Source organism: Zootoca vivipara, chromosome Z2 (assembly GCF_965207765.1).
Source record: "Zootoca vivipara chromosome Z2, rZooViv2.hap1.1, whole genome shotgun sequence".
In the NCBI taxonomy this organism is placed as follows: Eukaryota; Metazoa; Chordata; class Lepidosauria; order Squamata; family Lacertidae; genus Zootoca; species Zootoca vivipara.
Window position 1 is genome coordinate 49,613,145 of NC_142585.1, and position 71,497 is coordinate 49,684,641.

At 45.9% G+C, this 71,497-nt stretch overlaps 1 protein-coding gene across 2 annotated transcripts; it reads left to right on the forward strand.

Moving 5' to 3' along the window:
- Positions 1-20,451: 20,451 nt before the first annotated feature.
- SAPCD2 (suppressor APC domain containing 2) lies at positions 20,452-44,731 on the forward strand. Of its 2 annotated transcripts, XM_088665397.1 has the most exons (6): positions 20,452-21,086; positions 22,056-22,207; positions 25,133-25,279; positions 33,251-33,346; positions 37,842-37,964; positions 38,592-44,731. In XM_088665397.1, the coding sequence occupies exons 1-6, from the start codon at positions 20,642-20,644 to the stop codon at positions 38,718-38,720; spliced, it is 1,092 nt and encodes a 363-aa protein (XP_088521523.1). In that variant the 5' UTR covers positions 20,452-20,641; the 3' UTR covers positions 38,721-44,731. The 2 variants fall into 2 exon arrangements, with proteins under 2 accessions (XP_088521523.1, XP_088521522.1); XM_088665396.1 differs by lacking the exons at positions 20,452-21,086; positions 37,842-37,964 and having other exon boundaries at positions 21,512-22,207.
- Positions 44,732-71,497: the final 26,766 nt, after the last annotated feature.

Genomic DNA, 71,497 nt, shown 5'->3' on the forward strand with positions numbered 1-71,497 from the left:
TGATTAGGAAGAACTTCCTGACAGTAAGAGCTGTGCGGCAGTGGGATTTGCTGCCAAGGAGTGGGGTGGAGTCTCCTTTTTTGGAGGTCTTTAAGCAGAGGCTTGACAGCCATATTTCAAGAGTGCTTTGATGGTGTTTCCTGCTTGGCAGGGGGTTGGACTGGATGACCCTCGGGGTCTCTTCCAACTCTAGGATTCTATCATTCTGTGACTCTCTTTTGCAACCTCGGAGTTGCGGTCCAGGACGCCTGGAGGCTACCAGGTTAAGAAAGACTAATTTAGGGTGTATCTTCAGGTCTCCTCCCCGCAAAATCTTTGTTCTTTGTGGTTTACATCTCCTTGCTTCCCAGCCGAGCTCCACTCGAAAGAAAAAATCCGGAACAACCCGCAGGGGAGGTTGCAGAGGCATGTGCAGAGTGCCAACTCGAACGATCTGCCCCAGGTTTCCCGTCGGGGCCAAATGCTGGGCCCCAGAGATTTGAGTCGGGGGGCTTTTCTTGGGGGTGGGGGGGAGGGAGAGAAATTTAAAGCCTACTTGAGAGCTTTTATTTCCAAGTGTCATCCTGTAAATTGTTGTCAAAGACTTCGAGAGAGAGAGGGAAAGTTTGAATTGATTGTGTAAAGCACGGGTGTCAAACACAAGGCCCGGGGGCCAAATCCGGCCCGCCAGACCTCGTCATGTGGCCCGCCGAGCGCCCCAGCCAGCGGGACCCAGCAGTGGGACCTTGCTGCTGAAGCGCCACGCCAACAAAGCGCCGACAAAAAGCTGGGGCCGGGGAAATGCTTTTTGCCCCTGGGTCCCTTCGCGCTCTTTTCTGGTGCTGAATCAAGGCGGCGACCCCCCCCCTTCCCTTTCTTTCTTCCTCTCTCTCGTTCTTATTCTTTCTTTCCCTCTCCTTCCTTCCTTCTTTATCTCTGTCTTCTCTCCCTCTTTCTTTCCTTCTTTCCTACTCTTCTTTCTCTCACCTCTTTCCTTCCTCTCTCCCTCCTGCTCCCTCTTTCCTTCCTCTCTCCCTCCTGCTCCCTCTTTCCTTCCTCTCTCCCTCCTGCTCCTTCCTTCCTTCCTTCTTTCCTTCCTTCCTTCCTTCCTTCCTTCCTTCCTTCCTTTCGTCCTTCCCAACTTTCTTCCTCTCCCTCATTCTTATTCTTTCTTTCCCTCTACTTCCTTCCTTCTTTCTCCCTTTCCGTCTTCTCTCCCTCTTTCTTTTTCTTTCCTTCTTTATTCCCTTCCTTATTTCCTACTCTTCTTTCTCTCCCCTCTTTCCTTCCTTCCTTCTTCTCTCCCTCCCACTCCCTCCTTCCTTCCTTCCTTCCTTCCTTCCTTCCTTCCTTCCTTCCTTCCTTCCTTCCTTCCTTCCTTCCTCCCTCTCCCTCTCCCTCTCCTCAGAAACATAGGATGCTGCTTTATACTTCTGGCCCTTAAACCCTGGAACCAGGAGAGCAGCTTCAGTGAGTCAACCTCAGCCAGTCCCTTTGGTGAAGGGTGGTGGCTCACTGGCGGAACATCTGTCCTGCATGCAGAAGGACCCCAGCATCTCCAGGTACTAGTAGCTCTGCAAAGGTCCTGCATGAAACCCTAGCGAGCCTCCACCACCCAGTGCAGTTACCAAAAATCATTTTTCAATAAATTGTACAATAATTGTACATTTGAATATCTACTTGCCATTATTCTGACTATGTTTCTGCTTTCAGAGCTAGTTATTACTTACATTATTACAAAAAACAGTAATAATTGAATGCAGTGACAATAATTTATGAGAATAAAGAGTGGACACATAGTCCTACAGATACAACCGGCCCTTTGAGGGTGACCAAACTGCTGATGCGGCCCCCGATGAATTTGAGTTTGACACCCCTGGTGTAAAGCGTTCAATGTTGTTGGGACCGCGAGTATAATTACAGATTTCTTTCTCCTTACAATTTTGTCAGAGTGGTCTTTTTGGTACTCACACTTCCCTGGCAAGGGCGAGGAGGGAGGTGGTTTTGGCCTGTTTTCCACCTGTATATCTAACAGAGATGGATTCTTCAGCTTAACAAGTCCCACTGACATTTTAAGTTTCCTCTCCTGGGGGTGGAGGGGGGGGTCACTTTCGTTCCTGGTGAATTAATTTCTCAAAAAAAAACAAAAACAAAGCAAAACCCATGTTCTGTCATTCGTCATCCAATGCATCCCCCCCGGCATAAAATCGAGTTGGAGTGTTTCTTCATCTTCCCAATTTTATTTTATTACATCATAATCATCATAATTTATTCTTGATACCCCGCCCATCTGGCCGGGTTCCCCCAGCCACTCTGGGCGGCTTCCAACAAAATACAGAAATCAAACATTAAAAGCTTCCCTAAACAGGGCTGCCTTGAGATGCCGTCTAAAGCATAGCTGACAAGTAGCCCGTTTTCCCCGGGGAAACCCTTCGTTTTTACTTACCTTTTCCCGGTGTCCCCCCCCCCGTATCACTTCGTCTCCCGTTCTTCTCCGTTATTTTCTCCTGCCGGCGGCCATTTTTTCCCTTTTCCGATTTGCCCTTCTATGGGCACGAAAACGGCCGCCGCCAGCTTCAAAAGTCGCACCTACGCAGGTCCGGAAGTGCATAGACGTGACTTCCGGCGGCGGCCATTTTTGGTGCCCATAGATGGGCGGAGCGACACCGGAAGTTGCGCCGGCGCACTTCCTGACGTGCGTACAAGCGACTTTGGAAGCCGCCGGCGGCCATTTTGGGTGCCCATCGAAGGGCAAAGCGACACCGGAAGTTACGTCGACGCGACTTCTGGCGTCACACGGCTGCCGGTCCTGGATTCTGCAGTCCGGAACTTGGAAGGTAAGGTCTAAAAGTCTGGTAATTGTTGTTCTCTTTGACCTCTGGTGGGAGGGCGTTCCACAGGGCGGGCGCCACCACCGAGAAGGCCCTCCGCCTGGTTCTCTGTAACTTGGCTTCTCGCAACGAGGGAACCGCCAGAAGGCCCTCGGCGCTGGACCTCAGTGTCCGGGCAGAACGATGGGGGTGGAGACGCTCCTTCAGTACTTCCTGACAGTAAGAGCTGTTCGGCAGTGGGATTTGCTGCCAAGGAGTGTGGTGGAGTCTCCTTCTTTGGAGGTCTTTAACGATGGGGGTGGAGACGCTCCTTCAGGTATACCGGACCGAGGCCGTTTAGGGCTTTAAAGGTCAGCGCCAACACTTTGAATTGTGCTCAGAGAGCCAATGTAGGTCTTTCAAGACCGGTGTGATGTGGCCGCTCCCAGTCACCAGTCTAGCTGCCGCATTCTGGATTAGTTGCAGTTTCCGGGTCACCTTCAAAGGTAGCCCCACGTAGAGCGCATTGCAGTAGTCCAAGCGGGAGATAACTAGAGCATGCACCACTCTGGCTAGACAGTCTGCAGGCAGGTAGGGTCTCATCCTGCGTCCCAGATAGAGCTGCCCTGGACACAGAATTGACCTGCGCCTCCATGGACAGCTGTGAGTCCAGAATGACTCCCAGGCTGCGCACCTGGTCCTTCAGGGGCACAGTTACCCCGTTCAGGACCAGGGAACCCTCCCCACCTGCCCGCCTCCTGCCCCCCACGAACAGTACTTCTGTCTTGTCAGGATTCAACCTCAATCTGTTAGCCGCCATCCATCCTCCAACATATATGCCCTACCTTTCCCCTCCGGGGAGCTCAAGGGGGCTCACATGGTTCTCTCCCCCCCCCTCAATTAATCCACACGACTACGCTGTGATGAAAGGCAGCGACCGGCCCTGAAGGTCAACCAAGTGGGCTACATGACCGAGTCGAGATTCGAACCCTGGTCTCCTATTCCAACATGCCCTAACCACTACACCAGAACAGCGCTCATGCTGCCTTGGAGCCTACATGATTGTACAGACTGAGTCTGGTGTCCAAAGAACACTTTAAAAACATCAGCTCAAAACACTTTAAAAACATCAGCTCAAAACACTTTAAAAACATCAGCTCAAAACACTTTAAAAACATCAGCTCAAAACACTTTAAAAAACAAACGATTTCATGCAGAATATTCTACGAGGGATACTGAAAATACATTAAGCCAGCCTAATGCTTCAGGTTCAGCAATGCTTGGGGGGGGGGGCTTTAAAAAGTCTTCTTTTAGAAAATGGTGCAAGCCAAAGATAAGCACACTTCAAAAAAGCAAGAATGCTGTATGACCTCCTCCTAGATTGGAATACCAAGGATGAAGCAACTAAAGAGTGCATGATCAAATGGGCAGTAGATCTAGGCCAGTGGTTCCCAACAGGTGCTCCGGGGACCCCCCAGGGGTCCGCGAGCAATGCCAGAGGGGTCCGCAAGATGCTATTAGAATAAAAAATATATTAAATCTATTTCGTATGATAACAGATTTTTTTTTGTTTTGGCCGCTTCTTGCATGAGCAGAGTCTAGCGCAAAACTAGAATTAGATAGAGGCCGTAGTTCCGCTGTATGCCGCTAGGTGGCGCTTTACAAACACTCCTGTTTTGCAAAGAGGCAGCGCGCGCATTCGACTAGCGCTCACCTCCCCAAGATGCTTTGCGCGCGTCGGCTTCATTGGTGCGCTACTGCGCAGGTACCCTGTCTTCTCCATTCCCCTCCCTCCTCCCTGGCGTGCGCTGCCTCTTTGCAAAACAGTAGTGTTTGTCAACAAGAAACTTGGAGATAAGGCAATGAAAAAGATCCTTCCATTTGCAACCACATATCGGTGTGAGCCTGTTGTCTTTGTCCATGGAGTTTGCCGGAAGAAATATCAACAACCTCAGATATGCAGATGACACAACCTTGATGGCAGAAAGCGAGGAGGAATTAAAGAACCTTTTAATGAGGGTGAAAGAGGAGAGCGCAAAATATGGTCTGAAGCTCAACATCAAAAAAACCAAGATCATGGCCACTGGTCCCATCACCTCCTGGCAAATAGAAGGGGAAGAAATGGAGGCAGTGAGAGATTTCACCTTCTTGGGCTCCTTGATCACTGCAGATGGTGACAGCAGTCACGAAATTAAAAGACACCTGCTTCTTGGGAGAAAAGCAATGACAAACCTAGACAGCATCTTAAAAAGCAGAGACATCACTTTGCCGACAAAGGTCCGTATAGTTAACGCTATGGTTTTCCCAGTAGTGATGTATGGAAGTGAGAGCTGGACCATAAAGAAGGCTGATCGTCGAAGAATTGATGCTTTTGAATTATGGTGCTGGAGGAGACTCTTGAGAGTCCCATGGACTGCAAGAAGATCAAACCTCTCCATTCTTAAGGAAATCAGCCCTGAGTGCTCCCTGGAAGGACAGATCATGAAGCTCAGGCTCCAATACTTTGGCCACCTCATGAGAAGAGAAGAATCCTTGGAAAAGACCCTGATGTTGGGAAAGATTGAGGGCACTAGGAGAAGGGGACTCCCTGGAAAAGACCCTGATGTTGGGAAAGATGGAGGGCACAAGGAGAAGGGGACTCCCTGGAAAAGACCCTGATGTTGGGAAAGATTGAGAGCACTAGGAGAAGGGGACGACAGAGGACAAGATGGTTGGACAGTGTTCTCGAAGCTACGAACATGAGTTTGACCAAACTGCGGGAGGCAGTGCAAGACAGGAGTGCCTGGCGTGCTATGGTCCATGGGGTCACGAAGAGTCGGACACGACTAAACGACTAAACAACAACAACATCGGTGTGAGCAAGCATTTTCTTCCATGTGTTTCATGAAAAACAAATATAGGAATCGGCTCGACATGCGGTCGGATTTCAGAGTGAAAGTTTCAGGTTTGGAACCTAATATTTCAGAAATAATGGACTCAAGGGACCGATTTAACTCATCTCATTAAGAACTGAAAATTAAAACTCACTGTATACTGATGGTTACAGGTAGGTAGCTGTGTTGGTCTGGATCGAAGTAAAATAAAAAAAATTCCTTCAGTAGCACCTTAAAGACCAACTCAGTTTTTATTTTGGTATGAGCTTTCGTGTGCATGCGCACTTCTTCAGATATACTGATGGAGTACTCTGTTGCAACTGTAAAAAACGTATCAATATAAAATATAAAAAGACTCTTAATTTGGCTCTCACTTTTTAATTTTAGGATTAGGAATTAATGGGGGTCCTTGTCACAATAGCGGCTCGATGAGGGGTCCTCGAGAAAATTCTGTTGGGAACCCCTGATCTAGGCTATAATATTAGTATTGATCAATGGCAAAACGTATGGAAAAATCAAATCAGATTTACAGCCTGCACTCTTTTAAAAGAAAACATCATGAAGAGGATGTTTAGATGGCATCTTACGCCGGTTAAGTTAGCAAAAATCAACAAGTCGAACAATAAAAAATGCTGGAAGTGTAACATCAAAGAAGGGGACTTCTACCACATGTGGTGGCTCTGTGCTAAGGTCAAGATCTATTGGGAGCAAATATATAATGAACTAGTGTATTTCAGCCCGTTCAATAACGGGCTCTAGAACATCCTGGGGTTCGGAGAAGCGCTTGCGCAGCGCTTCTCCGAACCCTGGGACCTGTCATTGCTGTCGGCGGCAAGGGGACAGGAACGGAGGAGGAGAAAGCGCTGCTTTCTCCTCCTCCGTTCCTCTCCCGCAGCCGCCGACAGGAAGCAGAACTCCCAGGGTTCGGAGAAGCGCTTGCGCAGCGCTTCTTCGAACCCTGGGACCTGTCCTTGCTGTCAGCGGCAGGGGGACAGGAACGAAGGAGGAGAAAGCGCTGCTTTCTCCTTCTCCGTTCCTCTCCCGCAGCCGCCGACAGGAAGCAGACATCCCAGGGTTCGGAGAAGCGCTTGCGCAGCGCTTCTCCGAACCCTGGGACCCGTCCTTGCTGTCGGCGGCAGGGGGACAGGAACGGAGGAGGAGAAAGCGGCGCTTTCTCCTCCTTCCTTCCTCTCCCCCAGCCGCCGACAGGAAGGACGCGCGCACTCTCCCCCCCCCCCCCCGCCTCCTCCAACCGCCGCTCCTCACGGCCAGGGAGGGTTGTGAGGAGGCCTTCGCCGGCCTCCACCCCGGCGGGAGCGGCGGTTGGAGGAGGCAGAGTGGGGGGAGAGTGCGCGCGCGCAGTCTCTGCTGTCCAATCCCTGTATCCCTGGGGCACATGCGCAGTGACCCAGGGACACACGGGACATCTGGACGCAGGGACAACATGGACATTATTATATAGGATTAAAAAGGATTGTTACGATACACGTTCCCCAAAAGACCTGAAGAAATGTTATTAGGAATCCTAAGCAGAAGTATAAAGAAAGAAGACCACAAACTTTTCATGTATGCCACCACGGCCGCAAGAGTTGTTGTTGTTGTTGTTTAGTCGTTTAGTCGTGTCCGACTCTTCGTGACCCCATGGACCATAGCACGCCAGGCACTCCTGTCTTGCACTGCCTCCCGCAGTTTGGTCAAACTCGAATTCGTAGCTTCGAGAACACTGTCCAACCATCTTGTCCTCTGTCGTCCCCTTCTCCTAGTGCCCTCCATCTTTCCCAACATCAGGGTCTTTTCCAAGGATTCTTCTCTTCTCATGAGGTGGCCAAAGTATTGGAGCCTCAGCTTCACGATCTGTCCTTCCAGGGAGCACTCAGGGCTGATTTCCTTAAGAATGGAGAGGTTTGATCTTCTTGCAGTCCATGGGACTCTCAAGAGTCTCCTCCAGCACCATAATTCAAAAGCATCAATTCTTCGGCGATCAGCCTTCTTTATGGTCCAGCTCTCACTTCCATACATCACTACTGGGAAAACCATAGCTTGAACTAGACGGACCTTTGTCGGCAAGGTGATGTCTCTGCTTTTGAAGATGCTGTCTAGGTTTGTCATTGCTTTTCTCCCAAGAAGCAGGCGTCTTTTAATTTCGTGACTGCTGTCACCATCTGCAGTGATCAAAGAGCCCAAGAAAGTAAAATCTCTCACTGCCTCCATTTCTTCCCCTTCTATTTGCCAGGAGGTGATGGGACCAGTGGCCATGATCTTGGTTTTTTTGATGTTGAGCTTCAGACCATATTTTGCGCTCTCCTCTTTCACCCTCATTAAAAGGTTCTTTAATTCCTCCTCACTTTCTGCCATCAAGGTTGTGTCATCTGCATATCTGAGGTTGTTGATATTTCTTCCGGCAATCTTAATTCCGGCTTGGGATTCATCTAGTCTGGCCTTTCGCATGATGAATTCTGCATATAAGTTAAATAAGCAGGGAGACAATATACAACCTTGTCGTACTCCTTTCCCAATTTTGAACCAATCAGTTGTTCCATATCCAGTTCTAACTGTAGCTTCTTGTCCCACATAGAGATTTCTCAGGAGACAGATGAGGTGATCAGGCACTCCCATTTCTTTAAGAACTTGCCATAGTTTGCTGTGGTCGACACAGTCAAAGGCTTTTGCATAGTCAATGAAGCAGAAGTAGACGTTTTTCTGGAACTCTCTAGCTTTCTCCATAATCCAGCGCATGTTTGCTATTTGGTCTCTGGTTCCTCTGCCCTTTCGAAATCCAGCTTGCACTTCTGGGAGTTCTCGGTCCACATACTGCCTAAGCCTGCCTTGTAGAATTTTAAGCATAACCTTGCTAGCGTGTGAAATGAGCGCAATTGTGCGGTAGTTGGAGCATTCTTTGGCACTGCCCTTCTTTGGAACCACGGCCGCAAGAGTTATTTTAGCGCAAAAGTGGAGAACAATGGAAGTGCCAACGATAGAAGACTGGAGGGAGAAGTTGATAGGATACTCAGAGCTGGCGAGGCTAACGGGGAGAATCAGGGATCGAAAACAACAAAAGTTTCAAAAAGAATGGGAAAAATTTGTAATTTATAGGAAAGACTATTGTAAAATTTAAACAAAGAAAGACCAAGGAGAAAATAAAATGAAAAGGGGGGGGGGAGAGGAAAACTGGTAGATTACCATTATAAAATGCAACAAGAGGAGAAAGTAACCAGGACGTAAAATTAATTATGTGGGAAAATAAATGAAAAAAGGTATCTGGTAGAATATATAATGGGACGGAATCAACTGGATGGGAAAGAAAACCAAAAGAGAGAGAGGAGGAAGTCAAGGTTGGGGAAAATGAGGTGAAGATGAAAACAAAGAACGGGAAGAAAAATGTAATAACTTGAGACACAAGCCCAGGTCGACCATTGGTATGAAAGGATATTTTATTTGAGAAATGTAAGTTATGAATGGATAACTGTGGTCTCTTTTTCTTTTTTGTATGGAATTGCTTTTTCTTCTTTTTTATGTGATTTGTTATTGCACATAGTTGTAAAATCAATAAAAAGCATATTATAAAAAACAAAAGCAAGAAAGCTTGGCATGTAACAAGAAAAAACTGTGGCCGACCTACAGAGAACTGATTGAAAACAAAGAAGGGAACATTTAACTTAAAAAAATATGAAAATTCCTTCAGTAGCACCTTAAAGACCAACTAAGTTTATATTTTGGTATGAGCTTTCGTGTGCATGCACACTTCTGCATGCACACGAAAGCTCATACCAAAATATAAACTTAGTTGGTCTTTAAGGTGCTACTGAAGGAATTTTCTTATTTTGCTTCGACTCAGACCAACACGGCTACCTACCTGTAACTTAAAAAAATATGAGGAGTTAAAATCATCAGGGCTAAGTTGGCTAGAATTTTTCCAGTTGAAGGCCCCATATGACAAAAGACATCAAATCACGAGGAATTAATATTAAAACAACTAAATTTGGAATATTGCTTAATAATGATAAAATCATAGCCAAAGTATAGAAGTTATTAGGAGAAACAGAAGAGGAAAAAGGGAAATGGTTAACAAAATGGGAACAAGATCTAGGCTATGAAATACCATATGAAAGAACATATGCGAGAACTATTTTTAACAATAAGAACTCAAGAGGGGGAAATGAGGAAGTCTGAATCTGTTTTTGTTTTTTGTTTTTTTTTGTTTTTTTGTCGTTTTTTTATGTATTTTTCTTCTTTGTGCCTTTTTCTTTTTTCTTGTATTTCTTGTTAAAATCTAATAAAAATTATATTAAAAAAAGAAAAAAAAAGAAATACCATATGAAAATTGGTCAAAAGACATAAACTTTACCGCCTGTTATACGTTAAGAGGAAATGATATAAAGATGTACTACAGGTGGTACATGGTCCCGGAAAAACGGGCAAAAATAAATAAATCGTTAAGTAACCAATGCTGCAGATGTAATGCAACAACTTCAAAGGTAGCCCCACGTAGAGCGCATTGCAGTAGTCCAAGCGGGAGATAAACAGAGCATGCACTACTCTGGCGAGACAGTCTGCGGGCAGGTAGGGTCTCATCCTGCGTACCAGGTGGACTTGCCCGATGGTTAAAAATTTTTGGGAAGTAATCCACGAGGAGATTACAAAATTATTAAAAATATCATTTGTAAAAAAAAAAAAGCAGAAATGTATTTACGAGGCATTCTGAATAATAGTATACCGAGCGAAAAAATCGGTATCTTTACGTATGCTTCAATGGCTGCAAGCTGGGGCGTAGCCAGGATGAAAATCGGGGGGGGGGGGGGCAAGGGGCGGGGAGCAAGGGGCGGGGCCAAGGGGCAGGGCGGGGCCACATCGGAGCAGCCCGAAATCGGGCTGCTCCCACTCCCTCCTCCCCCTCCGCGATCGGAAGGGACGAGGGGGAGCCAGGATCAGCCCAAAATCGGGTTGCTCCGACTCCCTCCTCCCCCTCTGCGATCGGAAGGGACGAGGGGGAGCCAGGATCAGCCCGAAATCGGGCTGCTCCGACTCCCTCCTCCCCCTTCGCGATCGGAAGGGACGAGGGGGAGCCAGGATCAGCCCGAAATCGGGCTGCTCCGACTCCCTCCTCCCGCTCCGCAATCGGAAGGGACGAGGGGGAGCCAGGATCAGCCCGAAATCGGGCTGCTCCGACTCCCTCCTCCCCCTCCGCGATCGGAAGGGACGAGGGGGAGCCAGGATCAGCCCGAAATCGGGCTGCTCCCACTCCCTCCTCCCCCTCCGCGATAGGAACGGACGAGGGGGAGCCAGGATCAGCCCGAAATCGGGCTGCTCCCACTCCCTCCTCCCCCTCCGCGATAGGAAGGGGCGAGGGGGCGCCAGGATCAGCTCCGATCCCCTCCTCCCCCTCTGCGATCGCCGGGGCGGGTGGAGGGAAAGCCCCAGAGCCGCGCAAAGCGGTTGCCTGGCTTTCCCTCCGCCCGCCCCACAGCCAGCTAGGGAGACGGCACCGGGCGGGCAGTGGGGCAGGCTGGCCAGTGGCCCTGCTTCTAGGGGGGGCAACTGCCCCCTCCTGCCCCCCCTGCCTACGCCCATGGCTGCAAGACTTTTAATAGCCAGTAGCTGGAAAAGCACAAATATTCCATCCAAAGGACAATGGGTTGATAAACTATGCGAATATTTAGAACTGGCTAAATTGACGGATATAATCCCCCAAAAACACATAATTAGGAAACAATGGGAGTGGCTAAATGAGGACTTGGAGAAAGATGACCTGGGAACAAAAATCCGGTTGTTCCTTCAATGACCTTGCCGGAAATGGGAATTGGATTTAGTCGGAATGTAAAAACGGTGATTTGTTATCAGAACGATGTATACGGAAAGACAGGATCTATATCAGGGGCCCCCAAACTAAGGCCCGGGGGCCGGATGCGGCCCAATCGCCTTCTGAATCCGGCCCGCGGACAGTCCGGCAATCGGCATGTTTTTACATGAGTAGAATGTGTCCTTTTATTTAAAATGCATCTCTGGGTTATTTGTGGGGCATAGGAATTCATTCATATATTTTTTTCCGAAATATAGTCCGGCCCCCCATGAGGTCTGGGGGACAGTGGACCGGCCCCCTGCTGGAAAAGTTTGCTGACCCCTGATCTATATGTTACGAAAGCAATTGTACGAAGAAGCGGTGGAAGTTGTGACCTACCTTGACGGACATGACGCAATGTCCCTATTTCACTCATTTCTTCTTTCTTTTCTTTTCTTTTGATCGTGTCTTCTTTTTTCTTCTTTTCAAGTCTTTACTTTCTATATGTTCTTCTTACTTCTTACTTTTTTCTTTCTTTTTTCTGACTTTTCTCATGGGTTCTACTTGTACACGTAATGATGTCGTATGGTTTGTTTAAATGTAATGTTTGTCACTTGTTATTGCTTTTACTTGAGCAAACTCATAAAGGATTTTAAAATTTTAAAGAAAGAAAAGCGAGAAAGCTTGGCACGACTGCCTTAGAAGCCTGAAGTAAGAAGAAAATATAGAAAGTAAAGACTTGAAAAGAAGAAAAAAGAAGACAAGATAAAAAGAAAAGAAAAGAAAGAAGAAATGAGTGAAATAGGGACGTGATTTGGTACTTTTTCTCTCTCTAGCACACTGATGGGCAACCTTTTGAGCTTGGTGTGTCAAAATTCGCCAAAAAACGAGCGTAACTCGGGTGGTGTGTCACTTCGAGTAAAAAACCATGATTTCGCGATATTTATAGTTTAAATAACAAAAATGTATAATTGTAATATATAACTGTATTCAATGAACCAAAAACTAATTATTTAACCTAACCAAAAACCCCTTATTTATCACAAAGTGCCCAGAGTTGTTGAGCTTTTTGGGGGGAGCTGCTGAACAAAGTTTTGGAGGTTTTTTGGGGAGGTGCAAAAGTTGCTTTGCTTTTTTGGGGGGGGTGCCCCAAAGCTGCTGCACTTTTTTTGGGGGGGGAGAGAACAGAAATAAATGACGAATAATACCTTCTCTGGAACTAACACGCAGCACTGACGTAGTCTGCCAAAGCGCCAAAAAACCCAGCACAGAACGGGTTAAAAAACGAACGCTGTCGCACCCAATCACAGTCTGCCAAAGCGCCAGGAAAAAAACCAGCACAGAAAGGGTTAAAAAAAACCAATCTCTGGCTACCAGCAACAACAACAAAAACCCAGCACAGAAAGGGTTGAAAAACCAATCTCTGGCTACCAGCAACAACAACAAAAAACCAGCACAGAAAGGGTTAAAAAACCAATCTCTGGCTACCAGCAACAACAACAAAAAACCAGCACAGAAAGGGTTAAAAAACCAATCTCTGGCTACCAGCAACAACAACAACAAAAAAGGATTCGGGTTTTAACAGCGGAGACAAGTTGTAGCGGAGACTAGAGGAGCGGGAAAACAAATGCAGGGGAAACCAACAACAACAGCGCGAATGGGCCGATGGGGCGTGTGCCAGCAGTGAGGACTATGCGTGTCACGTCTGACACGCGTGTCATAGGTTCGCCATCCCTGCTCTGGCACCTAGAAAATGTGTGAGAGTGCAGCCTCCCCCAGCCTGGTGCTCTCTAGATGTGGTTGGGGTACGGCTCCCGCCTTGCTCAATCTGCACTTGGCAGTTTTCACTTGTTGATAGAATTGTATCCCCCACTTTGTTCTCCAAGGAGCTCAAGGTAACATGTGCACAGTTCTTCCCCCTCCTACAACAACCTTGTGAGGTAGTTACAGGTAGGTAGCCGTGTTGGTCTGAGTCGAAGCAAAATAATAATAAAAAATCCTTCAGTAGCACCTTAAAGACCAACTGAGTTTTTATTTTGGCATGAGCTTTCGTGTGCAGGCACACTTCGTCAGATACACTGAAACGGAATCCACCAGACCCTTATGTATATTCAGAGGGTGGGGTGATGGGAGTGGTAAACCTGTAGATGGCTGTTAACGACTGTTGACGACTGCAATTAGTCCTGGGGGGGGGGGGAGCAAGGGCGGACACATAGCAATGGATTCAAACTACAAGAAAGATTGTTTTCTGCTGCTCCAGAGAAGCGGACACGGAGCAATGGATTCAAACTACAAGAAAGAAGATTCCACCTCAACATCAGGAAGAACTTCCCGACAGTAAGATCTGTTCGGCAGTGGGATTTGCTGCCAAGGAGTGTGGTGGAGTCTCCTTCTTTGGAGGTCTTTAAGCAGAGGCTCGACAGGCATATGTCAAGAATGCTTGGATGGTGCTTCCTGCTCGGCAGGGGGTTGGACTGGATGGCCCTTGGGGTCTCTTCCAACTCTATGATTCTATGATTCTATGAACTTCCTGACAGTAAGAGCTGTTCGGCAGTGGAATTTGCTGCCAAGGAGTGTGGTGGAGTCTCCTTCTTTGGAGGTCTTTAAGCAGAGGCTTGACAGGCATATGTCAAGAATGCTTGGATGGTGTTTCCTGCTTGGCAGGGGGTTGGACTGGATGGCCCTTGTGGTCTCTTCCAACTCTAGGATTCTATGATTCTATGAAACTACAAGAAAGAAGATTCCACCTCAACATCAGGAAGAACTTCCTGACAGTCAGAGCTGTTCGGCAGTGGGATTTGCTGCCAAGGAGTGTGGTGGAGTCTCCTTCTTTGGAGATCTTTAAACGGAGGCTTGACAGGCATATGTCCAGAATGCTTTGATGGTGCTTCCTGCTCGGCAGGGGGTTGGACTGGATGGCCCTTGGGGTCTCTTCCAACTCTATGATTCTATGATTCTATGAACTTCCTGACAGTAAGAGCTGTTCGACAGTGGGATTTGCTGCCAAGGAGTGTGGCGGAGCTTCCTTCTTTGGAGGTCTTTAAGCAGAGGCTTGACAGGCATATGTCAAGAATGCTTTGATGGTGCTTCCTGCTCGGCAGGGGGCTGGACTGGATGGCCCTCGTGGTCTCTTCCAACTCTATGATTCTATGATTCTAACCATCCCTTTTTGCAGAGAGAACTCTGGGACCCTCCTTTGTGTGGCTTGGGCTCGTTCTTTTCCTTCCTGTTGTATGAACACATTTAGCAATTCTCATGTTTTATTATGTGCTTGTTCTATGTATCTGATTCTTAAATGTTTGATACGTGAGTGAGTGAGTATTTTTAAACGATCTGGTTACAGGTAGGTAGCCGTGTTGGTCTGGGTCGAAGCGAAATGAAAAAAATTCCTTCAGTAGCACCTTAAAGACCAACTAAGTTTTTATTTTGGTATGAGCTTTCGTGCGCATCGTGTGTATCTGAAGAAGTGCGCATGCACACGAAAGCTCGTACCAAAATAAAAACTTTGTTGGTCTTTAAGGGTCTCTGAAGAAGTGCGCATGCACACGAAAGCCCGTACCAAAATAAAAACTTTTTTTTATTCTTTGTTCCTTTTTTTCCTCTCTCTCTCTTACGACGTTAGATTCCCCCCCCTTTTTTAAAAATATATATCTTTCGTCTCTTTTTTCTTCTTTCTTTTTCTTTTTTTCTTTTCTTTTCTTTTTCTCTCTTTTTTTGTTCTTTTGTTTTTTCTTGTATTCTCCTTTCCTGAGATATTTCTTTAAATCTCCTCTTTTAAAACCAAAAAATATTTCAGGTTAGGCCTTAGTTGCTGTCTAGTTTGTCCACTACTTTTTCCTTTTCCTATCGAGCTTTCCTTATAATTGTCCTATCGGACTTTTAAACTTTGACAAGAAATTTGAAAATAATATTAGCAATATAGCTCTATAGGTAGGAATGTAATGTGTGTAGGTATGGCATGTTAGTGTAGGCAATTGATTTTTTGTTTATGTCTTGTATGACGAACGGCATGAATGTATGTGTATTATTCTTTGTTTTATCTATGTGCAATAAAATAAAAATTAAAAAAAGAGGAAAACTTAGTTGGTCTTTAAGGGTGCGCATGCACACGAAAGCTCGTACCAAAACAAAAACTTAGTTGGTCTTTAAGGGTATCTGAAGAAGTGCGCATGCACACGAAGGCTCATACCAAAATAAAAACTTAGATGGTCTTTAAGGTGCTACTGAAGGAATTTTTTTTTCTATTTTGCTTCATAAAATTTGTACACCATTTGACTGTTGAAACAGCGACACACAAACACCGAAGCAACTTACAAAAAGATCCAAACAATCAAATTAAGAATAAGGAAAAACTAACCACAGCAATTTAAAGAAGAAAGAGAAAAACAAAAATACAGAATGCAAAAATACAAAAGAAAAACAAAAAATAAAAAGTTATAAAGCATTACATCTTATCGTCCTCACAGTGTAATTTGGGACATCCTCGGGTTCCCGTCCCTGTGGTTCTTATGTACATTTCTAAGTAGCAAATTCTACATCCAAATAATCACCTTTTAAAATACATCTCTTTTTTTCCCTTTCTAAATAGCCTCTTCAAATATTCCACAGTTTTATTTCCCACTTAATTTCCCCCTTAATTTCTAATCTAAAATATTACTTTAGCCTACTTTTTAAAGTACAATTTAAAATCTTTTTTTTAATTTTTTTATTAAATTTTCCAATTAAACACATTTAAAACAATATACGAAACAAACAAACAAACAAACATTCAAAATACATACATCCCTCTTTTAACAATTCTCATTCCTCATTACAAAATACTCCGCCGAGTTTGACTTCCCTCCCTCCCCTCAATAGGTTTTCTAATCCGCTCTTATCTCGCAGTTCCTTTATATCTAGTCTTTAAAGTCAATTCGTAGGATTTATTTCAAGCCCGCAAGTGTCTTTTAAACCTCTACAATTCTTTTCCATATAATCCACAAATTTACTCCAATCCCTTAGAAACCTCGTCTCCCTCTGGTTTCGAATCCTGCTAGTCAGTCTCGCTAATTCTGCATATTCAATCATCTTTGTCTGCCCGTCTCCGATTGTCGGGAAGTCCTGGGTCTTCCATTTTTGGGCTAATAATGTCCTCGCCGCGGTTGTCGCATACAAAAATAAGATATTATCCTCCTTGGTTATCTCTTGACCTATCATTCCTAACAAAAAGGCTTCCGGTCTCTTGGGAAAGGTATACTTAAGAATCTTTTTCAGTTCATTATATATCATTTCCCAATAGCCTTTAACCTTTTCACATTTCCACCACATATGATAAAAATTCCCCTTCCTTTTCATTGCATTTCCAGCACATTCTATTACTCATCCTATACATTTTTGCTAATTTCACCGGGGTTAAATGCCATCTATACATCATCTACATGGATGTAGATCAGTCTACATCCCAATTCCAAAGAAGGGCAGTGCCAAAGAATGCTCCAACTACCGCACAATTGCGCTCATTTCACACGCTAGCAAGGTTATGCTTAAAATTCTACAAGGCAGGCTTAGGCAGTATGTGGACCGAGAACTCCCAGAAGTGCAAGCTGGATTTCGAAGGGGCAGAGGAACCAGAGACCAAATAGCAAACATGCGCTGGATTATGGAGAAAGCTAGAGAGTTCCAGAAAAACGTCTACTTCTGCTTCATTGACTATGCAAAAGCCTTTGACTGCGTCGACCACAGCAAACTATGGCAAGTTCTTAAAGAAATGGGAGTGCCTGATCACCTCATCTGTCTCCTGAGAAATCTCTATGTGGGACAAGAAGCTACAGTTAGAACTGGATATGGAACAACTGAGTGGTTCAAAATTGGGAAAGGAGTACGACAAGGTTGTATATTGTCTCCCTGCTTATTTAACTTATATGCAGAATTCATCATGCGAAAGGCTGGACTAGATGAATCCCAAGCAGGAATTAAGATTGCCGGAAGAAATATCAACAACCTCAGATATGCAGATGACACAACCTTGATGGCAGAAAGTGAGGAGGAATTAAAGAACCTTTTAATGAGGGTGAAAGAGGAGAGCGCAAAAGATGGTCTGAAGCTCAACATCCAAAAAACCAAGATCATGGCCACTGGTCCCATCACCTCCTGGCAAATAGAAGGGGAAGAAATGGAGGCAGTGAGAGATTTGACTTTCTTGGGCTCCTTGATCACTGCAGATGGTGACAGCACTCACGATATTAAAAGACGCCTGCTTCTTGGGAGAAAAGCAATGACAAACCTAGACAGCATCTTCAAAAGCAGAGACATCACCTTGCCGACAAAGGTCCGTATAGTTCAAGCTATGGTTTTCCCAGTAGTGATGTATGGAAGTGAGAGCTGGACCATAAAGAAGGCTGATCGCCGAAGAATTGATGCTTTTGAATTATGGTGCTGGAGGAGACTCTTGAGAGTCCCATGGACTGCAAGAAGATCAAACCTATCCATTCTGAAGGAAATCAGCCCTGAGTGCTCCCTGGAAGGACAGATCGTGAAGCTGAGGCTCCAATACTTTGGCCACCTCATGAGAAGAGAAGACTCCCTGGAAAAGACCCTGAGGTTGGGAAAGATGGAGGGCACTAGGAGAAGGGGACGACAGAGGACGAGATGGTTGGACAGTGTTCTCGAAGCTACGAACATGAGTTTGACCAAACTGCGGGAGGCAGTGGAAGACAGGAGTGCCTGGCGTGCTCTGGTCCAGGGGGTCACGAAGAGTCGGACACGACTAAACGACTAAACAACAAAAACAATACATCATCTTCCAAACATTCTCTTTCCAAGCAGTACATGCTGTGAATTTCATTGTTTGGTTCCATAGTTTCAACCCGGCATCGTATTCAATATTATGCCCCAAATCCCTAGCCCATTTTATCATTACCTCTTTCGTCAATTCATCTTTAAAATCTTTCCACCCTTCTTCCATCGCTCGTTCTCCCTGCTTGCGGATTCGTCCGGTCATCTCAGCCAGTTCCATAGACCTACTTCTTTGTAGAAAAGGTGTGGGGGGAATTCCTCGAAAAGGGAGAAAAAGTATCGTTTCAAAGCTGCTCGAGGGAGGGAGGGGGGGGCAATGATAAAGTGCCCCATGATAAAGTCTTGGGTCTATTTCTAGCACCCCGTATTGAGCCAAAGGAAAATAAAACATAAGGCGTTGAGGGAAAGGAGAGATTTACTATCTTCTTATATTTTGCTTTACAATTTAAACCTTATTGATTCGATACTTTATGAAATGGATAATGGACATGCGTACTGAATTATATTTCATGGGGAATGCAGCGATAGGAAACAATATCTAGAGAAATCTGAGAATAGGGCCAAGTGGGAGTCTTTAGTGGGAGGAATAAAGGTATGAGATCGAGACCTTTAAGGAATTTAGATGATATTGTTACTGATAGTTTCTGGATGAGAATGATGAAATAAATGTATGGTTACAGGTAGGTAGCCGTGTTGGTCTGGATCGAAGTAAAATAAAAAAAATTCCTTCAGTAGCACCTTAAAGACCAACTAAGTTTTTATTTTGGTATGAGCTTTCGTGTGCATGCACACTTCTTCAGTTTCCTCTTTCTCTCTCTCTTCTTTTTCTCCTTTATTTTCCTTTCATTTGTCTTTCTTTCTTCTCCCCCTCGCTTTTTCCTCTTTTCTTCTCTTCTTTTCTTCCTATTACATTCTTTCCCCCTTTCCCCCCCTTTCCCCCCTTATTATTACACAACTTATATGATTTTGTATATTATAATTTATATGATTTTGTATGATTCTGTATGTTATGACTTATATGATTTTGTATACTTGAATTTATGTTTGGTACGACTGCGATCTTTGAGTATGTGTGGACTGTATTTTAATCTTAAATCTTAATAAAGTATATTTAAAAATTTTTTATTTTTTTTAAAAGGAATATTTTTTTTCAAAATAGTCCGGCCCCCCCACGAGGTCTGAGGGACAGTGGACCGGCCCCCTGCTGAAAAAGTTCGCTGACCCCTCACCTAGACCTGCTTCTATGTAGAAAAGGTGTGTGGGGGGGGGGATTCCTCGAAAAGGGAGAAAAAATATCGTTTCAAAGCTGCTCGAGGGAGGGAGGTGGGGGGGGGAGGGCTAGCTTCGAACGCGCGGAGGCCAAGAAATCAAACCGGCTCGCCGCGCGCCTCAGCCAATCCCCTTCCAGGGGCTCCGAGCCGCCGGCCAATGAGCGGGGACGATTCGATTCCAGCGTCTCTGACGTCACACAGAGGGGAGTCCCCAGGCGAAAGTCGTTTGGAACGTTCGGAGCTTTTGTTGCTCCTTTGGAACGTTCGGGAGAGGACTTTCGTTGCTCCTTTGGAACGTTCGGAACTTTTGTTGCTCCTTTGGAACGTTCGGAACTTTTGTTGATCCTTTGGAACGTTCGGAACCTTTGTTGTTCCTTTGGAACGTTCGGAACTTTTCTTGTTCCTTTGGAACGTTCGGAAGAGGACTTTTGTTGCTCCTTTGGAACGTTCGGAACTTTTGTTGCTCCTTTGGAACGTTCGGAACTTTTGTTGATCCTTTGGAACGTTCGGAACTTTTGTTGTTCCTTTGGAACGTTCGGAACCTTTGTTGTTCCTTTGGAACGTTCGGAACTTTTGTTGTTCCTTTGGAACGTTCGGAAGAGAACCTTTGTTGCTCCTTTGGAACGTTCGGAACTTTTGTTGCTCCTTTGGAACGTTCTGGAGAAAACCTTTGTTGCTCCTTTGGAACGTTCGGAACTTTTGTTGCTCCTTTGGAACGTTCGGAACCTTTGTTGTTCCTTTGGAACGTTCGGAACTTTTGTTGTTCCTTTGGAACGTTCGGGAGAGAACCTTTGTTGCTCCTTTGGAACGTTCGCAACTTTTGTTGTTCCTTTGGAACGTTCGGAACTTTTCTTGTTCCTTTGGAACGTTCGCAACTTTTGTTGTTCCTTTGGAACGTTCGGAAGAGAACCTTTGTTGCGCCTTTGGAACGTTCGCAACTTTTGTTGTTCCTTTGGAACGTTCGCAACTTTTGTTGTTCCTTTGGAACGTTCGGAACTTTTCTTGTTCCTTTGGAACGTTCGGAACTTTTGTTGCTCCTTTGGAACGTTTGGAACTTTTTTTGTTCCTTTGGAACTTTTGTTGTTCCTTTGGAACGTTCGGAAGAGAACTTTTGTTGCTCCTTTGGAACGTTGTGTATCAATTTCGGGAGTCGCAGCGATGGCGCCGGAGCGCGGAAGCGATGGGCGCTCGCAGCCCGGCGGCGGCGGCGCTACCTCGGGGCTGCCCCCGGCTTTCTTGCGCAGCCTGCGGACCCTCTTCGACATCTTGGACGACCGCCGCCGAGGCTACGTGCCCTTGCGGGAGATCGAGTCGCGGTGGCTGCGGCAAGGGAGCGGCGAAGCGAGGGAGTTGCCCCGGGGCGTCTTGGAAGGGCTGCGGCGGGCCGCCCCGGCCAGCGGCTACCTGACCTTCGAGCGCTTCGTGCTGGGCTTGAGATCCTCGCTCCTCGGGCCGGACGAAGGAGGCGCCTCCTCGCCGGGACCCGCCGCCCCTGCTCGGAAAAGCGAGGGGGAAGCCGAGAGGGGGTCCGCCGGCGAGGGCGCGTCTCGGTCCCTGGAGCAGATCGCCGGCGCGCCGGCGGAATGCAAGAGGGCGGTTGCAGGTAGGTAGCCGTGTTGGTCTGAGTCGAAGCAAAATAGGAAAAAAAAAATTCCTTCAGTAGCACCTTAAAGACCTGAAGAAGTGCGCATGCACACGAAAGCTCATACCAAAATAAAAACTTAGTTGGTCTTTAAGGTGCTACTGAAGGAATTTTTTTTATTTTACCTTAAAGACCAACTAAGTTTATATTTTGGTATGAGCTTTCGTGTGTATCTGAAGAAGTGCGCATGCACACGAAAGCTCATACCAAAATATAAACTTAGTTGGTCTTTAAGGTGCTACTGAAGGAATTTTTTTATTAAGTTAACTTCGTTAACTAAGAGACCACAAGGGCCATCCAGTCCAACCCCCTGCCAAGCAGGAAACACCATCAAAGCATTCTTGACGTATGTCTGTCAAGCCTCTGCTTAAAGGCCTCCAAAGAAGGAGACTCCACCACACTCCTTGGTAGCAAATCTCACTGCCAAACAGCTGTGACTGTCAGGAAGTTCTTCCTAATCATAGAATCATAGAGTTGGAAGAGACCACAAGGGCCATCCAGTCCAACCCCCTGCCAAGCAGGAAACACCATCAAAGCATTCTTGACCTATGCCTGTCAAGCCTCTGCTTAAAGGCCTCCAAAGAAGGAGACTCCACCACACTCCTTGGCAGGAAATTCCACTGCCGAACAGCTCTTACTGTCAGGAAGTTCTTCCTAATCATAGAATCATAGAGTTGGAAGAGACCCCAAGGGCCATCCAGTCCAACCCCCTGCCAAGCAGGAAACACCATCAAAGCATTCTTGACCTATGCCTGTCAAGCCTCTGCTTAAAGGCCTCCACCACACTCCTTGGTAGCAAATCCCACTGCCGAACAGCTCTTACTGTCAGGAAGTTCTTCCTAATGTGGGGGAGGGGAGATAAGAAGGGGACGAACCCAGGATGGCTTGAATCGGATCACTTCCCCATTCACACTTCTCTCCCATCGACAGCAACTAAAGGGGGCAGCGGTGGCACCCGAAAGCTGGCAGGACAGGCTCGGCACGAGAGCACCTCCAAGGTGGCGGCAGAAGTGCGGAGGCAGCCAAGAGGCTGCGGTGAACACAGGAGACACACCATCACCAACGGCGTGGACTACGGCATGGTAAGAGACCCCTTGCTTGTCACACGTCGGTTGGACGCAGGGGGACGGCGGGAGGCGCCGGCTGGGGTGGGAAACCCCCGAGGAAAGAAGGCTCATAGAATCATAGAATCATAGAGTTGGAAGAGACCACAAGGGCCATCCAGTCCAACCCCCTGCCAAGCAGGAAACACCATCAAAGCATTCCTGACAGATGGCTGTCAAGCCTCTGCTTCAAGACCTCCAAAGGAGGAGACTCCGCCACACTCCTTGGCAGCAAATCCCACTGCCGAACAGCTCTGACTGTCAGGAAGTTCTCTTCCTAATGTTGAGGTGGAATTTTCTTTCTTGTAGTTTGAATCCGTTGCTCCGTGTCCGCTTCTCTGGAGCAGCAGAAAACAACCTTTCTCCCTCCTTTATATGACATCCTTTCATATATTTGAACATGGCTATCATATCACCCCTTAACCTTCTCTTCTCCAGGCTAAACATACCCAGCTCCCTAAGCCGTTCCTCATAAGGCATCGTTTCCAGGCCTTTGACCATTTTGGTTGCCCTCTTCTGGACACGTTCCAGCTTGTCAGTATCCTTCTTGAACTGTGGTGCCCAGAACTGGACACAGTACTCCAGGTGAGGTCTGACCAGAGCAGAATACAGTGGTACTATTACTTCCCTCGATCTAGATGCTATACTCCTATTGATGCAGCCCAGAATTGCATTGGCTTTTTGAGCTGCTGCATCACACTGCTGACTCATGTCAAGTTTGTGGTCTACCAAGACTCCTAGATCCTTTTCACATGTACTGCTCTCAAGCCAGGTGTCCCCCATCCTGTATTTGTGCCTTTCATTTTTTTCTGCCCAAGTGTAGTACCTTACATTTCTCCTTGTTCAAATTCATCTTGTTTGCTTTGGCCCAGTTGTCTAATCTGTTAAGGTCATTCTGAAGTGTGATCCTGTCCTCTGGGGTGTTAGCCACCCCTCCCAATTTGGTGTCATCTGCAAAGGGCCTGGAGATTGGTTACAGGTAGGTAGCCGTGTTGGTCTGGATCGAAGTAAAATAAAAAAAATCCCTTCAGTAGCACCTTAAAGACCAACTCAGTTTTTATTTTGGTATATGAGCTTTCGTGTGCAGGCGCACTTCTTCAGATACAGTGAAATGGAAGTTTCCAGGCACTTAAGTGGGGAGGGGTGGGGATGGGGAGGGGGGATCACTCAGAAGGGTGGTGGAAATGGGTGATTGACGGACTGATAGCTGTTGATGACCGGAAACGACTGCAAATGGTTTTGCATGGAAAAAGCAAGGGTGGAGATGGCTGAAGATCGCTTTATCATGTGTAATGAGATAAGAATCCGATATCTCTGTTCAAACCAGGTCCCTCCATGGTTTTGAGCTTGGGGATAAGTTGCAATTCAGCAACTTGATTGTTGAAGGATACCAAATGGGGAGGGGTGGCCAATACCCCAGAGGACAGGATCACACTTCCAAATGACCTGAACAGATTAGACAACTGGGCCAAAGCAAACAAGATGAATTTGAACAAGGAGAAATGTAAGGTAGTACACTTGGGCAAAAAAAATATGAAAGGCACAAATACAGGATGGGGGACACCTGGCTTGAGAGCAGTACATGTGAAAAGGATCTAGGAGTCTTGGTAGACCACAAACTTGACATGAGTCAGCAGTGTGATGCAGCAGCTCAAAAAGCCAATGCAATTCTGGGCTGCATCAAGAGGAGTATAGCATCTAGATCTAGGGAAGTAATAGGACCACTGTATTCTGCTTGGTCAGACCTCACCTGGAGTACTGTGTCCAGTTCTGGGCACCACAGTTCAAGAAGGATACTGACCAGCTGGAACGTGTCCAGAGGAGGGCAACCAAAATGGTCAAAGGCCTGGAAACGATGCCTTATGAGGAACGGCTTAGGGAGCTGGGTATGTTTAGCCTGGAGAAGAGAAAGTTAAGGGGTGATATGATAGCCATGTTCAAATATATGAAAGGATGTCATAAGGAGGAGGGAGAAAGATTGTTTTCTGCTGCTCCGGAGAAGCGGACACGGAGCAATGGATTCAAACTTCAAGAAAGAAGATTCCACCTCAACGTGAGGAAGAACTTCCTGACAGTAAGAGCTGTTGGGCAGTGGAATTTGCCACCAAGGAGTGTGGTGGAGTCTCCTTCTTTGGAGGTCTTGAAGCAGAGGCTTGACAGCCATATGTCCAGAATGCTTTGATGGTGTTTCCTGCTCGGCAGGGGGTTGGACTGGATGGCCCTTGTGGTCTCTTCCAACTCTAGGATTCTATGATTCTATGAACTTCCTAACAGTCAGAGCTGTTCGGCAGTGGGATTTGCTGCCAAGGAGTGTGGTGGAGTCTCCTTCTTTGGAGGTCTTTAAGCAGAGGCTTGACAGCCATATGTCAAGGATGCTTTGATGGTGTTTCCTGCTCGGCAGGGGGTTGGACTGGATGGCCCTTGAGGTCTCTTCCAACTCTACGATTCTATGATTCTCTATGATTCTATGATTCCACCTAAACATTAGGAAGAACTTCCTGACAGTCAGAGCTGTTCGGCAGTGGGATTTGCTGCCAAGGAGTGTGGTGGAGTCCCCTCCTTTGGAGGTCTTTAAGCAGAGGCTTGACAGGCACATGTCAAGAATGCTTTGATGGTGTTTCCCGCTCGGCAGGGGGTTGGACTGGATGGCCCTTGGGGTCTCTTCCAACTCTAGGATTCTATGATTTAATCCCCGCAACGACCCTGTGAGGTAGGTTGGGCTGAGAGGCAGCGACTGGCCCAGGGTCACGCCCCGTCAGCGTTATAGTCGTGTAGGGACCGGGCACAAGGTGTTTCCCCCCCCTCCCCTCCCCACCCCCACCCCCGCCGGTCCTACTATGGTGGCCCTTTTTTTTTTCGTGAGCGAGGACTCACCGGCTGCGCCTGGGGTTTCTGTCTCGGCAGCTGAAGCACATGAAGGAGCTGGAGAAGGAGAAGGACGTCCTGCTGCAGGGGCTGGAGTTGGCGGAGAGAGTGCGCAACTGGTGCCACCAGCGGATCCAGGCCCTCCAGGAACGCCAGAAGCGGCTGGGCAGCGGGAGAGTCCACAGCGTGAGTAACAGCTTGCCGCTGGCTTCCTTTGGTGTGTTGGCTTTTATTTTATTTTATTTTTATTTTATTTAAATAAAATACCTTTATTTATTTTCTTCCAATCTACAACAGACAAAACAGGTTCAATAAAAATAAAAATAAAAACAGGTTCAATAAAAATCAAGTTTATTGATTCAATAATTTTTATATAATTTTTTTAATATTTATTCAATAAAAATCAAGTTTTGAAGTTTATTTTTTTAAAATAAAATACCTTTATTTATTTTCTTCCAATCTACAACAGGCAAAACAGGTTCAATAAAAATAAAAATAAAAACAGGTTCCATAAAAATCAAGTTTATTGATTCAATAATTTTTATATAATTTTTTAATATTTATTCAATAAAAATCAAGTTTTGAAGTTTATTTTTTTAAAATAAAATACCTTTATTTATTTTCTTCCAATCTACAACAGGCAAAACAGGTTCAATAAAAATAAAAATAAAAACAGGTTCAATAAAAATCAAGTTTATTGATTCAATAATTTTTATATAATTTTTTTAATATTTATTCAATAAAAATCAAGTTTTGAAGTTTATTTTTTTTAAATAAAATACCTTTATTTATTTTCTTCCAATCTACAACAGGCAAAACAGGTTCAATAAAAATAAAAATAAAAACAGGTTCAATAAAAATCAAGTTTATTGATTCAATAATTTTTATATAATTTTTTTAATATTTATTCAATAAAAATCAAGTTTTGAAGTTTATTTTTTTTAAATAAAATACCTTTATTTATTTTCTTCCAATCTACAACAGGCAAAACAGGTTCAATAAAAATAAAAATAAAAACAGGTTCAATAAAAATCAAGTTTATTGATTCAATAATTTTTATATAATTTTTTTAATATTTATTCAATAAAAATCAAGTTTTGAAGTTTATTTTTTTTAAATAAAATACCTTTATTTATTTTCTTCCAATCTACAACAGGCAAAACAGGTTCAATAAAAATAAAAATAAAAACAGGTTCAATAAAAATCAAGTTTATTGATTCAATAATTTTTATATAATTTTTTTAATATTTATTCAATAAAAATCAAGTTTTGAAGTTTATTTTTTTTAAATAAAATACCTTTATTTATTTTCTTCCAATCTACAACAGGCAAAACAGGTTCAATAAAAATAAAAATAAAAACAGGTTCAATAAAAATCAAGTTTATTGATTCAATAATTTTTATATAATTTTTTTAATATTTATTCAATAAAAATCAAGTTTTGAAGTTTATTTTTTTTAAATAAAATACCTTTATTTATTTTCTTCCAATCTACAACAGGCAAAACAGGTTCAATAAAAATAAAAATAAAAACAGGTTCAATAAAAATCAAGTTTATTGATTCAATAATTTTTATATAATTTTTTTAATATTTATTCAATAAAAATCAAGTTTTGAAGTTTATTTTTTTTAAATAAAATACCTTTATTTATTTTCTTCCAATCTACAACAGGCAAAACAGGTTCAATAAAAATAAAAATAAAAACAGGTTCAATAAAAATCAAGTTTATTGATTCAATAATTTTTATATAATTTTTTAATATTTATTCAATAAAAATCAAGTTTTGAAGTTTATTTTTTTTAAATAAAATACCTTTATTTATTTTCCTCCAATCTACAACAGGCAAAACAGGTTCAATAAAAATAAAAATAAAAACAGGTTCAATAAAAATCAAGTTTATTGATTCAATAATTTTTATATAATTTTTTAATATTTATTCAATAAAAATCAAGTTTTGAAGTTTATTTTTTTAAAATAAAATACCTTTATTTATTTTCTTCCAATCTACAACAGGCAAAAGAGGTTCAATCAAAATCAAGAAAATAAAATACATCTATATATATATATATTTTTTTTTTGAATAATATTTATTTATTTATTCCCACTTCAACAACAATATTATATACATTTTCCATATAACAAATAAGATTAAGGAATAAAAAATAAAACAAATCCCATATCTGGGAGCTTAACATAGAAAGATTAAACTCTTAATAACAGTTATTCCTCACAGAACATTTGTAATCAATTGTCTAAAGGGGGGAAAAAAAAAACCCAGAAAAAACAGAAAGAAAGAAAAGAAAAAAAAAAGAAAAGAAAAAAGAAAACACTCTGGGCTTCCTGTTACCACCGACGGCTTAGTTTTTGTTCTTCCATTATCGAATGTATATACAATCAGTACTGTTTCTACTTTCAATATGTTTTCACATTCTATTTCTTTAAGTTTCCACAAATTCAATAAATCGAACTATCTCCTTACCCTTTCACTCAAACGCTATCCTTTTAATTTTACCTTCAGGATATTTTCTAACATATTTCTTGTATCTATCCCACCTTTTAACCAATTCTTCCTTATCTTTCCCTCTCAAACTATTTGTTACTAACTAATAAAATACATCTATAACATTGTGTTACATGTGTCCTATTTGTAAATTACCCCCCCCCTCCCCTCTGAGCCCTCCCTCCCATCCCCAACCACTTCTCTCTTTTTTTTTTTAAATTTTATGTTTAATCTTTATTAAGTTTAAAATCAATATAAAACAAAACAATTCTCTAAAATAAAAGCATACATATATAATCATACAAATTCAAACAAAGCTTACTCCATCTTCTCAAATATATCGTCAACTTGTCTTATATATCTTCCATTCTGTCTTCACATCTTCTTTGTAATTCGACTTCCCCTTCTCTTCTATCCTGACTATAACATTGTTTATCCTCGTACTGCTTACATTAACTTTCCTCCTTGGAATACTACAAAATATTGGTTTCGAACCCAAGTTCTTTTAAGTATACTCCAAATTTTCCCCAATTATCAATAAATTTTTTATTGGAACCGCCCCTAATTGAATTCGTCAATCTCGCTAAATCAATATAACCGATTAATTTCTCTTGCCAATCTCTAATAGTGGGTACTTCCTTACTTTTCCATAATTTTGCAATTAAAATTCTCGCCGCCGCTACCGAGTATAAAAATATCTTTTCATCTTTTTTTCCCACTTCCTCTTCAACCATTCCTAATAGGAAAGATTCTGGAGTCTTCTTTATATTGTATTTAAATATTTTCTTTAACTCTTCTAACACTCCATTCCGGAAAGGTTTAATTTTTGGGCACTGCCACCAGATATGTAGGAACGTACCTACTTCTCTTTCGCACCTCCCCGACCACTTCTCGGCCGTTCTTGAGTTTTCCCCTTTTGATTCCATGTATAATCGCTGCATACTGTTTTCCAAACTCATCTTCATATCGTTTATTTGTGCCATACCTAAATGGTATTATAAGAGTCTTTAATTAATGATTGGCTGTGTGTTTGCTTTTCAGCAAGCGTCCTTGCTTGCCCTTGCAAGCCGCAGGCACAGGGCCCCCCCCCCCAAAACTTCGGCCCTCCTCCAGAGGTTTTGGACTACAAATCCCATCATCCCCGACCGCTGGTCCTCTTCGCTAGGGATCATGGGAGTTGTAGGCCCAAACATCTGGAGGGCCGCCGTTTGGGGAGGCAGCTGCCGCCTTGCTTGAGGACCGAGGAGAGAACGGGGCGTATCCGTGGCCCAAGGATGGATGGGAATGAGAACTAGGGAAGCCGGGGAATGCGCTGGATCCAGACGAAGCCGTAAAGGAAGTACAGTGGTACCTCGGTTTATGAACACAATTGGTTCCGGAAGTCTGTTCATAAACTGAAGCGTTCATAAACTGAAGCGAACTTTCCCATTGAAAGTCATGGAAAGTGGATTAATCTGTTCCAGACAGTCCACGGAGTACTTAAACTGAAGCCTTCATAAACTGAAGCGAACTTTCCCATTGAAAGTAATGGAAAGTGGATTAATCCGTTCTAGACGGGTCCGCGGAGTACTTAAACAGAAATGTTCCTAAACTGAAGCATGGGTGTAATTGGTTCCGGAAGTCTGTTCATAAACTGAAGCGTTCATAAACTGAAGCGAACTTTCCCATTGAAAGTAATGGAAAATGAATTAATCCGTTCTAGATGGGTCCGCGGAGTACTCAACCTGAAGCGTTGATAAACTGAAGCGAACTTTCCCATTGAAAGTAATGGAAAGTGGATTAATCCGTTCTAGACGGGTCCGCGGAGTACTTAAACAGAAATGTTCCTAAACTGAAGCATGGGTGTAATTGGTTCCGGAAGTCTGTTCATAAACTGAAGCGTTCATAAACTGAAGCGAACTTTCCCATTGAAAGTAATGGAAAATGAATTAATCCGTTCTAGATGGGTCCGCGGAGTACTCAACCTGAAGCGTTGATAAACTGAAGCGAACTTTCCCATTGAAAGTAATGGAAAGTGGATTAATCCGTTCTAGACGGGTCCGCGGAGTACTTAAACAGAAATGTTCATAAACTGAAGCATGGGTGTAATTGGTTCCGGAAGTCTGTTCATAAACTGAAGCGTTCATAAACTGAAGCGAACTTTCCCATTGAAAGTAATGGAAAGTGGATTAATCTGTTCCAGACAGTCCACGGAGTACTTAAACTGAAGCGTTCATAAACTGAAGCGAACTTTCCCATTGAAAGTAATGGAAAGTGGATTAATCCGTTCTAGACGGGTCCGCGGAGTACTTAAACAGAAATGTTCATAAACTGAAGCATGGGTGAAATTGGTTCCGGAAGTCTGTTCATAAACTGAAGCGTTCATAAACTGAAGCGAACTTTCCCATTGAAAGTAATGGAAAATGAATTAATCCGTTCCAGATGGGTCCGCGGTGTTCATAAACCGAAAATTCATAAACCGAGGTGTTCGTAAACCGAGGTTCCACTGTAGAAACGGGCCCCGGTGTTTGGGCCGGGGCGCCGGTACGCACGGCGGATCTCGTCGGTCTTTTCCGTGAAGCTGGAATTTTGCCGGATCTTGTACATGACGTGAGGAGGGAGGGTGCCGCCCTTGTTCGTTTGGAGGATCACACCTTTATTGGGGGGGGACGGACGCAGGACGGGACAGAAAAGAATGCATAAAGCCACAAAAAAGAATGCATAAAGCCACAAAAACCTCGTGTTGCAAGCAGAGTTGCATCTCCAGGGCCAGACGAACTACATCCAAGAGTATTAAAAGAACTGGCAGAGGTGATTTCAGAACCACTGGCAATAATCTTTGAAAATTCCTGGAGAACAGGCGAAGTCCCAGCAGACTGGAGGAGGGCAAATGTTGTCCCTATTTTCAAAAAGGGGGGAAAGAGAGGACCCAAACAATGACCGCCCAGTAATCCTGACATCGATACCAGGAAAGATTCTAGAGCGGATCATTAAGCAAACCGTTTGTGAAAAAAGTACAGCATACCTCTACATAAAAGTGCCTAGGCTCAAAAGAAAAAAGAAAAAGAAAGAGAAAAAGGGGAAAAAGAAAACACGACTAAGAATAAAAAGATTTGCTTCCTATTATTTGCAACTCGCGTCCCTAAATATATTATTTTTCCATTGCTGTATCCTATATTATATCTGAAATGTTTACAGATATAATATGTTGTTGTTGTTGCTAAACCACTAAACAACAACAACATATTATATCTGTAAACATTTCAGTATTAATAAATTTACATTATGATGAATTCTCCCCTTGGGATTTATTTACTCTAAGCACATCACTAAATTGCATTCTAAATTCTCTTCCTCCATATAATCCTGTACATGCACAGGACGAACTGCTTCTTCTTTTTTTAATTTTTTTTTTTAAATTTTAAAACAGAACTCTATTCAAAAAATTTCCAAAGATACAGAAACGAATATACAAATTAAATGAAGACAAAAAATACATTAAAAATTCAAAGGTAAGGAAAAAAAAGTACAGCATACCTCTACATAAAAGTGCCTAGGCTCAAAAGAAAAAAGAAAAAGAAAAAAAAAGAAAGAGAAAAAGGGAAAAAAGAAAACACGACTAAGAATAAAAAGATTTGCTTCCTATTATTTGCAGTCCCTAAATATATTATAAATATAAATATATATATTTAGGGCAACTAAATATATTATTTGCAGTCCCTAAATATAAATAACAGTCCCTAAATATATTATTTTTCCATTGCTGTATCCTATATTATATCTGAAATGTTTACAGATATAATATGTTGTTGTTGTTGCTAAACCACTAAACAACAACAACAACAACATATTATATCTGTAAACATTTCAGTATTAATAAATTTACATTATGATGAATTCTCCCCTTGGGATTTATTTACTCTAAGCACATCACTAAATTGCATTCTAAATTCTCTTCCTCCATATAATCCTGTACATGCACAGGACGAACTGCTTCTAGTTTATTTCTGACTCCCTCAAACCTTCTCCAAAATTGAGGATAGTTTGCCTGCAACCCTATAGCTACTTTTTTTTATCACTTATCAGCAGACTGGAGGAGGGCAAATGTTGTCCCTATTTTCAAAAGGGGGGAAAGAGAGGAGCCAAACAATGACCGCCCAGTAATCCTGACATCGATACCAGGAAAGATTCTAGAGCGGATCATTAAGCAAACGGTCTGTGAGCACCTAGAAAGAAACGCTGTGATCACTAAAATTCAGCATGGGTTCCTGAAAAATAAGTCACGTCAGACTAATCTGATCTCATTTTTTGACAGGATTACAAGCCTGGCAGATGAAGGGAACGCTGTGGATGTAGCCTATCTTGATTTCAGCCAGGCCTTTGACAAGGTGCCCCATGATATTCTTGTAAAGAAGCTGGTCAAATGCGGGCTAGACAATGCTACCATTCAGTGGATTTGTAACTGGCTTACTGACCGAACCCAAAGGGTGCTCATCAATGGCTCCTCCTCATCCTGGAGAGTAGTGACTAGTGGGAAGAGCCACAGGGTTCTGTCTTGGGCCCAGTCTTGTTCAACATCTTGATCAATGACTTGGATGATGGGCTTGAGGGCATCCTGAGCAAGTTTGCAGATGACACCAAATGGGGAGGGGTGGCTAACACCCCAGAGGACAGGATCACACTTCAGAATGACCTTAACAGATTAGACAACTGGGCCAAAGCAAACAAGATGAATTTTAACAAGGAGAAATGTAAGGGCAAAAAAAAATATGAAAGGCACAAATACAGGATGGGGGACACCTGGCTTGAGAGCAGTACATGTGAAAAGGATCCAGGAGTCTTGGTAGACCACAAACTTGACATGAGTCAGCAGTGTGATGCAGCAGCTCAAAAAGCCAATGCAATTCTGGGCTGCATCAAGAGGAGTATAGCATCTAGATCTAGGGAAGTAATAGTACCACTGTATTCTGCTCTGGGCAGACCTCACCTGGAGTACTGTGTCCAGTTCTGGGCACCACAGTTCAAGAAGGATCCTGACATGCTGGAACGGGTCCAGAAGAGGGCACCGAAAATGGTCAAAGGCCTGGAAACGATGCCTTATGAGGAACGGCTTAGGGAGCTGGGTATGTTTAGCCTGGAGAAGAGAAGGTGAAGGGGTGATATGATAGCCATGTTCAAATATATGAAAGGATGTCATATAGAGGAGGGAGAAAGGTTGTTTTCTGCTGCTCCAGAGAAGCAGACACGGAGCAATGGATTCAAACTTCAAGAAAGAAGATTCCACCTAAACATTGGGGGTGGGGGATCACAGGAAAGAACCACAGCAACGCGTGGCCGGGTCAGCTAGTTTATTAATAAAAGTATTTATATACTGCTAAATTCCACCTCAACATTAGGAAGAGCTTCCTGACAGTAAGAGCTGTTCGGCAGTGGGATTTGCTGCCAAGGAGTGTGGTGGAGTCTCCTTCTCTGGAGGTCTTGAAGCAGAGGCTTGACAGGCGTATGTCAAGAATGCTTTGGTGGTGTTTCCTGCTTGGCAGGGGGTTGGACTGGGTGGCCCTTGTGGTCTCTTCCAACTCTATGATTCTATGATTCTATGATTCTATGAGTGCTCCTGTGGATTGACAGCTGGCCTTGCTGTTCTCTTACATTGCTTCCTCTCTTCCTTCCTCCACAGGACTCGTTCGCCGAGGGCGCTCTGAGCCACCACCTCCTGCCCAAACTGCAAGCGCTGAACCAGTGCCTCGGCGAGCTATTGTGCCTCTCGGCGAAGGTGAGAGCTGCGGTACGGACAGAGTAGGGCAAGGGCCAAGGAAGCGGGAGTGCTGGGAGTTGAAAGGCCGCGAGTGGGCTAGCCATGAGGGCTGAGCTCTGCCTCCGACCGAAACATCAGGAAGAACTTCCTGACAGTCAGAGCTGTTCGGCAGTGGGATTTGCTGCCAAGGAGTGTGGTGGAGTCTCCTCCTTTGGAGGCCTTTAAGCGGAGGCTTGACAGGCATATGTCAAGAATGCTGTGATGGTGTTTCCTGCTCGGCAGGGGGGTTGGACTGGATGGCCCTTGGGGTCTCTTCCAACTCTACGATTCTATGATTCAATGCTTCTGAATGCCAGTTGCCAGAAGCTAATGTGCTCAGGTCCTCCTTTCCGGTTTCCCATGGGGGCATCTTGTTGGCCACTGGGAGAACAGGGTGCTGGACCAGACAGGCCATTGGCCTGATCCAGGAGCGCTCCTCTTGTGTTCTTTCGGGAGTCTCGGTGACATCCATTTACACACACTGACTGGATAATAATCAATCAATATACTTTATTCGACCGATAGAACAAAAACATTTCACAATACAAAGATAAACATATAAAACTGAAGGCATCAGGAGGATACATAAAATATAAAAATATAAAACTGAGGACATCAGCGGGATACATAAATGGGGTATGACCGCACTACTAAACCTCCTACAGGTAACCCGCATCAAGACATTCGATTATACGTTTCCGACACTTGAGCGCCAGGAAAAGGAATTTAGCCACTAAGAAGGTTATTTTCCCAGTGGGCTTGTTGAGCAAATATGCTGCCTGCCGTTCTCTTGGTCGGGAACTAAACTGAGATAAATACGGGTCTATAAGATATTGCCTTAAATCATTATAAAAGGGACAACTCAGTAGAATGTGTTGTGTGGATTCTGCCTCGCCCAAGGCACAATGGCACATTCTCTGACCGTATGGGACTCCTCCAAATCTTCCCCTCAAAACCGCCGAATCCAGGACATTCAGTCTAGCCACAGTAAGTAGTCTGCGGTATTCCACGTAGTGGATATCCGCCAGGTAACGGGCTGGTGCAGACCGATACACCTGCTCCCCTAAAAACACCCCAGATTTCACGCGGGCTATGTCCTCCTGTCTGGCGCTATCCCCCAATCTCTGAGCGGTCATCGCTTTAGCGCGACTGAACGTCATGGACTCAATATAAAGGGAGGACAGACCGCACTTTTGCACTTCCTCTACCACTTCCCTTTCCCATGGAGATTTAAAATAATAATAATAGTAATAATAATAATAATAATAATAATAATAATAATAATAATAATAGATTTTTATTTATACCCCGCCCTCCCCAATCAAAAACCGGGCTCAGGGCGGCTGACACCAACAGAATTACAATGAAACATAGAAACAATTAATTAAAATACAGTGTTAAAATTTAAAGTGCAGCCTCATTTCAAGTAGTCCATAAATCCAGGCCACGAGGGAGGAAAAGCACAGGGGTCAGACTTAAGTCCAGCGCAGAGGCCAGGCAGAACAGCTCGGTGTCTTGCAGGCCCTGCGGAAAGATGACAAATCCCGCAGGGCCCTGGTCTCCTGGGAAAGAGCGTTCCACCAAGTTGGGGCCAGTACTGAAAAGGCCCCGGCTCTAGTAGAGGCCAATCTAGCCATCTTATGACTCAGGATCTCCAGAATATTGTTGTTTGTGGACCTTAAGGTCCTCCGCGGGGCATACCAGGAGAGGCGGCCCCGTAGGTACGAGGGTCCCAAGCTGCATAGGGCTTTAAAGGTCAAAACCAGCACCTTAAACCTGATCCTGTACTCCACCGGGAGCCAGTGCAGCTGGTAAAGCACTGGATGAATGCGATCCCGCGGCCGGGACCCCGTCAGGAGCCTCGCCGCGGCATCCTGCGCCCGCTGGAGTTTCTGGGTCAGCTTGAAGGGCAGCCCCGCGTAGAGCGAGTTACAATAGTCAAGCCTGGAGGTGATCGTCGCATGGATCGCTGCGGCCGGATCAGGGCGAGAGAGGTAGGGGACCAAATGCTTAATACGGCGGAGATTGAAAAATGCCAGGTCTTCACCCCGATGTAGCAGTATACCACTGTGGGATTTGCCAAGTCTTCATCAGGCCTCTCTTTGCATCCATGAGGACTAGAAACTAGATGTTTTTGTTTTGGAAAAGCAACTAAAGCTAGGATTGACATGACACACACCCCACTGCCAATTTTAACCTAGAAAGCCTACATGGCTCCATATTTGGGAATGCATCTTCCTGGTGTGAACCTTGCAAATGTCTTTGAACCTTATTCAACATCTTGATCAATGACTCGGATGATGGGCTTGAGGGCATCCTGAGCAAGTTTGCAGGCGACACCAAATTGGGAGGGGCGGCTAATACCCCAGAGGACAGGATCACGCTTCAGAATGACCTTAACAGATTAGACAACTGGGCCAAAGCAAACAAGATGAATTTTAACAAGGAGAAATGTAAGGGCAAAAAAAAAATGAAAGGCACAAATACAGGATGGGGGACACCTGGCTTGAGAGCAGTACATGTGAAAAGGATCCAGGAGTCTTGGTTGACCACAAACTTGACCTGAGTCAGCAGTGTGATGCAGCAGCTCAAAAAGCCAATGCAATTCTGGGCTGCATCAATAGGAGTATAGCATCTAGATCAAGGGAAGTAATAGTACCACTGTATTCTGCTCTGGTCAGACCTCACCTGGAGTACTGTGTCCAGTTCTGGGCACCACAGCTCAAGAAGGATACGGACAAGCTGGAACGTGTCCAGAGGAGGGAAACCAAAATGGTCAAAGGCCTGGAAACGATGCCTTAGGAGGAACGGCTTAGGGAGCTGGGTATGTTTAGCCTGGAGAAGAGAAGGTTAAGGGGTGATATGATAGCCATGTTCAAATATATAAAAGGATGTCATATGGAGGAGGGAGAAAGGTTGTTTTCTGCTGCTCCAGAGAAGCGGACACGGAGCAATGGATTCAAACTTCAAGAAAGAATATTCCACCTCAACATTAGGAAGAACTTCCTGACAGTCAGAGCTGTTCGGCAGTGGGATTTGCTGCCAAGGAGTGTGGTGGAGTCTCCTCCTTTGGAGGTCTTGAAGCAGAGGCTTGACAGGCATATGTCAAGAATGCTTGGATGGTGTTTCCTGCTTGGCAGGGGGTTGGACTGGATGGCCCTTGGGGTCTCTTCCAACTCTAGGATTCTATGATTCTATGATTAGGAAGAACTTCCTGACAGTAAGAGCTGTTCGGCAGTGGGATTTGCTGCCAAGGAGTGTGTTGGAGTCTCCTTCTTTGGAGGTCTTGAAGCAGAGGCTCGACAGGCATATGTCAAGAATGCTTGGATGGTGTTTCCTGCTTGGCAGGGGGTTGGACTGGATGGCCCTTGGGGTCTCTTCCAACTCTATGATTCTATGATTGGGGGCATTCAAAGTGCTCCCCACCTGGTGACAACAAAGGAGAGGGCCTTTTCAGTTGTGGGAACCCTTAATCAGGACCCAAGTATAAGAGTACCCTCCCGGCCTTGTGGCTTCCAGTGTGACTGTGGAAGCAGAGCAGAGCTGCCATGGTTCGTAGCCATCAATAGCTCCATCTCATCCATGCATTTGTCCAGTCCTCTTTTAAAGCTATCTAGGTTGGTGGCCACCACTGCCTCTTGTGGGAGGGAGTTCCACAGTTTAACTGTGCTCTGTGTTAGTCATAGAATTGTAGCGTTGGGAGGGACCCAAGAGGACATGTAGTCCAACCCTCTGCAATGCAAGAATCACAGCTAAATAATCCCTGACAGGTCGAGGAGTCACCTAAAGACTTTCTCGTGTGTGTTAGAATGAGGGATGGAGTGCTGGTTTTGACCTTTAAAGCCCTCTGCAGCTTTTCCTGACAGTAAGAGCTGTTCGGCAGTGGGATTTGCTGCCAAGGAGTGTGGTGGAGTCTCCTTCTTTGGAGGTCTTTAAGCAGAGGCTTGACAGGCATATGTCAAGAATGCTTGGATGGTGTTTCCTGCTTGGCAGGGGGTTGGACTGGATGGCCCTTGGGGTCTCTTCCAACTCTAGGATTCTATGATTAGGAAGAACTTCCTGACAGTAAGAGCTGTTCGGCAGTGGGATTTGCTGCCAAGGAGTGCGGTGGAGTCTCCTTCTTTGGAGGCCTTGAAGCAGAGGCTTGACAGGCATATGTCAAGAATGCTTGGATGGTGTTTCCTGCTTGGCAGGGGGTTGGACTGGATGGCCCTCGGGGTCTCTTCCAACTCTAGGATTCCAGGATTCTATGATTAATCTGTATTTTAATTAATTGTTTTTATGTTTTATTGTCATTCTGTTGGTGTCAGCCGCCCTGAGCCCGGCTTTTGACTGGGGGCGGGGGCGGGGTATAAATAAAAATTTATTATTATTATATTATTATTATTAAGAAGATGGTGGTGGTTTGTCTTTTTGAGAGAGTGTGTGTGAAGCGCAGGCAGCCCTGGAACAAACCACTTTTCTTTGTCTCTAGCCCCCGAACCCCGGTTTTGCCATGGGGCACGCTCCACCCTCTGCCCCCACGGCCTCCCCTCCTCTCGTCGGATCTCAGCAGGCCTTCAACATGTTGAAGGAGCAGAACCGCCTGCTCACCATGGTGAGTGTGCTACAAGTGCCAGACCGAGAAATATTTATTATTGCGGTCGAGGACCAGTTCATAGAGAAACATAAAATACGGATAAAAATAAAAATAAAATACTGGGAGTCCCTTTTGAAAGAACAGTTTCAGGGAGCATACGGTATATATGACGCTTTGTGGAACGTTTGAAATACATCGTTCATCCTATATACAATGCTGAAAGTTTAACCCTTAAAAGAGAAGCTGGGTATGTTTAGCCTGGAGGAGAGAAGGTGAAGGGGGGATATGATAGCCATGTTCAAATATATGAAAGGACGTCATATGGAGGAGGGAGAAAGGTTGTTTTCTGCTGCTCCAGAGAAGCGGGCACGGAGCAATGGATTCAAACTTCAAGAAAGAAGATTCCACCTCAACATTAGGAAGAACTTCCTGACAGTAAGAGCTGCTCGACAGTGGGATTTGCTGCCAAGGAGTGTGGTGGAGTCTCCTTCTTTGGAGGTCTTTAAGCAGAGGCTTGACAGGCATATGTCAGGAATGCTTTGATGGTGTTTCCTGCTGGGCAGGGGGTTGGACTGGATGGCCCTTGGGGTCTCTTCCAACTCTATGATTCTATGTGGTGGTCTTAACTATGCCTTTACCTTGCAGGAGGTGACAGACAAAAGCGAGCGGATCACCCAGCTGGAGCGGGAGAAATCCACTCTGATCAAGCAGCTGTTTGAAGCGCGTGCCCACAGCCAGGAGGAAAGCAACCAGCTGGACTCCACCTTCATCTAAAGACAGACGTCCCCAAACTCCGGCCCTCCAGATGTTTTGGACTCCAATGCCCATTATCCCTGCCCACCGGTCCTCTTAGCTAGGGACCATGGGAGTTGTAGGGCCGAAACATCTGGAGGGCCGCAGGTTGGGGGTGCCCGATCCGAGACCATCTCTGGTCAGACCTCACCTGGAGTGCTGTGTCCAGTTCCAGAAGGAGACTGACCAGCTGGAACGTGTCCAGAGGAGGGCAACCGAAATGGTCCGAGGCCTGGAAACGATGCCTTATGAGGAACGGCTTAGGGAGCTGGGTATGTTTAGCCTGGAGAAGAGAAGGTCAAGGGGTGATATGATAGCCATGTTCAAATATATAAAAGGATGTCATATAGAGGAGGGAGAAAGGTTGTTTTCTGCTGCTCCAGAGAAGCGGACACGGAGCAACGGATTCAAGCTACAAGAAAGAAGATTCCACCTCAACATTAGGAAGAACTTCCTGACAGTAAGAGCTGTTCGGCAGTGGAACTTGCTGCCAGTTCTGGGCACCACAGTTCAAGAAGGAGACTGACCAGCTGGAACGTGTCCAGAAGAGGGCAACCGAAATGGTCCAAGGCCTGGAAACGATGCCTTACGAGGAACGGCTTAGGGAGCTGGGTATGTTTAGCCTGGAGAAGAGAAGGTTAAGGGGCGATATGATAACCATGTTCAAATATATAAAAGGATGTCATATAGAGGAGGGAGAAAGGTTGTTTTCTGCTGCTCCAGAGAAGCGGACACGGAGCAATGGATTCAAACTACAAGAAAGAAGATTCCACCTCAACATTAGGAAGAACTTCCTGACAGTAAGAGCTGTTCGGCAGTGGAACTTGCTGCCAGTTCTGGGCACCACAGTTCAAGAAGGAGACTGACCAGCTGGAACGTGTCCAGAGGAGGGCAACCGAAATGGTCAAAGGCCTGGAAACGATGCCTTATGAGGAACGGCTTAGGGAGCTGGGTATGTTTAGCCTGGAGAAGAGAAGGTTCAGGGGGGATATGATAGCCATGTTCAAATACCGTTTTTCTCATATTATAAGACACATCTTATATTTATTTTTTCCACACTATGGCTTATTTCCAAGGGATGTCTTATTTTTTTCCCTCCTCCTCCTGCCGCGGCCGGCATTGCTGCTGCGCCCATCACTATGTCTTATTTTCGGGGTATGGCTTATATTCCTCGAATGCTTAAAAATCCTGCGATGGCTTATTTTATGGGTATGTCTTAAAATATGAGAAACTGGGTATATAAAAGGATGTCATAGAGAGGAGGGAGAAAAGGTTGCTTTCTGCTGCGCCAGAGAAGCGGACACGGAGCAATGGATTCAAGCTACAAGAAAGAAGATTCCACCTCAACATTAGAAAGAACTTCCTGACAGTAAGAGCTGTTCGGCAGTGGGATTTGCTGCCAAGGAGTGTGGTGGAGTCTCCTTCTTTGGAGGTCTTTAAGCAGAGGCTTGACAGGCATATGTCAAGAATGCTTTGATGGTGTTTCCTGCTTGGCAGGGGGTTGGACTGGATGACCCTTGTGGTCTCTTCCAACTCTAGGATTCTATGATTCTTTGAGGCAGCTGCACGGGGGGGAGGGGAAAACGGATATTTTAAGAGGCACTAACTACTGGGCCACCCAGCTTTCACCAACCTGGTGCCTTCCAGCTGTTTTAGACTACAATTCCCATCAGCCACAGCATCATACAACCACCCTGGCTGAGGCCTTTGGGAGTTGTAGTCCAAAATGTCCAGAAGGCACCAAGATGATGGAGGTTGGGCTTGGCTATCCTGACAGTAAGAGCTGTTCGGCAGTGGAATTTGCTGCCAGGGAGTGTGGTGGAGTCTCCTTCTTTGGGAGGTCTTTAAGCAGAGGCTTGACAGGCATACGTCAGGAATGCTTTGATGGTGTTTCCTGCTTGGCAGGGGGTTGGACTGGATGGCCCTTGTGGTCTCTTCCAACTCTATGACTCTATGATTCTCTATGATTCTATGATTCCACCTAAACATTAGAAAGAACTTCCTGACAGTAAGAGCTGTTCGGCAGTGGGATTTGCTGCCAAGGAGTGTGGTGGAGTCTCCTTCTTTGGGAGGTCTTTAAGCAGAGGCTTGACAGGCATATGTCAGGAATGCTTTGATGGTGTTTCCTGCTCAGCAGGGGGTTGGACTGGATGGCCCTTGGGGTCTCTTCCAACTCTATGACTCTATGATTCTCTATGATTCTATGACTCCACCTAAACATTAGAAAGAACTTCCTGACAGTAAGAGCTGTTCGGCAGTGGAATTTGCTGCCAAGGAGAGTGGTGGAGTCTCCTTCTTTGGGAGGTCTTTAAGCAGAGGCTTGACAGGCATACGTCAGGAATGCTTTGATCGTGTTTCCTGCTTGGCAGGGGGTTGGACTGGATGGCCCTTGTGGTCTCTTCCAACTCTATGACTCTATGATTCTCTATGATTCTATGATTCCACCTAAACATTAGAAAGAACTTCCTGACAGTAAGAGCTGTTCGGCAGTGGGATTTGCTGCCAAGGAGTGTGGTGGAGTCTCCTTCTTTGGGAGGTCTTTAAGCAGAGGCTTGACAGGCATATGTCAGGAATGCTTTGATGGTGTTTCCTGCTCGGCAGGGGGTTGGACTGGATGGCCCTTGGGGTCTCTTCCAACTCTAGGATTCTATGATTCTCTATGATTCTATGATTCCACCTAAACATTAGAAAGAACTTCCTGACAGTAAGAGCTGTTCGGCAGTGGAATTTGCTGCCAAGGAGTGTGGTGGAGTCTCCTTCTTTGGAGGTCTTGAAGCAGAGGCTTGACAGCCATCTGTCAGGAATGCTTTGATGGTGTTTCCTGCTTGGCAGGGGGTTGGACTGGATGGCCCTTGTGGTCTCTTCCAACTCTTTGATTCTATGAGTAGGAAGAACTTCCTGACAGTAAGAGCTGTTCGGCAGTGGGATTTGCTGCCAAGGAGTGTGGTGGAGTCTCCTTCTTTGGGAGGTCTTTAAGCAGAGGCTTGACAGGCATATGTCAGGAATGCTTTGATGGTGTTTCCTGCTCAGCAGGGGGTTGGACTGGATGGCCCTTGGGGTCTCTTCCAACTCTATGACTCTATGATTCTCTATGATTCTATGACTCCACCTAAACATTAGAAAGAACTTCCTGACAGTAAGAGCTGTTCGGCAGTGGAATTTGCTGCCAAGGAGAGTGGTGGAGTCTCCTTCTTTGGGAGGTCTTTAAGCAGAGGCTTGACAGGCATACGTCAGGAATGCTTTGATCGTGTTTCCTGCTTGGCAGGGGGTTGGACTGGATGGCCCTTGTGGTCTCTTCCAACTCTATGACTCTATGATACTCTATGATTCTATGATTCCACCTAAACATTAGAAAGAACTTCCTGACAGTAAGAGCTGTTCGGCAGTGGGATTTGCTGCCAAGGAGTGTGGTGGAGTCTCCTTCTTTGGGAGGTCTTTAAGCAGAGGCTTGACAGGCATATGTCAGGAATGCTTTGATGGTGTTTCCTGCTCGGCAGGGGGTTGGACTGGATGGCCCTTGGGGTCTCTTCCAACTCTAGGATTCTATGATTCTCTATGATTCTATGATTCCACCTAAACATTAGAAAGAACTTCCTGACAGTAAGAGCTGTTCGGCAGTGGAATTTGCTGCCAAGGAGTGTGGTGGAGTCTCCTTCTTTGGAGGTCTTTAAGCAGAGGCTTGACAGCCATCTGTCAGGAATGCTTTGATGGTGTTTCCTGCTTGGCAGGGGGTTGGACTGGATGGCCCTTGTGGTCTCTTCCAACTCTTTGATTCTATGAGTAGGAAGAACTTCCTGACAGTAAGAGCTGTTCGGCAGTGGGATTTGCTGCCAAGGAGTGTGGTGGAGTCTCCTTCTTTGGGAGGTCTTTAAGCAGAGGCTTGACAGGCATACGTCAGGAATGCTTTGATGGTGTTTCCTGCTTGGCAGGGGGTTGGACTGGATGGCCCTTGGGGTCTCTTCCAACTCTAGGATTCTACGAATATGGGCAGACTTACCCAGTATCTGTCACGCTCCAAATAGAATGTCCATAGACATGCTGTGACATCATTGATTGTCCACCAATGGCAGGAAACCCATTACAGCTACAGTGGGTTTTGTGGGCATGTAGGGACATGGGGGGGCGCGGCGCTGAGGGTTCAACCACAGAGCCTAGGGCTTGCCGATCAGAAGGTCGGCGGTTCGAATCCCCGCCGCGGGGTGAGCTCCCGTCGCTCGGTCCCAGCTCCTGCCCACCTAGCAGTTCAAAAGCACGTCAAAAGTGCAAGTAGATAAATAGGAACCGCTCCGGCGGGAATCATAGAATCCTAGAGTTGGAAGAGACCCCAAGGGTCATCCAGTCCAACCCCCTGCCAAGCAGGAAACGCCATCAAAGCATTCTTGACATATGCCTGTCAAGCCTGCGCTTAAAGACCTCCAAAAAAAGGAGACTCCACCACACGCCTTGGTAGCAAATCCCACTGCCGAACAGCTCTTACTGTCAGGAAGTTCTTCCTAATGTTGAGGTGGAATCTTCTTTCTTGTAGTTTGAATCCATTGCTCCGTAGATCAATAGGAACCGCTACAGCGGGAAGGTCAACGGCGTTTCCGTGCGCTGCTCTGGTTCGCCAGAAGCGGCTTTGTCATGCTGGCCACATGACCCGGAAGCTGTGCGCCGGCTCCCTCGGCCAATAATGCCGGACGAGCGCCGCGACCCCAGAGTCGGACGCGACCGGACCTCGCGGCCAGGGGTCCCTAAACCAAACAATCCTGTCCGCTTTTTTTGCCCCTGCCGTTTCGACTCGGGACGTCTCCGCAAAGAGCCTTTCCCCCCCTGTAATCGGAATTGTAGAGTTGGAAGGGACCCTGGGGGTCATCTAATCCAGCCCCCTGGAATGTGCAGTTGTCTCATACGGGGCTCGAACCTGCAACCTTGGCGTTATCACTAAGCCACCGAGCGATCCAGGCGGTGGTTAAATGCCAGGTGACTTCCCTCTTCAAATAGGTTTACCCTCCCCAAATACATTTTCGGTACATCTGAACCAGGCACCCCCAAACTGCGGCCCTCCAGATGTTTTGAGACTACAACTCCCATGATCCCTAGCTAGCAGGACCGGCGGTCGGGGAAGATGGGAATTGTAGTCCAAAACATCTGGAGGGCCGGAGTTTGGGGATGCCTGGCCTACAACTCCCATGATCCCTAGCTAACAGGACCAGTGGTCGGGGAAGATGGGAATTGTAGACCGAAACATCTGGAGGGCCGAAGTTTGGGGGTGCCTGGCCTACAACTCCCATGATCCCTAGCTAGCAGGACCAGTGGTCGGGGGAAGATGGGAATTGTAGTCCAAAACGTCTGGAGGGCCGAAGTTTGGCGATGCCTGGCCTACAACTCCCATGATCCCTAGCTAGCAGGACCAGTGGTCGGGGAAGATGGGAATTGTAGTCCAAAACATCTGGAGGGCCGAAGTTTGGGGGTGCCTGGCCTGCAACTCCCATGATCCCTAGCTAGCAGGACCAGTGGTCGGGGAAGATGGGAATTGTAGTCCAAAACATCTGGAGGGCCGAAGTTTGGGGATGCCTGGCCTGCAACTCCCATGATCCCTAGCTAGCAGGACCAGTGGTCGGGGAAGATGGGAATTGTAGTCCAAAACATCTGGAGGGCCGAAGTTTGGGGGTGCCTGGCCTGCAACTCCCATGATCCCTAGCTAGCAGGACCAGTGGTCGGGGAAGATGGGAATTGTAGTCCAAAACATCTGGAGGGCCGAAGTTTGGGGATGCCTGGCCTGCAACTCCCATGATCCCTAGCTAGCAGGACCAGTGGTCGGGGAAGATGGGAATTGTAGTCCAAAACATCTGGAGGGCCGGAGTTTGGGGATGCCTGATCTGAACACTCCTATGCCATTTTGTACGTAGCATTTTCGCAACTTATCCGACGTTCTGCATATATGTACATGGATATACTTGTTGAAATGTTTTCGGTCCCCTTTTTCTCCCCCAATAAAAGCTGAAATGAGCCTGCAGCCCTTCCTGTCACCCTTCCTGTTATTTATCACGCCGATCCCACTCAGGGGGCTTTCACGAATGATCGTGAAAGTGCGGGTCTCTGCCCCGAGGGGCTTACAATCTACAAATGGTCCCGAGGCAGCGAGAGCCGGGCTGTGGGACTTCTCAAATCCTTCAAAACGTCATGAGATACGCCAGTCATGGAGGGGGGGGGGGACAGAATAGATCGTGGGTCGGGACCTGTGGGTCTACCACACTTCCTTGGCAGCAAATCCCACTGCCGAACAGCTCTTACTGTCAGGAAGTTCTTCCTACTCAAAACGTCATGAGATACGCCAGTCATGGAGGGGGGGGGGACAGAATAGATCGTGGGTCGGGACCTGTGGGTCCACCACACTTCCTTGGCAGCAAATCCCACTGCCGAACAGCTCTTACTGTCAGGAAGTTCTTCCTACTCATAGAATCAAAGAGTTGGAAGAGACCACAAGGGCCATCCAGTCCAACCCCCTGCCGAAAATAAGACACCGTCTTCTATTTATTATCAGACGATTTCTGTATTTTAGAATTTCTGTTTTGTTGGAAGCCGCCCAGAGTGGCTGGGGGAAGCCGGCCAGATGCGCGGGGTATAAATAATAAATTATTATTAAATTATTATTATTATTATTATTATTATTATTATTATTCCTAAAATAACCCCACATTGGCTTATTTTCAGGGGGTTCTATGAGGCAGCTGCACGGAGGGGAGAGGGAAACGGATATTTTAAGAGGCACTAACTACTAGGCCACCCAGCTTTCACCAACCTGGTGCCTTCCAGCTGTTTTAGACTACAATTCCCATCAGCCACAGCATGATACAACCACCCTGGCTGAGGCCTTTGGGAGTTGTAGTCCAAAATGTCCAGAAGGCACCAAGATGATGGAGGTTGGGTTTGGCTATCCTGACAGTAAGAGCTGTTCGGCAGTGGGATTTGCTGCCAAGGAGTGTGGTGGAGTCTCCTTCTTTGGGAGGTCTTGAAGCAGAGGCTTGACAGGCATATGTCAAGAATGCTTTGATGGTGTTTCCTGCTTGGCAGGGGGTTGGACTGGATGGCCCTTGGGGTCTCTTCCAACTCTATGACTCTATGATTCTCTATGATTCTATGATTCCACCTAAACATTAGGAATGATTATTATTATTCCTAAAATAACCCCACATTGGCTTATTTTCAGGGGGTGTCTTTTTTTTTTTATTACGCGTCCAGCCTTGCCTCTTCCTTGGGGCCCTCCAGAACTGCGCCTATCCCTATGTCTTTATTTTTGGGGTGCGGCTTATATTGCACAAATGTCTTATTTATTATTATTATTATTATTATTTTTTAATTCTAAATTTATTGAATGTTGCGGTTAAAAGTACATATGAACAGTTTGCCCATACATCACATATAAAAAAAGCGAGGAATTCCCAATTTCTTGAAGCATGGGAACCCAAATGAAAAATTCTTTAGACGATTTGGCATAACATTCGGTTGGATTGATATATATATGTGTATAATTTGAAATATTGAATGTGATATAATTGGTTTTAATTGGAAAATTAATAAAAATATTTTTAAAAATAAAAAAATAAAAAAAGCTGACAGATCATATATACAGAAATATAGATCACAAAACATAAACTAAAACCCAGAAGATAATGGAAAAAAAGACGAAGATTAAGAAGAAAGAAAACAAAAAAGGAGTAAAGAAGAAAGGAGAGAACAAAAAGAAGAAAAGCGAAGAAAACAGAGAATTCTACAAGAAAAAACATGACTTCATCGTACAGGAAGTAATTTGCCATTTTTCCAGCTTGTCTGTCTTTTTCTATTATACTCTTGTTTTGGAACAATTTTTCCTATATCTTTCTTTATTTTCTTTCGTTTTTCTTTTTCGGCAAGGTTAATCCAAACAGAGCTAGGTTTTTGATCCCAAACCTTGTTTCCCCAAATAATCGTTTAGGTATTTCCACTGATTTCTCACTAGATTTTTCGATTTCTTGGTGTATTACATCTGTCAGTTTAGCTAGCTCCAAATACTCACACAATTTGTTAATCCATTCTCCCTTTGATGGGATGTTTGTACTTTTCCATTTACCCGCAATTAATATTCTGGCTGCTGATGAGGCATACATAAATATATTCACCTTTTCTTTTTTTTCTTTTTTTTAAAATACATTTTATTCCAATTTTCCAAATTCAACAAATTAACAAAACCAATCTTTTATACAAAATCTTCTATTCACATCTTTTACCTTGCTCCGCCGAGCTATGACTTCCCCCCCTCCCTTCATGCGGGTTTCTTGTTAATTCCTTTTTTTGCAGTTCCTTTTTTAACATATTGGTCAATTCGTAAGGTTTATTTTAATCCTGCGAGAGTTTTTAATGATCTACAGTTTTTCTCCATATAGTCCACATATTTACTCCAGTCCTTTTGAAACCTTGTCTCCCCCTGGTCACGAATCTTGCATGTCAATCTAGGAAGTTCAGCATAGTCCATCATTTTTATCTGCCACTCCACAATTGTAGGTAATTCCTGTAATTTCCATTTTTGGGCTAACAAAGTCCTAGCCGCGGTTGTTGCACACATAAACAGTGTTTGATCTTCTTTTCTAATCTCTCCTCCTATTATTCCTAACAAAAATGCTTCTGGCTTTTTTGGAAAGGTATATCTAAACATCTTTTTCAATTCGTTATATAAACTTTCCCAAAATCTTTTAACTTTTTCGCATGTCCACCACATATGATAAAATTCACCATCTTTCTCTTTACATTTCCAGCAGCTTTTATCACTCATTCTATACATTTTAGCTAACTTAACTGGAGTTAAAAACCATCTGTACATCATCTTATAGACATTTTCTTTCAAGGCAGCACATGCTGTAAATCTGAAAGTTGGATTCCATAGTTTCAACCACGCATCATATTCAATATTATGCCCCAAATCTTTTGCCCATTTAATCATCACTTCTTTTGTCAACTCCTCTTTTGTATACCACTCCAACAACAAATCGTACATCTTTGCCAAAAGCTTTGTTTTGCCTTCTAGCACTTCTATTTGAAATTTGGATCTTTTATCCTCAAAACCTATTTTTCTATCTTCTTTAAGCACATCATTTATTTGATGGTATTCTATCCATCCTGTTAACACTCCTTTAATGTCCTCAAAAGGTTTTAAACTCCATCCTTTTTCAGTTTTCGTCAAGATTTCCTCATACGTGGCCCGCCTCTTTTCCATATTTACCTTCTTAACTGTTAATACCTCTGCTGGTGAGACCCACCAGGGTGTTTTAGTCTCTAACAGCCTTTTATTTCTTTCCCACACCTTATCTTATCACATGATTCGTAAACCCGGTATGTGATTTCTTTTTGTCATAACATAAATATGCATGCCATCCAAATCTATTATTAAAAATATATTCACCTTTTCATTGGCAATCTCGTTGTTCCGAATCCCTAGTAGGTACATTTCTGCCCTTTTGGGGGAAAGATGTTTTTAATAATTTTTTAACCTCTTCATGAATTAATTCCCCAAAATTCTTGATTATAGGGCAGGTCCACCATACATGAAAAAAGCTGCCCACTGCATTGCTGCATCTCCAGCATTTATTGCTGCAGGAGTTATTGATTATCGCCAATTTGCTGGGTACCATGTACCATCTATAATGCATCTTCATATAGTTCTCCCTTAATATAAGACTTGCAGTGAATTTTATATTTTTAGTCATAAATCTTTCCCATTTATCGAATGTAATTTCGTATCCCAAATCATTTCCCCATTTTAACATCCATTTTCCTTTCACATTTTCTTCTGCCTCTGTATCTCCCAAGAGTCTATACGTTTTTGCTATTGTTTTTTCATCATTTAGAAGTATTTCTCTTTCAAATTTGGTTACAGGTAGGTAGCCGTGTTGGTCTGGATCGAAGTAAAATAAAAAAATTCCTTCAGTAGCACCTTAAAGACCAACTAAGTTTTTATTTTGGTATGAGCTTTCGTGTGCATGCACACTTCTTCAGATACAGATGACATAAGTGCCTGGAAACTTCCATTTCACTGTATCTGAAGAAGTGCGCATGCACACGAAAGCTCATACCAAAATAAAAACTTAGTTGGTCTTTAAGGTGCTACTGAAGGAATTTTTTTATTTTTCTTTCAAATTTGGTTATTGCAATTACAACTCCTTTACATTTAATATCCTTCTCATATGTCGCTTTTAATTGAAAAAAATTCTAGCCAGCTTATTCCTAGCTGGCAAATGTCTTATTTTAGGAGAAACAACCGATTGTTTAAAAAAAAATATGCACTTTCTCCCCCCAGTTTAAGTCCTCAGATATTTGCAGTGGCCCCCACCCCATTTACAACCCCCTACCTTCCCCTTGCCACTTCCTGGGTTTTTTTGTATGGAACTGAACAATTCGGGTGCTTCAGAACGCGCCTTCTGTTGCCAGGCCCTTACAGTTAATGTGGCCCTGTTTTTAACCCTTTTTTTACCTTTATCGTTTTACTGATTGCGAATATGCTGACCGAGGCCCCCCTTTAGATTCGGAGGCCCGCCCCAAGTGGCCCGTATGACCCCCCGCCCTCCTTCTGTCTGGGCCTGTCTGTTGCTACGGGGCTATGGGGCTTCGCTATTTGACACACACACACCCCGGGTTGGGATTCTTTAAGTAGTTCTCTGGGTCCCAGGGCACATATTTGCTACCATTCAGTGGATTTGTAACTGGCTGACTGACCGAACCCAAAGGGTGCTCATCGATGGCTCCTTCTCATCCTGGAGAGTAGTGACTAGTGGGAAGAGCCACAGGGTTCTGTCTTGGGCCCAGTCTTATTCAACATCTTTATCAATGACTTCAACATCTTTATCAATGAAGGGAACGCTGTGGATGTAGCCTATCTTGATTTCAGCCAGGCCTTTGACAAGGTGCCCCATGATATTCTTGTAAAGAAACTGGTCAAATGTGGGCTAGACAATGCTACCATTCAGTGGATTTGTAACTGGCTGACTGACCGAACCCAAAGGGTGCTCATCGATGGCTCCTCCTCATCCTGGAGAGTAGTGACTAGTGGGAAGAGCCACAGGGTTCTGTCTTGGGCCCAGTCTTGTTCAACATCTTTATCAATGACTCGGATGATGGGCTTGAGGGCATCCTGAGCAAGTTGGCAGACGGCACCAAATGGGGAGGGGTGGCTAACACCCCAGAGGACAGGATCACACTTCAGAATGACCTTAACAGATTAGACAGCTGGGCCAAAGCAAACAAGATGAATTTGAACAAGGAGAAATGTAAAGTACTACACTTGGGCAAAAAAAATGAAAGGCGCAAATACAGGATGGGAGACCCCTGGCTTGAGAGCAGTACATGTGAAAAGGATCTAGGAGTCTTGGTAGACCACAAACTTGACCTGAGTCAGCAGTGTGATGCAGCAGCTCAAAAAGCCAATGCAATTCTGGGCTGCATCAATAGGAGTATAGCATCTAGATCTAGGGAAGTAATAGTACCACTGTATTCTGCTCTGGTCAGACCTCACCTGGAGTACTGTGTCCAGTTCTGGGCACCACAGTTCAAGAAGGATCCTGACAAGCTGGAACGTGTCCAGAGGAGGGCAAGCAAAATGGTCAAAGGCCTGGAAACGATGCCTTATGAGGAACGGCTTAGGGAGCTGGGTATGTTTAGCCTGGAGAAGAGAAGGTTAAGGGGTGATATGATAACCATGTTCAAATATATAAAAGGATGTCATATGGAGGAGGGAGAAAGGTTGTTTTCTGCTGCTCCAGAGAAGCGGACACGGAGCAACGGATTCAAACTACAAGAAAGAAGATTCCACCTCAACCTTAGGAAGAGCTTCCTGACAGTAAGAGCTGTTCGGCAGTGGGATTTGCTGCCAAGGCGTGTGGTGGAGTCTCCTTCTTTGGAGGTCTTTAAGCAGAGGCTTGACAGGCATATGTCAGGAATGCTTTGATGGTGTTTCCTGCTCGGCAGGGGGTTGGACTGGATGGCCCTTGTGGTCTCTTCCAACTATATGACTCTATGATTCTCTATGATTCTATGATTCCACCTAAACATTAGAAAGAACTTCCTGACAGTCAGAGCTGTTCGGCAGTGGGATTTGCTGCCAAGGAGTGTGGTGGAGTCTCCTTCTTTGGAGGCCTTTAAGCAGAGGCTTGACAGGCATATGTCAAGAATGCTTTGATGGTGTTCCCTGCTTGGCAGGGGGTTGCACTGGATGGCCCTTGGGGTCTCTTCCAACTCTAGGATTCTATGATTAGGAAGAACTTCCTGACAGTAAGAGCTTTTCGGCAGTGGAATTTGCTGCCAAGGAGTGTGGTGGAGTCTCCTTCTTTGGAGGTCTTTAAGCAGAGGCTTGACAGGCATATGTCAAGAATGCTTTGATGGTGTTCCCTGCTTGGCAGGGGGTTGCACTGGATGGCCCTTGGGGTCTCTTCCAACTCTAGGATTCTATGATTAGGAAGAACTTCCTGACAGTAAGAGCTTTTCGGCAGTGGAATTTGCTGCCAAGGAGTGTGGTGGAGTCTCCTTCTTTGGAGGTCTTTAAGCGGAGGCTTGACAGCCATATGTCAAGAATGCTTGGATGGTGTTTCCTGCTTGGCAGGGGGCTGGACTGGATGGCCCTTGGGGTCTCTTCCAACTCTACGATTCTATGATTAGGAAGAACTTCCTGACAGTCAGAGCTGTTCGGCAGTGGGATTTGCTGCCAAGGAGTGGTTTACAACGTTGAAAAGATTTAAACCCCACACGATAAAAGCTTTAGAAAAAAATTAAAAGCCACTTTAAAGCAAAAACGTATGTTGAAAACACACATCAGTCAACCATTGTGGGAGTGGTAGTGCTTGCACAAGGCGGGTGCAATAAAAAAAGAAGTTTTCACCAGGCTTTTAAAACTCGTACAGAGGGCACCTGCTTTGATGCGGCTTTCACTCGGGACAAGCAAGGTTTCTTGCAGAAATGTCCTGCTTTGGTCCACAAGAGGGCCCCCCTGCCCCGCTGAGAATACATTAGGTTTTTTTTCCAAAGCGGCATTCGCACACAGGCCTCCTGGGGTTGATGAATCTTTTAAAATTTATTTTACATATTTATAAACTGATTCACAGACTGAAGCCGTCGAAGCAGTGTACAACAATATAAAAATGAGGGGGGGGATTCCCCAGGTGGAGACTGAGGCAATGAATTTGACGGACCCGCCTTTGAGTCGGTCCTTGGCCTCCCAGGCGGACACGGTACAATCAGATCGCATATATTGTGTGCAATTAGCTTGCATTATTTCAGACTTGCACGGTTGGAAGATAGCCTATTGAAAGTGAGCAAAGTCAAGGACTTGGATGATGGGCTTGAGGGCATCCTGAGCAAGTTGGCAGACGACACCAAATGGGGAGGGGGGGCTAACACCCCAGAGGACAGGATCACACTTCCGAATGACCTGAACAGATTAGACAACTGGGCCAAAGCAAACAAGATGAATTTGAACAAGGAGAAATGTAAGGGCAAAAAAAAAATGAAAGGCACAAATACAGGATGGGAGACGCCTGGATTGAGAGCAGTACATGTGAAAAGGATCTAGGAGTCTTGGTAGACCACAAACTTGACATGAGTCAGCAGCTAAAAAAGCCAATGCAATTCTGGGCTGCATCAAGAGGAGTATAGCACCTAGATCAAGGGAAGTAATAGTACCACTGTATTCTGCTCTGGTCAGACCTCACCTGGAGTCCTGTGTCCAGTTCTGGGCACCACAGTTCAAGAAGGATACTGACCAGCTGGAACGTGTCCAGAAGAGGGCAACCAAAATGGTCAAAGGCCTGGAAACGATGCCTTATGAGGAACGGCTTAGGGAGCTGGGTATGTTTAGCCTGGAGAAGAGAAGGTTAACGGGTGATATGATAGCCATGTTCAAATATATAAAAGGATGTCATATAGAGGAGGGAGAAAGGTTGTTTTCTGCTGCTCCAGAGAAGCGGACACGGAGCAACGGATTCAAACTACAAGAAAGAAAATTCCACCTCAACATTAGGAAGAACTTCCTGACAGTAAGAGCTGTTCGGCAGTGGGATTTGCTGCCAAGGAGTGTGGTGGAGTCTCCTTCTTTGGAGGTCTTTAAGCAGAGGCTTGACAGCCATATGTCAAGAATGCTTGGATGGTGTTTCCTGCTCGGCAGGGGGTTGGACTGGATGGCCCTTGGGGTCTCTTCCAACTCTATGATTCTATGATTCTATATCACCCCCGATCCTTAATCTAAATATATAGAAATGCTCACGATTCGTGCGCAGGGGCCAATGTATGGAGATACAGGGGGGAGGGGACAACAGAGGGCTCAGACAAAAGTAAATACTGGGAAATGGGACCCAGAAACTGACAGCTCCTTCTCCAAGGATGGGGGGCCAATGTAGGAAGATACCGGGGGTAGGGGGCCAACACTACCCCAGGGACAACAGAGGGTTCAGACAGAAGTGCATGCTGGGAAATAGAACCCAGAACCCAACAGTTCCTTTTCGAAGGGTGGGGGGCCAAGGTATGGAGATACAGGGGGGAGGGGCCAACACTCCCCAGGACAACAGAGGGAAGGGTATCCTACCGAAACACAGGGATGAGCCGGGGTGGAGGGAGGAGGGGCAGGATATGTCATGAATCGGGACAGGGTGGGGGTGGGGGATCACAGGAAAGAACCACAGCAACGCGTGGCCGGGTCAGCTAGTTTATTAATAAAAGTATTTATATACTGCTAAATTCCACCTCAACCTTAGGAAGAACTTCCTGACAGTAAGAGCTGTTCGGCAGTGGGATTTGCTGCCAAGGCGTGTGGTGGAGTCTCCTTCTTTGGAGGTCTTTAAGCAGAGGCTTGACTGGCATATGTCCAGAATGCTTTGATGGTGTTTCCTGCTTGGCAGGGGGTTGGACTGGATGGCCCTTGTGGTCTCTTCCAACTCTAGGATTCTATGATTAGGAAGAACTTCCTGACAGTAAGAGCTGCTCGGCAGTGGGATTTGCTGCCAAGGAGTGTGGTGGAGTCTCCTTCTTTGGAGGTCTTTAAGCGGAGGCTCGACAGCCATATGTCAGGAATGCTTTGATGGCGTTTCCTGCTCGGCAGGGGGTTGGACTGGATGGCCCTTGGGGTCTCTTCCAACTCTAGGATTCTATGATTAGGAAGAACTTCCTGACAGTCAGAGCTGTTCGGCAGTGGGATTTGCTGCCACGGAGTGGTTTACAACGTTGAAAAGATTTAAACCCCACACGATAAAAGCCTTAGGAAAAAATTAAAAGCCACCTTAAAGCAAAAACGTGTGTTGAAAACACACATCAGTCAACCATTGTGGGAGTGGTAGTGCTTGCACAAGGCGGGTGGAATAAAAAAAGAAGTTTTCACCAGGCTTCTAAAACTCGTACAGAGGGCACCTGCTTTGATGCGGCTTTCACTCGGGACAAGCAAGGTTTCTTGCAGAAATGTCCTGCTTTGGTCCCTGCCCCGCTGAGAATACATTAGGTTTTTTGCCCAAAGCGGCATTCGCACACAGGCCTCCTGGGGTTGATGAATCTTTTAAAATTCATTTTACACTAGCTGACCCGGCCACGCGTTGCTGTGGTTCTTTCCTGTGATTCCCCTCCCCCACCCTGTCCCGATCCTTGACGTATCCTGCCCCTCCCCCTCCCCCCCGCGGCTCATCCCTGTGTTTCGGTAGGATACCCTTCCCTCTGTTCTCCCTGGGGAGTGTTGGCCCCTCCCCCCCTGTATCTCCATACCTTGGCCCCTCACCCTTGGAGAAGGAACTGTCAGTTTCTGGGTTCCACTTCCCATAGAGAATCATAGAGAATCATAGAATCGTATTGGAAGAGACCCCAAGGGCCATCCAGTCCAACCCCCTGCCAAGCAGGAAACACCATCAAAGCATTCTTGACATATGCCTGTCGAGCCTCTGCTTAAAGACCTCCAAAGAAGGAGACTCCACCACACTCCTTGGCAGCAAATCCCACTGCCGAACAGCTCTGACTGTCAGGAAGTTCTTCCTAAGGTTGAGGTGGAATTTAGCAGTATATAAATACTTTTATTAATAAACTAGCTGACCCGGCCACGCGTTGCTGTGGTTCTTTCCTGTGATCCCCCACCCCCACCCTGTCCCGATCCTGGGATCCTCACCCACCACCATCATTTTATTATACTATACTCTATACATCTATATCTATATCTAATATATATATATATATATATATATATATATATATATATATATATATACTAGCTGACCCGGCCACGCGTTGCTGTGGTCCTTTCCTGTGATCCCCCACCCCCACCCCACCCCCATCCATGACGTATCCTGCCCCTCCTCCCTCCACCCCAGCTCATACCCTTCCCTCTGTTGTCCCTGGGGAGTGTTGGCCCCTCCCCCCTGTATCTCCATACCTTGGCCCCCACCCTTGGAGAAGGAACTGCCAGTTTCTGGGTGCCACTTCCCAGTATGGCGAGATACTGTGGGGACGGCACCCCTGTGTCTCCCCCCCACCCTGTTCTGACCCATTACGTATCCCTGCTCCCTATTCGGCCCCCACCCCCACCCCCAGGCAGGCCTCTACCTCCACTTGGCAATGTTGGTTATTTGGTGGGGGGTTTTTTTGGGGGGGGTTGTAGTGGTGCTAAATGGTAAAGTAAAAAACGCCTTGCCGTGCGGGGGTCTACATAAATCAAAGGCCGTGCTGCGACCCGATAATGGCCGCCTTGGTGGTTTCAGTTGCTGGGTTGACGGTGTCCTTTGGTTTGTGGGTGTGGCTTAGACTTCACAGGAAGGGAGGGGGTGGAGGAGGGTATAACGCCACTTGAGGGCGCTGTTTGACTTGCTGGAAAACCAGGTCTGTACCTGCCCAGGTGTGCGATTTGAGGGGTTTTTCTCCCCAGCAACGCTCGGGGGAGGGGCCTGGATCGTTGTGTCAAAATTTCAGGACGATCGGTCAAGCGGTGACGGAGAAAAGGGGAACCCGCAGTTTCACGATTTTTACATTTATATATATATATATAGATATTTATGGGGACCCAGGTGGCGCTGTGGTTAACCCACAGAGCCTAGGGCTTGCTAATCAGAAGTTTGGCGGTTCGAATCCCTGCGACGGGGTGAGCTCCCGTCGCTCGGTCCCAGCTCCTGCCAACCTGGCAGTTCGAAAGCACGTCAAAAGTGCAAGTAGATAAATAGGAACCGCTCCAGCGGGAAGATAAACGGCGTTTCCATGCGCTGCTCTGGTTTGCCAGAAGCGGCTTTGTCATGCTGGCCACCAGGGGCGTAGCCAGGATGAAAATCAGGGGGGGCAAGGGGCGGGGAGCAAGGGGTGGGGCCACATCGGAGCACCCCGAAATCGGGCTGCTCCGACTCCCTCCTCCCCCTCCGCGATCGGAAGGGACGAGGGGGAGCCAGGATCAGCCCGAAATCGGGCTGCTCCGACTCCCTCCTCCCCCTCCGCGATAGGAAGGGACGAGGGGGAGCCAGGATCAGCCCGAAATCGGGCTGCTCCGACTCCCTCCTCCCCCTCTGCAATCGCTGGGGCAGGTGGAGGGAAAGCTCCAGAGCCGCGCAAAGCGGTTGCCTGGCTTTCCCTCCGCCCGCCCCACAGCCAGCCGGCTTAGAAGGGACGTCTCCCTTCTCCCTTGCTGGCTGTGGGGCGGAGGGAGGGAAAGCCAGCCAAACGCTTTGCGCGGCTCTGGTGCTTTCCCGCCGCCCGCCCCACAGCCAGCCAGGGAGAAGGGAGACGGCACCGGGCGGGCAGTGGGGCAGGCTGGCCAGTGGCCCTGCTTCTAGGGGGGGGGCAACTGCCCCCTCCTGCCCACCCCTGCCTACGCCCATGCTGGCCACATGACCTGGAAGCTATACGCCGGCTCCCTCGGCCAATAATGCGAGATGAGCGCTGCAACCCCAGAGTCGGTCACGACTGGACCTAATGGTCAGGGGTCCCTTTACCTTACCTATATATATATATATATATATATATATATATATATATATATATAATAATTGTTCATAAAACATGTACATGAATGTACAGAAACATGTCTGAAGCAGCACAGGAAGACAGGCCTTTCTGACCCCATTTTGACTCTCTCTCTCTCTGACCAGGTGTCCCTCTGCAAGGAAGAAGGGGGGTGGGGGGGAACCTTCTCATTGTCTCAGGAATTAAAGCGTTAATCCCTGGCATCCTGATACCTGACTGCCAGACAAAAAGGGTGTGATTAACTTGGCTGGGAAACAGGGAAATGTAAATATCTCTCAATTTTGTTGATTAGGTTTTGGGGGCAGGGGGCAGGGTCCAGGATTACTGCCACCAGACCTCCCCTTTCATGATGTACCTATGATGAATCTAGGGAGGTCTGTTTTATGTGGAGGTCTGTTTTATGTGAGTAGGGTGGGCGGGTCAGGTTAGCCATATTGATTTGTATGCTGTTGGTGGATTTCTGTCGTTGTCTTGTTGCGCTGTGTATGTGATAAAGGGGAACCATACTGGGGTGAAGCCGTCTTCTTCTATTTGACCCCGTGTCAATTTCAACTTATTGGTTAATTTTTCTAATAGGGCTGTTTCCCATACCGTCTGGTACCATTGGTCCATGTTTACTCCTGCCAGGTCTTTCCAGTGTCTGGTTATGGTGTTTCTGGTAGCTGAGAGTAAGTGGGTTATGAGTTCTTTGTGATGTAGGTGGGCATTATTGTCCTGGAAGATGTTTAGCAAGGCCAGTTCTGGGGTAAGTTCTAATGTTTGTTGGGTTATTTTACCTACTTCTCTTATGGTTGTTCTCCAGAATTGTTGGGCTTTGGGGCATTCCCACCACATGTGGAAATATGTGCCTGTTGATGTGCATCCTCTCCAGCATTTTGATGAGGTTCCTGGGCGTATTAGTGCTAGTTTTCGTGGTGTTAGGTACCACCTGTAGATGGTTTTCAGAGTGAGTTCTTTGGCTACACCCCTTCTGTGACATATGGATGATGCTTCCGGGGGGTGGGCTGAAACCAATTTCAAATTTCTTTTTAAGGGCAGGACACCTTTGTTTGGGGTCCCTTCCTTGTGCTCCTGCGTGAGAGGAAGGACCCTGTTGCAAGAGCGAAAATAAAAGTGCCTTGCTTCGTACGTCCTGGTTTGGTCTCTGTTATTTGGTGGGCAAAGGTAAAGGTAAAGGAACCCCTGACCATTAGGTCCAGTCGTGACCGACTCTGGGGTTGCGCGCTCATCTCGCATTATTGGCCGAGGGAGCCGGCGTATAGCTTCCAGGACATGTGGCCAGCATGACAAAGCTGCTTCTGGCAAACCAGAGCAGCGCACGGAAACGCCGTTTACCTTCCCGCTGTAGCGGTTCCTATTAATCTACTTACACTTTTGACGTGCTTTCGAACTGCTAGGTTGGCAGGAGCTGGGACCGAGCAACGGGAGCTCACCCCGTCACAGGGATTCGAACCGCCGACCTTCTGATCAGCAAGCCCTAGGCTCAGTGGTTTAACCACAGCGCCACCTGGGTCCCCATTTGGTGGGCAGGAGACGCTTAAATTCGTCTGCCTGCCAGGATACCTGGACTCTACCTGGGTCAAGGATCCACTTATTCCTAGGACCGTGTAGCTCCGCAAATTTTTACAACGGCCGCCTTGGTGGTTTCAGTTGCTGGGTTGATGGTGTCATTTGGTGTGTGGGTGTGGCTTAGACTTCACAGGAAGGGAGGGGGTGGAGGAGGGTACTACGCCACTTGAGGGCGCTGTTTGACTTGGTGGAAAACCAGGTGTGTACCTGCCCAGGTGTGCGATTTGAGGGGTTTTTCTCCCCAGCAACGCTCGGGGGAGGGGCCTGGACCGTTGTGTCACAATTTCAGGACGATCGGTCAAGCGGCGACGGAGAAAAGGGGAACCCGCAGTTTCACGCTTTTTACATTTATATATATATATATATAGATATTTATAAACTGATTCACAGACTGAAGCCATCGAAGCAAGTGTACAGTGGTACCTCGGTTTATGAACACAATTGGTTCCGGAAGTCTGTCCATAAACTGAAGCGTTCATAAACTGAAGTGAACTTTCCCACTGAAAGTAATGGAAAGTGGATTAATCCGTTCCAGACGGTCCGCGGAGTAAGCGTTCATAAGCTGAAGCAAACTTTCCCATTGAAAGTAATGGAAAGTGAGTTAATCCGTTCCAGACGGGTCCGCGGAGTAAGCGTTCATAAACTGAAGCAAACTTTCCCATTGAAAGTAATGGAAAATGAATTAATCCGTTCCAGACGGTCCGTGGAGTAAGCGTTCATAAGCTGAAGCAAACTTTCCCATTGAAAGTAATGGAAAGTGAGTTAATCCGTTCCAGACGGGTCCGCGGAGTAAGCGTTCATAAACTGAAGCAAACTTTCCCATTGAAAGTAATGGAAAATGAATTAATCCGTTCCAGACGGTCCGCGGAGTAAGCGTTCATAAGCTGAAGCAAACTTTCCCATTGAAAGTAATGGAAAGTGGATTAATCCGTTCCAGACGGGTCCGCGGAGTACTTAAACCGAAGCGTTCCTAAACTGAAGCATGGGTGCAATTGGTTCCGGAAGTCTGTTCATCAACTGAAGCGTTCATAAACTGAAGCAAACTTTCCCATTGAAAGGAATGGAAAATGAATTAATCCGTTCCAGATGGGTCCGCGGCGTTCATAAACCGAAAATTCATGAACCGAGGTGTTCATAAACCGAGGTTCCACTGTACAACAATATAAAAATGAGGGGGGGGGAATTCCCCAGGTGGAGACTGAGGAAATGAATTTGACGGACCCGCTTTTGAGTCGGTCCTTGGCCTCCCAGGCGGACACGGTACAATCAGATCACATATTTTGTAGCATTTATTTCAGACTTGCACAGTTGGGAGATAGCCTATTGAAAGTGAGCATGCTGATCTGGAGGAAAGGTTCTGTCTTGGGCCCAGTCTTATCCAACATCTTGATCAATGACTTGGATGATGGGCTTGAGGGCATCCTGAGCAAGTTTGCAGACGACACCAAATTGGGAGGGGTGGCTAACACCCCAGAGGACAGGATCACACTTCAAAATGACCTTAACAGATTAGACAACTGGGCCAAAGCAAACAAGATGAATTTTAACAAGGAGAAATGTAAGGGCAAAAAAAAAAAAAATGAAAGGCACAAATACAGGATGGGGGACCCCTGGCTTGAGAGCAGTACATGTGAAAAGGATCCAGGAGTCTTGGTTGACCACAAACTTGACCTGAGTCAGCAGTGTGATGCAGCAGCTCAAAAAGCCAATGCAATTCTGGGCTGCATCAATAGGAGTATAGCATCTAGATCGAGGGAAGTAATAGGACCACTGTATTCTGCTCTGGTCAGACCTCACCTGGAGTACTGTGTCCAGTTCTGGGCACCACAGTTCAAGAAGGATACTGACAAGCTGGAACGTGTCCAGAAGAGGGCAACGAAAATGGTCAAAGGCCTGGAAACGATGCCTTATGAGGAACGGCTTAGGGAGCTGGGTATGTTTAGCCTGGAGAAGAGAAGGTGAAGGGGTGATATGATAGCCATGTTCAAATATATAAAAGGATGTCATACAGAGGAGGGAGAAAGATTGTTTTCTGCTGCTCCAGAGAAGCGGACACGGAGCAATGGATTCAAACTTCAAGAAAGAAGATTCCACCTCAACATTAGGAAGAACTTCCTGACAGTCAGAGCTGCTCGGCAGTGGAATTTGCTGCCAAGGAGTGTGGTGGAGTCTCCTACTTTGGAGGTCTTTAAGCAGAGGCTTGACAGGCATCTGTCAAGAATGCTTTGATGGTGTTTCCTGCTCGGCAGGGGGTTGGACTGGATGGCCCTTGGGGGTCTCTTCCAACTCTATGATTCTATGATTCTATGGTTCTGCTTGCTCCTTTCATATCTACCGACAACAAGAACATAATAGCAAATATAAACATAAACAACAACGGTAGCATTTCAATACTATAAATACGACAAGATTGCATTAATCTTTTCTCGCAAAGTTGATCTTGCTCCTTGGGAATCTCTTCCTAACCCCTACTAAGCAGAAGGGTTAAAATGAAGTAGATGCATTTTCTCCAACAAATGCATTTTCTCCAACAAAGCGCTACTGAATGTGCCCATTAATATAGCATTGGATGTTACCCGTCTTTACATCTCCTGGTTAATATTACTTCCCTAGATCTAGATGCTAGACTCCTCTTGATGGACCTCCAAAGGAGGAGACGCCACCACACTCCTTGGTAGCAAATCCCACTGCCGAACAGCTCTTACTATCAGCAGAAGAAAGGCCTGCTGGATCAGGCCAGTGGCTCATCTAGTCCAGCAGCCTGGTCTCACCTTGGCTGACTAGACCTTGGTGCAAAACAGGCAACCTCTCATTGGTTTCTGCCCCACCTCAAAACTCATTAGCATATTCTGCACTCTTAAAACAAAATGCAGTTGTATGTGAATCATAGAATCGTAGAGTTGGAAGAGACCCCAAGGGCCATCCAGTCCAACCCCCTGCCAAGCAGGAAACACCATCAAAGCATTCTTGACATATGCCTGTCAAGCCTCTGCTTCAAGACCTCCAAAGAAGGAGACTCCACCACACTCCTTGGCAGCCAATTCCACTGCCGAACAGCTCTTACTGTCAGGAAGTTCTTCCTGATGTTGAGGTGGAATCTTCTTTCTTGAAATTTGGATCCGTTGCTCCGTGTCCGCTTCTCTGGAGCAGCAGAAAACATCCTTTCTCCCTCCTCTGTATGACATCCTTTTATATATTTGAACATGGCTATCATATCACCCCTTAACCTTCTCTTCTCCAGGCTAAACATACCCAGCTCCCTAAGCCGTTCCTCATAAAGGCATCGCTTCCAGGCCTTTGACCATTTTGGTTGCCCTCTTCTGGACACGTTCCAGCTTGTCAGTATCCTTCTTGAACTGTGGTGCCCAGAACTGGACACAGTACTCCAGGTGAGGTCTGACCAGAGCAGAATACAGTGGTCCTATTACTTCCCTTGGTCTAGATGCTATACTCCTATTGATGCAGCCCAGAATTGCATTGGCGTGTAAAAACCTACATTTCTATCCTTGGTTCCTGTGAAGCATTGTGGGTACGTGCAGGGTCTGATGGGACACTGGCCCTGGCTGGGAACCTCAACTTTTGAACTCAAGAAGGAAGGGTTTTTTTCTAAACCTTCCTCCCCTTTTGATGTAAGAAAATGTTCTCACTTGGTGAGTTGTAAATTCTGACATTCCTGCGATAAGCAATTTAGGGAGGATAGGGTTCCCTGGGAAAGCCGGAGAGTCAGGAAGTCAATTGCTCTCTGGTGGGAGTAATGAGTAATGCGTAATATCACCAATTGATGGATGAAGTCCTTGACGGTCAGCCCATTGATTGGGCTGTTTGAATGAAAATCAATGATGATTGGGTATCTATCTGTAATCCCCACGTGGGACTAAGGTGTGCCTCAGGGAATTTTCTTTCTACAAGAAAGAAAATTCCACCTCAACATTTGGAAGAACTTCCTGACAGTCAGAGCTGTTCGGCAGTGGGATTTGCTGCCAAGGAGTGTGGTGGAGTCTCCTTCTTTGGAGGTCTTTAAGCAGAGGCTTGACAGGCATATGTCAAGAATGCTTTGATGGTGTTTCCTGCTTGGCAGGGGGTTGGACTGGATGGCCCTTGTGGTCTCTTCCAACTCTATGATTCTATGATTCTATGATATAAGCTCCCACTGAGAAAAGGGTTTTTTGTTCAACACCATGGGCGGGAAATCTTTGTCCGTGCTTGTTTGGTCCACGAGTCAGCTGATCGCCGGAGGGCTCTAAGTCACTTCTGCCTGGAGGGAGAGATGTAACTTTGATTTAAACTTTTCAAGTCAGTTAGTTGTTTTCTTGTTTTAATTCTTGCAACCCCTTTCGTGAGAACTGCTTTTACTCTGTCCTATTCTGAATCATAGAATCATAGAGTTGGAAGAGACCCCAAGGGCCATCCAGTCCAACCCCCTGCCAAGCAGGAAACACCATCAAAGCATTCCTGACATATGCCTGCCGAGCCTCTGCTTAAAGACCTCCGAAGAAGGAGACTCCGCCACACTCCTTGGCAGCAAATCCCACTGCCGAACAGCTCTGACTGTCAGGAAGTTCTTCCTAATGTTGAGGTGGAATCTTCTTTCTTGTAGTTTGAATCCGTTGCTCCGTGTCCGCTTCTCTGGAGCAGCAGAAAACAACCTTTCTCCCTCCTCTATATGACATCCTTTTATATATTTGAACATGGTTATCATATCACCCCACTGGAACCTTTTGTTAGACTTGTTTGCTTAACTATTCTTATTAATCAATAGTTTAAAAGGATTTCTGTTCAGTTTGTTCTTTCTTGAGCCACAGTACTAAATCTGGTCCCTACGCTGCTTGGGTCACCTACCAGACCTGTGTTACAGAGAGAGATTTCCAATTTGCTGGTAAAGGCAATTGCCGGTGGCAGCTACCGAGAGGTTTGGATTCCGCGGTTAGCCCACCCGGTCATAGCTTAGTCGTCCTAAGACAGGGGTGCCAGCCCGACTCTGGAGGGAGGTGGGTAGCACCGGGTGAGGGACAGACGAAAGGTGACTGGGGGCTAACGTGACAGGCCTGATCCAGTTCTTCTGATAGTCTTTAACAGGCATCCCCAAACTTTGGCCCTCCTCCAGATGTTTTGGACTACAATTCCCATCATCCCCGACCACTGGTCCTGTTAGCTAGGGATCCTGGGAGTTGTAGGCCAAAAACATGTGGAGGGCCGCCGTTTGGGGGTGCCTGGTCTTTAACAACGAACATAAATGTGTTCCCTGATGCCAGGACCTTAGCTGATTTATCCCTCATAGCAAACATATGAAAAGATTGCCAGCACTAACTAAAACAAATAGACACAATTTAAAACGCAAATTGTCCTCGTTGCTTTTGCAACCAGGATCAGGCACTAGCGCAGCTGAGTACGGAGCATATTATACACAAAGGTTCACCCTCCTTTCCTGGAAGGACAAAATGATCTGTTCTTCCGAGGCAGGCGAGCCTGTTGTGTTTCTTGGAGCACTTTGTGGAGAAGAGGGCGGGATCCTGGAAATATCGCAAAGGCAATGTCCCTGCCTCCAAACACACCCCGAACATGTCGATTCTCACAGTTGGGAAGGAAGGATAAAGAAAAGAGAACAAAATGAAAGGAAAGAAGCTATTGACGGGAAAAGCTTTGTTCATCTTTTACATTCATTGTTCATCTTTTACATTCATTGTTCATCTTTTACATTCATCTTTTACATTATATTGACTGTTTTGGGATTAATCGGATTTTTTTCTAATGACTGGCGCTGAAGACACAAAGAGGGAAAGTTCACCAGGCGGCAAACTTCGTGGAAAGCGAACGAAAAGGGTGAACTACAGGTTGCAGTGACCTAAGTTAGCTTTAAGAAGATTCCACCTCAACCTTAGGAAGAACTGTTCGGCAGTGGAATTTGCTGCCAAGGAGTGTGGTGGAGTCTCCTCCTTTGGAGGTCTTTAAGCAGAGGCTTGACAGCCATCTGTCAAGAATGCTTTGATGGTGTTTCCTGCTCGGCAGGGGGTTGGACTGGATGGCCCTTGGGGTCTCTTCCAACTCTAGGATTCTATGAACTTCCTGACAGCAAGAGCTGTTCGACAGTGGAATTTGCTGCCAAGGAGTGTGGTGGAGTCTCCTTCTTTGGAGGTCTTTAAGCAGAGGCTTGACAGCCATCTGTCAAGAATGCTTGGATGGTGTTTCCTGCTCGGCAGGGGGTTGGACTGGATGGCCCTTGGGGTCTCTCCCAACCCTATGATTTTAGAGGAGGGAGAAAGGTTGTTTTCTGCTGCTCCAGAGAAGCGGACACGGAACAATGGATTCAAACTTCAAGAAAGAAGATTCCACCTCAACATTAGGAAGAACTTCCTGACAGTAAGAGCTGTTCGGCAGTGGGATTTGCTGCCAAGGAGTGTGGTGGAGTCTCCTTCTTTGGAGGTCTTTAAGCAGAGGCTTGACAGCCATATGTCAAGAATGCTTGGATGGTGTTTCCTGCTCGGCAGGGGGTTGGACTGGATGGCCCTTGTGGTCTCTTCCAACTCTATGATTCTATGAACTTCCTGACAGTAAGAGCTGTTCGGCAGTGGAATTTGCTGCCAAGGAGTGTGGTGGAGTCTCCTTCTTTGGAGGTCTTTAAGCAGAGGCTTGACAGGCATATGTCAAGAATGCTTTGACGGTGTTTCCTGCTCGGCAGGGGGATGGACTGGATGGCCCTCGTGGTCTCTTCCAACTCTACGATTCTATGATTCTAGGTTAGAGTTTTCATTTTTTAAAATAACTATCGATCTTTGAAAGTAACAAACAAAAAGACCAGTTTACAGTTATTCATATAATTAAGAACTGTAGGAAAAGCCCTCCTCCTGGATCAGGCCAATGGCCCATCTGTACAGCTTCCGGGTCATGTGGCCAGTATGACTAAGCCGCTTCTGGCGAACCAGAGCAGCGCATGGAAATGCCGTTTACCTTCCCGCTAGAGCAGTACTTATTTATCTATTTGCACTTTTGCTTTCCGGGCCCGTCCTAGCCATAGAGGCTAGTGGCGCGGAGAACCATGGCGCCGGGCGCTGGAGGGCGCTGGAAGTTCAGCGTCCCCCTTCAGACTGCCCTGTCGGCCCCACCGTGGGTCAGTCTGTGAAATGGGCCCTCAGTCCCCCTTCAGACTCCCCTACTAAGCCAAACTGGGGCCGACAGGGGAGTCTGAAGGGCATAGCTGCCAAGTATCCCGTATCCGCCGGGAAACACCCCTTTTTTTCTTACCGTTTCCCGGTGGTCTCCCGTTTGGTGGGAAATCCCGGTATTGTCCCTTAAATTGGCTTCTACCCGGCGCCCATTTTTCTGGTGCCGCTTTGCCCTTCTCTGGGCATCAGAAAATGGCGGCGCCGGCGCCGGAAATCGCTTTTACGTGTTTCCGGTCATGCACGGAAGCGACCTTCGCCGCCGGCGCCGCCATTTTCTGGTGCCCATTCGAAGGGCGAAGCGGCACCGGAAGTTGCGTCGCGCAACTTCCGGTCATGCGCGCGCTGCCGATCCCGGATCTTTACGACCCGGACTTGGCAGCTATGCTGAAGGGGGACTCGTGAGGGCCCATTTCACAGACCAAGCCAGTGTTTCTCAAGCAGTGTGCCTCCAGATGTTTCGGGACTACAACTCCCATCATTCCTGACCACTGGTCTTGCTAGCTAGGGGTGATGGGAGTTGTAGTCCCCAAACATCTGGAGGCACACTGGTTGGGAAACACTGGACTAAGCCAAAGTGGGGTCTACAGGGGAGTCTGAAGGGGGACTCTGAGGGCCCATTTCACAGACTAAACCACAGTGGGGCCTACAGGGGAGTCTGAAGGGGGACTCTTGAGGGCCCATTTCACAGACTAAACCACAGTGGGGCAGTCTGTGGAATGGGCCCTCAGAGTCCCCCTTCAGACTCCCCTGTAGGCCCCCCTGTGGGTCAGTCTGTTATTCATTCTTCATCTAGAATCATAGAATCATAGAATTGTCATTTAACAATCCTGCAAACATATCGGAGCCAATGCACTGTGCAAATCAAGCAGGAAATAAATAATGTGAAAGTGAATAGGCAAGAGTTGCAAGTGGGATTGTAAATGTGAATAAATGAATGAATGAATGAATGAATGAATAAGGAAAAGAAACTTAAACTGTCGGGAAGCAGATTCCAGGGAGGAATTCTGGAGCCCTTTGTTTCCCATATGTGTTTGTGCTGAAGCGCACAGCTGGCCAGTTCGAGTAAGCCTAGGCATTCCAGACTTGCCTACAGGGAAGGATCCTGAAATCCTGGCTGCTGCAAGAGCCTGGTGTGAGTCACACTCACAGGGAACTTCTGGTGGTTACAAACCAAAAGGGCATAAGGAAGTGAAAGACAGAGGAAGTGAAATAGTGTGGGGTGGAGAGACCCATAATTCTGGATGGGGAGGTGGAGAACCAGCTCAGAGAGAGAGAGAGTGAACTAAAAAAGCCAATGCAATTCTGGGCTGCATCAAGAGGAGTATAGCATCTAGATCAAGGGAAGTAATAGTACCACTGTATTCTGCTCTGGTCAGACCTCACCTGGAGTACTGTGTCCAGTTCTGGGCACCACAGTTCAAGAAGGATACTGACAAGCTGGAACGGGTCCAGAAGAGGGCAACCCAAATGGCCAAAGGCCTGGAAATGATGCCTTATGAGGAACGGCTTAGGGAGCTGGGTATGTTTAGCCTGGAGAAGAGAAGGTGAAGGGGTGATATGATAGCCATGTTCAAATATATAAAAGGATGTCATGTGGAGGAGGGAGAAAGGTTGTTTTCTGCTGCTCCAGAGAAGCGGACACGGAGCAATGGATTCAAACTACAAGAAAGAAAATTCCACCTAAACATTAGGAAGAACTTCCTGACAGTAAGAGCTGTTCGGCAGTGGAATTTGCTGCCAAGGAGTGTGGTGGAGTCTCCTTCTTTGGAGGTCTTGAAGCAGAGGCTTGACAGGCATATGTCAGGAATGCTTTGATGGTGTTTCCTGCTTGGCAGGGGGTTGGACTGGATGGCCCTTGTCGTCTCTTCCAACTCTAGGATTCTATGATTCTAAGTACCGCTCTAGCGGGAAGGTAAACGGCATTTCCATGCGCTGCTCTGGTTCGCCAAAAGCGGCTTAGTCATACTGGCCACATGACCTGGAAGCTGTACAGATGGGCCATTGGCCTGATCCAGGAGGAGGGCTTTTCCTACAGTTCTTAATTATATGAATAACTGTAAACTGGTCTTTTTGTTTGTTACTTTCAAAGATCGATAGTTATTTTAAAAAATGAAAACTCTAACCTAGAATCATAGAATCCTAGAGTTGGAAGAGACCACGAGGGCCATCCAGTCCATCCCCCTGCAGAGCAGGAAACACCATCAAAGCATTCTTGACATGTGGCTGTCAAGCCTCTGCTTAAAGACCTCCAAAGAAGGAGACTCCACCACACTCCTTGGCAGCAAATCCCACTGCCGAACAGCTCTGACTGTCAGGAAGTTCTTCCTAAGGTTGAGGTGGAATCTTCTTAAAGCTAACTTAGGTCACTGCAACCTGTAGTTCACCCTTTTCGTTCGCTTCCCACCAAGTTTGCCGCCTGGTGAACTTTCCCTCTTTGTGTCTTCAGCGCCAGTCATTAGAAAAAAATCTGATTAATCCCCAAACTGTCCAATGAATGTAAAAGATGAACAAAGCTTTCCCCGTCAATAGCTTCTTTCATTTCATTTTGTTCTCTTTTCTTTATCCTTCCTTCCCAACTGTGAGAATCGACATGTTCGGGGTGTGTTTGGAGGCAGGGACATTGCCTTTGCGATATTTCCAGGATCCCGCCCTCTTCTCCACAAAGTGCTCAAAGAAACACAACAGGCTCGCCCGCCTCGGAAGAACAGATCATTTTGTCCTTCCAGGAAAGGAGGGTATCCCGCAGCTGAACCTTTGTGTATAATATGCTCCCTACTCAGCTGCGCTAGTGCCTGATCCTGTTTGCAAAAGCAACAAGGACAATTTGTGTTTTAAATCGTGTCTATTTGTTTTAGTTAGTGCTGGCAATCTTTTCATATGTTTGCTATGAGGGATAAATCAGCTAAGGTCCTGGCATCAGGGAACACATTTATGTTCGTTGTTAAAGACCAGGCACCCCCAAACTGCGACCCTCCACATGTTTTTGGCTTACAACTCCCAGGATCCCTAGCTAGCAGGACCAGTGGTCGGGGATGATGGGAATTGTAGTCCAAGACATCTGGAGGGCCGAAGTTTGGGGATGCCTGTTAAAGACTATCAGAAGAACGGCTTAGGGAGCTGGGTATGTTTAGCCTGGAGAAGAGAAGGTTAAGGGGTGATATGATACCGGTAGCCATGTTCAAATATATCAAAGGATGTCATATAGAGGAGGGAGAAAGGTGGTTTCCGCTGCTCCAGAGAAGCGGACACGGAGCAATGGATTCAAACTACAAGAAAGAAGATTCCACCTAAACATTAGGATGAACTTCCTGACAGTAAGAGCTGTTCGGCAGTGGAATTTGCTGCCAAGGAGTGTGGTGGAGTCTCCTTCTTTGGAGGTCTTTAAGCAGAGGCTTGACAGGCATATGTCAGGAATGCTTTGATGGTGTTTCCTGCTTGGCAGGGGGTTGGACTGGATGGCCCTTGTGGTCTCTTCCAACTCTGTGATTCTATGATTCTAACTCTGCAGCTGGCCTGCAGCAATGGATTCAAACTTCAAGAAAGAAGATTCCACCTCAACATTAGGAAGAACTTCCTGACAGTAAGAGCTGTTCGGCAGTGGGATTTGCTGCCAAGGAGTGTGGTGGAGTCTCCTCGATCCTTTTCACATGTACTGCTCTCAAGCCAGGTGTCACCCATCCTGTATTTGTGCCTTTCATACGGGATTCAAAATGACCTTAACAGATTGGAGAACTGGGTGCAAGTTAACAAAAAACTGCAAACACACTCTGAACTTTTGAAAACCTCTTAAAAAAAAAACCCAGCAGCAATGGGGGTTCTCATTCTTCCTCATTGCAGTTTTGCCATTCTTTCCAGGCCTGTCATGAGCTCGCCAGGACGCTGAGGATGTTATTCTGCTCTGGTCAGACCTCACCTGGAGTGCTGTGTCCAGTTCTGGGCACCACAGTTCAAGAAGGAGACTGACAAGCTGGAACGTGTCCAGAAGAGGGCAACCAAAATGGTCAAAGGCCTGGAAACGATGCCTTATGAGGAACGGCTTAGGGAGCTGGGTATGTTTAGCCTGGAGAAGAGAAGCTGAAGGGGTGATATGATAGCCATGTTCGAATATATGAAATGATGTCATATGGAGGAGGGAGAAAGGTTGGTTTCTGCTGCTCCAGAGAAGCGGACACGGAGCAATGGATTAAAACTACAAGAAAGAAGATTCCACCTCAACATTAGGAAGAACTTCCTGACAGTCAGAGCTGTTCGGCAGTGGGATTTGCTGCCAAGGAGTGTGGCGGAGTCTCCTAGATCCTTTTCCAGGTCAAAGGCCTGGAAACGGCCAAAGTGCGGGAGGCAGTGCAAGACAGGAGTGCCTGGCGTGCTCTGGTCCATGGGGTCTCGAAGAGTCGGACACGACTAAACGACTCAACAACAACAACAATTTAATTATTTCCTGGTGCTTCGTATATATATATAGTTGCCCATGAGCTGAATGTATAACTGGAGAGGTGCGTGTGCCTAGTGTGGTTTATGCTGGACTGTGCACACACAGGCTAACTCTTCAAGATCTGTTGAACATCCTTGCGACACATTTTTTGGACACATTCAGACCATACATTTAAAGTGCTATGTTGTTGTTGTTGTTTAGTCGTTTAGTCGTGTCCGACTCTTCGTGACCCCATGGACCAGAGCACGCCAGGCACTCCTGTCTTGCACTGCCTCCCGCAGTTTGGTCAAACTCATGTTCGTAGCTTCGAGAACACTGTCCAACCATCTCGTCCTCTGTCGTCCCCTTCTCCTAGCGCCCTCCATCTTTCCCAACATCAGGGTCTTTTCCAGGGAGTCTTCTCTTCTCATGAGGTGGCCAAAGTCTTGGAGCCTCAGCTTCACGATCTGTCCTTCCAGGGAGCACTCAGGGCTGATTTCCTTCAGAATGGAGAGGTTTGATCTTCTTGCAGTCCATGGGACTCTCAAGAGTCTCCTCCAGCACCATAATTCAAAAGCATCAATTCTTCGGCGATCAGCCTTCTTTATGGTCCAGCTCTCACTTCCATACATCACTACTGGGAAAACCATAGCTTTAACTAGACGGACCTTTGTCGGCAAGGTGATGTTTCTGCTTTTTAAGATGCTGTCTAGGTTTGTCATTGCTTTTCTCCCAAGAAGCAGGCGTCTTTTAATTTCGTGACTGCTGTCACCATCTGCAGTGATCAAGGAGCCCAAGAAAGTAAAATCTCTCACTGCCTCCATTTCTTCCCCTTCTATTTGCCAGGAGGTGATGGGACCAGTGGCCATGATCTTGGTTTTTTTGATGTTGAGCTTCAGACCATATTTTGCGCTCTCCTCTTTCACCCTCATTAAAAGGTTCTTTAATTCCTCCTCGCTTTCTGCCATCAAGGTTGTGTCATCTGCATATCTGAGGTTGTTGATATTTCTTCTGGCAATCTTAATTCCGGCTTGGGATTCATCTAGTCCAGCCTTTCGCATGATGAATTCTGCATATAAGTTAAATAAGCAGGGAGACAATATACAACCTTGTCGTACTCCTTTCCCAATTTTGAACCAATCAGTTGTTCCATATCCAGTTCTAACTGTAGCTTCTTGTCCCACATAGAGATTTCTCAGGAGACAGATGAGGTGATCAGGCACTCCCATTTCTTTAAGAACTTGCCATAGTTTGCTGTGGTCGACACAGTCAAAGGCTTTTGCATAGTCAATGAAGCAGAAGTAGACGTTTTTCTGGAACTCTCTAGCTTTCTCCATAATCCAGCGCATGTTTGCTATTTGGTCTCTGGTTTCTCTGCCCTTTCGAAATCCAGCTTGCACTTCTGGATTAAAGTGCTATGAGAACACTTTAAACAGGCATGGCTTCACCAAAGAATTCTGGGAGCTGCAGTTTAAGGGTGCTCAGAGTTGTTAGGACAGCGATGGGCAAACTTTTGAGCTTGGTGTGTCAAAATTCGCCAAAAAACCGAGCATTACTCGGGTGGTGTGTCACTTCGAGAAAAAAACTATAATTTCGCGATATTTATAGTTTAAATAACAAAAATGTATAATTGTAATACATAACTG

Excerpts from the sequence above, each read along its gene's own strand:
- SAPCD2 (XM_088665397.1), top strand. The coding sequence starts at position 20,642 with ATGGCGCCGGAGCGCGGAAGCGATGGGCGCTCGCAGCCCGGCGGCGGC. Across the intron at positions 33,347-37,841 it reads TATTGTGCCTCTCGGCGAAG|CCCCCGAACCCCGGTTTTGC; the intron begins GTGAGAGCTGCG and ends CTTTGTCTCTAG. Across the intron at positions 37,965-38,591 it reads AGAACCGCCTGCTCACCATG|GAGGTGACAGACAAAAGCGA; the intron begins GTGAGTGTGCTA and ends TTTACCTTGCAG.